This window comes from Saccostrea echinata, unplaced genomic scaffold (assembly GCF_033153115.1).
Source record: "Saccostrea echinata isolate AGI-Se365-2 ecotype Australia unplaced genomic scaffold, CSIRO_AGI_Sech_v1 ptg000005l, whole genome shotgun sequence".
NCBI classification, from domain to species: Eukaryota; Metazoa; Mollusca; class Bivalvia; order Ostreida; family Ostreidae; genus Saccostrea; species Saccostrea echinata.
The window spans coordinates 592,114-664,202 of NW_026889754.1; the positions used below are offsets into that span (position 1 = coordinate 592,114).

At 33.7% G+C, this 72,089-nt stretch overlaps 3 protein-coding genes and 2 long non-coding RNA genes across 5 annotated transcripts; 2 read left to right on the top strand and 3 right to left on the bottom strand.

The window, feature by feature from the left end:
* Nucleotides 1-3,919: 3,919 nt before the first annotated feature.
* On the bottom strand, nt 3,920-20,771 carry LOC133179955 (neurotrypsin-like). Its single transcript, XM_061314617.1, has 12 exons — nt 20,740-20,771; nt 16,694-16,921; nt 16,132-16,228; nt 15,560-15,616; nt 14,600-14,713; nt 12,212-12,362; nt 11,706-11,911; nt 10,914-11,112; nt 10,339-10,454; nt 6,449-6,628; nt 4,586-4,762; nt 3,920-4,060 (listed from the first exon to the last, which is right to left on the bottom strand). The coding sequence occupies exons 2-12, from the start codon at nt 16,763-16,765 to the stop codon at nt 3,936-3,938; spliced, it is 1,494 nt and encodes a 497-aa protein (XP_061170601.1). The 5' UTR covers nt 16,766-16,921; nt 20,740-20,771; the 3' UTR covers nt 3,920-3,935.
* A 12,030-nt stretch (nt 20,772-32,801) lies between these two features.
* On the bottom strand, nt 32,802-33,251 carry LOC133179909 (ctenidin-1-like). The gene has a single exon (XM_061314586.1). It carries the CDS (start codon nt 33,249-33,251, stop codon nt 32,802-32,804), a length of 450 nt encoding a protein of 149 aa, XP_061170570.1.
* A 7,932-nt stretch (nt 33,252-41,183) lies between these two features.
* On the bottom strand, nt 41,184-44,001 carry LOC133179956 (uncharacterized). The gene is made up of 4 exons (XR_009720212.1): nt 43,858-44,001; nt 42,847-42,940; nt 42,454-42,583; nt 41,184-41,253 (listed from the first exon to the last, which is right to left on the bottom strand). It is a non-coding gene; the product is annotated as an uncharacterized LOC133179956 (long non-coding RNA).
* A 914-nt stretch (nt 44,002-44,915) lies between these two features.
* LOC133179910 (uncharacterized) lies at nt 44,916-48,807 on the top strand. The gene is made up of 3 exons (XM_061314587.1): nt 44,916-45,195; nt 45,807-45,897; nt 47,592-48,807. The coding sequence occupies exons 1-3, from the start codon at nt 44,922-44,924 to the stop codon at nt 48,805-48,807; spliced, it is 1,581 nt and encodes a 526-aa protein (XP_061170571.1). The 5' UTR covers nt 44,916-44,921.
* Nucleotides 48,808-48,969: 162 nt separating this feature from the next.
* On the top strand, nt 48,970-49,981 carry LOC133179958 (uncharacterized). Its single transcript, XR_009720213.1, has 3 exons — nt 48,970-49,026; nt 49,619-49,782; nt 49,887-49,981. It is a non-coding gene; the product is annotated as an uncharacterized LOC133179958 (long non-coding RNA).
* The last annotated feature ends 22,108 nt before the right edge of the window (nt 49,982-72,089 follow it).

The window sequence follows — 72,089 nt, forward strand, 5'->3', positions numbered from 1 at the left end:
GCCCATAAGGAACGAATTGGTTTCCTTGAAAATTATTTCCTTGACAACTGCTCTGAAAGTTTACAGAAGGCGAGGGTGCCATTGCCGTTGGTGTTGAATGCTGTGCATTGAGGCTGATACTGCTATTACTATTACTCATTTGACTCTCCATATCATGAATACTTGGAACAAACAATGACTGAGTATTACTCACGTGGACTTTCTGTTTCCTTTCACCGCTTGTGTTCACTGTTTTATTTTTTCTTTTCCTCGGCATTTCTCAGTACTCTGTCTTAGATAAATTTCCACATACATAACTACACATTTAAACAACTAATCCAGGTAATCTCATGTATAAACCACGATGTATATTGTATTAAATTCCTGAAAACTTTCTCTGATTTTTTAAAGCTGCCTCCCTTCCTCACGCATGCGCATCAAAAAAAAGGGATTAACGATGTCCCTAGAATTATTTACCTGGCCAAGTGTTGTTTAATTAGTTGCGTCACAAAGACCTATAGATTAAGTGGACACGCAATGACCAAGTGCTCTTTTGTAATCTAATTTTTTTTTTCTCGGCAACCATTGTCTCCAGAATCATTTTTGATTGGTTAAAAAAGAATATCTTAGAAATTTGATTTAAGCAGGTTGCGCGTCCCGGCTGGTCACTTTTCATCATTGAATAAAACCAGCCGGACGTTTGCTTTATTCCTGCCTTCTTTTAATTTATATAGGTAACTATAGTTTTATTTTTATTTTTCCTAGGTAATTAATTATTGTGGTTAAACTTTTAAAATTATTCTAATTAATAAATTTTAGAGCTTAAGATGCATTTAGTTAAAGGATTTACTTAAACGTTTTATTCTTAGTTTTTTAATTTCGGTCATTGTTCACTTTGGTCTTTGTCTAAGTTAGAAATAATTATAGTGTAGTTAGTTACTTTTGTATACATACTTTATGCAAACTTGTTTACAGAGTGAAGGTATGTAGTGAAATAGTTTTTATGTTGCACAGTAAAATTTGTAATTTTTATGTTCAATGGGATCGGGATCGAGGTGCAAATTATTGCTAAAAATGGACAGACTTACTTTCATTATTGTTAGGAAATATGCGAGATGATCGCCGATGTGTTATTAATGATCTATTACATAATAATGGCATTTATAGTCTCAAAAGCATTTAAGCATTATGCATGTTTTCGCATTTTGAAGTAATGTCAGGTAAAGTATAATTTGCAAAGTTTTTCAGTTTCTTTGTATTACGTAATCGATCGCCGAGTCTCTGATCCCAACGTTATTGTTTACATTGTTTACATTAAAAAGAAAAAAAAAAGAGGTTATGTCAGGTTGTTTTATAGCAATGTTTTATTTTTGGTTTGGTTTAATCAAGGTATTGAATTATGATTTGTTGTTTAATTTCTTTTTATAAATTAAAATACCTTTAACATGTTTAAATTAAGTAACTTTGATTGGAATTACATTTTTAATTACATTGGTAAATTTGTAAGGCCTTGAGTCGCTCTCTATAGCTTTGTTTTATAACACTTTTCATCATTGAATAAAACCAGCCGGACGTTTGCTTTATTCCTGCCTTCTTTTAATTTATATAGCCTCAACAAACGGATACATCCATTGGGTTGAGAAGCTGCCCAAGTCTTTGTTTATAATCAAGATAACAAGACGAAGAACAAAAGGGTGTGACTTAATTTGTCATGTAATCATTTTCAACTTTAGATTGAAAATTAATAAAAGACAGTATTTATATGCAAGCATCAGGTAGTTTAGATAGAAGTTTGTTCAATCGGGGCCCTAAAGAATAGGGTTGAAGCAATCGGGGATCAGAGATTTACAAAAGAGTATAAAGGAAGGAATCCTTTCAAATGTTGCAAGACCATACTAAATCATATTAATAAGCTTTTTAAAATAACTTTTTCATAAAGTTTTCAGTTAGGGTTGGTCTGAAATCAGAGATTCAAATTTCATATTTTGCATTTTTCATATGCAGAGATAAAAAATCTTCTCCAGAACAGCAGAGCCATGTTGACCGTATTAATATTGAAGCATCCCAATGTTGCGTGGAATCAACTTTAGTTAAATCACGGCCGCCTTAAAACTAGAATCTGGTGCACAATATGGAGTCAAAATATTTATGGAATTAAAGAGTGAGATTTTTAATCTCCATTTAGTTTTAGTTTTAGTAATAATTAGTATAAGTCCTGAATATTTTGAAAATTGAAAAAAGTAGATCTACATAAAGCACTTTTTATGTTTTTTTTTTCTGAACCATTTAGAAACACAATTGTGTCATCTTCATATTGAAGTAAACATATTTTTCCTCACCTATTTTAATTCCCTTTATATCTTTATTTTGTCTAATCATATATCCATAATCTCTACACACAGGTTAATTATATATGTATATTGAGAGATAGGATCTCCCTGTTGACAGCGCCTCCTTAATTTTAAAAAAGTGAAAATAAACCATTTTGAATTACACATAGTTGAGCTATATTATATAGTACATGTATCCGTCTGATAAAGTCAGGACCAAAATTTAAAAATTTCAAGTGTTTTGTACAAAAATTTCTATGATACTGAATCAAAAGCTTTCTCAAAATCAATTTCTTGTCTTTGTACTTTAAAGTACATCTTAAATTATAAAGTATTTTCACTAATAAATCTATTCTTAAGAAAACCTCTTTGATTATCATGTATAAGATAATCTAATACACATTTTATTCTATTTGTGATGCACGCGGAAGCAATTTTATATATGAGACGCTGAGTAACGAAATTGGTCGCCAATTTTTTTGAGAATTCTCTCGATATTTCTCCTTTAGGTTAATTTGATATAATTCCTTGTTTTTGAGTGGTAGATAGTTCCCCCTTGTTTTTGAGTGGTAGATAGTTCCCCCTTTTGAAATCCATAGTTAATTGATCTAATAAGGATCTGTCCAATATCTTTCCTGAAAAAATTCAGTAAAACTCAGCTGTAAGTCCATCACTTCCTTGACTTTTGTCGTTTTTCATATTTTTCAGTGCTGTTTGAGCTTCAGCGTTGGATATTGCGGTAAAGGACCCAAGGGTATAGATTGTATACATGTCTAAAAATGAGTGTATACACCCTTAAACTTGTTCAAATGTCCAAAAAGGAGCCTACACCCTTTCAATTCATAGGGGTCGGAACGGGGGGGGGGGCACTTTTTTTGCAAAGATATACATAAGATAGGCATTGAAAATTGGGGCTTACCTTTTTTCGTTGGTTTAGCCACCCACTTTCAATTAGCCACCCTACTTTTAATTTGCTTCCGACGCCTATGCAATTGTTCAAATGTTCAAAAAGGAGCTATCACCCTTAAACTTGTTTAAATGTCCAAAAGGGAGTCTACACCTTTAAACCTGTTCAAATGAAGTGCATCAGAGTGTATGTCTTTTGGGACCGTCTTTACTTTTGAGCATCAAGGAGCAAGAATCAATCTTCATGTGTACTGTGATAATAGAGTCCTCATCAAATTGTAGATGTCAACTAAGTCCCAAGTCGCAATATTTGTATTTCTAAGATATATGTTATTCAAAACAGATTAATGTACACGATATCTCCTAAGACACTTTCATAAAGTAAATGACGGTGAAAAAAAAATAGAATAATTATTTTTGGATTTCCAGACAGAATTTCTACAAATCACGTCCTACACACAGTGAATAGGGAAGATGAGTCTGCACAGTGAGAACATTATTTGACAAATTGATTTATTTTTTAATAATATGTATAATAATGATAAAAATATCATTTCTCTTTTTTTACACCGGTGCATATGTATATATAAATGTAAATAAGAAAGAACTAAATACTGAAAATAAAATTTCGCTCCGTATATATTCAGCCCGTGGTTCATATATTTGCACAGAAGGTCGCATGATAAAGCACGACTCTAGAAGGCTCCAAATTGATTTTTATTATGAAGCAGCAATTGTTTCTCTGATCCACGGTAGAAAATTCCCGACTTTCGTGTACACTCCCGGAAAATTTGGAGCCGCGCAGGATTTCCCCCAGGATGTAATTCCCAGAATGGCTTGTGTACCTTGGAAAAAGAAAAATTGAGAAAAATATTAATACCGTAAGCGGCAGTTTTAGAACAAGAGATATATGGTATTACTGATACAAAGAGGGTAGGCAAAAATTCTAAACCAAGGTGCAAAAAGACAGACAGTAGATATCAACGTTGCTCTTCAACGTTGAATCAACGTTGAATTTTAGTTGCATATGAAAGTTGAGGCAACGTTGGGACATCAACGTTGTTTCAACGTCAATTTTCAACGTTGAGTAGACCTTGAAAATGGGTTGAACTTTAGTTGATTTTTAGTTGAATATCTGTTAGAAATAAAGTTGAGGCAACGTTAAAACTTCAAGCAATGACAACAACAGTGAAGGTTTGAATGTAGATGTTATACTTTATATAAAACTCATATTAAACAGTTTATTACAATACTGTAAGCACAATTCTTTTGAATGTAATTAAAATTAACTCCTAATCATATGCATTTTATTTATTGTAAATAATCATATTTTCTAACAATGCATTGATCATTAAGTGAAATAATCTTACCCTCGACTTCGCATGTGAGCGGCCCCCCGCTGTCCCCCTGACAGCTATCAACGCCTCCCTCCAGGTACCCCGCACAAAACATACTCTCTGTCACGTGTCTAAAATCCTTGTACAACTCTCTACATATCGTCTGGTTAATTATAGGAACTTCTGCAAACTTCAAGTCCTCCGGGAGTCCTGAAATGTTACTGAGTTTTGTAAATATACAATAATAATAAAAAAATCTTAACACTTTATTCATAGTTTTCGTTTTAATTCATATTAACTGTTAACCACAACAATTAGTTCTACAGTTTATTGGAGAATATTGATAGATATTATTACTTTTATTTCTAACAAATGTTTTACAGACTAAAAATCTGAATAATACCTGCGTAGATGGCGGTTATCACTATGAAACTTAAAAGGTAAATCATTTATAAGTGCATTATGAAGGATTTATTTAAAAAAAAAAAAACAACTAACTTTTTAGCTAGTCAAATTGCTTAAGGTCAAAATCAATTAAATGAAGGGGGCCTGCAGTATTCTCAAAGAAGATAAATGAACTCCTTATATGTTTTATAACTATAGGTTTGTAAAATAAGGTATATAGAAGCATACTCATTTATCATTATGTTTGTTTGTTCCTTAACGTCCCTCTCGAGAATTTTTCACTCATATGAAGACGCCACCACTTGCCGGTTGAGGGCTACAAATTTTGACCTGTACTCGGCACTTACGGCCATTGAGCAGTGAGGGATCTTTTTCGTGCCAGCACCTACTGCGACACGGGACCTCGGTTTATACGGTCTCATCCGAAGGACCGGTCTCCACGTCCCACAGTGGGATTCGATTGTGATTTTGGTAATCACAAGGTGAAATTTTAAATTATTTTTAAACTGTAATTTTCAATGCAAAAAATGAAGAAAACCAGTTATAAATATGGATTTATATATATATATATATATATATATATATATATATATATATATATATATATATATATATATATATATATATATATATATATATCAGACAAATGAAATGAATCCCGATTGCATACAATCTCTCAGAAAACGTCAATTTTTTTGTGACCTCTTCCTTAAAATGATAATAAAATAAAAAGGGTATCCTGATTACCTTTAAAAAGATCTCAAATTGAATTCATTGAAAATGATTCATTTTCCACAGAATTCTACTATGGCTGTATAGGAAAAATTAATTTTATATCAATTGTGTCGTAAAATGGATCAAGGACAATTAAACCTTTAGATTTGAACTTCTTTGAAATCACTAATTTTCGAAGGGGTTTGATTTTCGTTGTTTTCGATGTATAATGAATCTCGATATCAACAGCCTCGTTTAAAGTCATCATTTTCAAAATTTTATGGTCAATACAATGACCTTGTTAACAAATACAATCTATCGTTAATTCGAATGCTGACTGAATTTTTTTCATACTAATTGTTAGGCCATTATTTAAACACTGAAATGTCTGTTTGCTCGATCCAGACAATAAGCGTACGGCGGGTGTGACCGGTCGGCAGGGGATGCTCTATCCTCCCTGACATCTGATCCCACCTCTGATGTGTTAAAGGTCCGTGTTTCCTCTGCTCCTGATTTGTATTGTTTCTGTGGTCTTTTGAGCTTGATTACTGCTCGTTATCTCCATATTTCTTGAAGAGATCCACGAATTTATGTCCACCACGAAATGAATAATACCCAATACATAACTACTCAATAATTCTCCATCCACAAAATTAAATCCCCACAAACCTACGGTTTTTCTCAAACGACGAAAATTTGACCCCACAAAAATATTATTTTATACTCAGTATACACTGAACAAATTGTGTTTCAAGATCCCTGTATGACGTTACATACCGTTATTTCCAATAGGCTCAGTAGTATTTCCCCATCCGGATACAAAGCATTTCCGGCCTGCATTGTAAGCTGTTGTTTCCGTTGGCAGACATGCTGGCTGTACATATTGGTTGAATTTTATGCCGTCCCCGTCCTTAGCGGCTATTTTAATCAAGGCTATGTCATTGTCAAAAGTCTGCACTAAAAATAACATTGTTGCAAAACTGATCTATCAAAATTTCAAAATAACGGACAAGGAGAAAATAACTTTAGTTTTTTTTTAATAATCGGATTAATTTCTTGGGACCTTTTTACTTCTTCTTTAAGTTATTTTCTAGGTAATATGTTAAACTCCCTACAACTGTTACATAGATATAAACATATTTCGGTTAATTCTCTTATTATTGTTTTCATACATGAGAGACAAGCAGAAATTTCTAAAACTGAATTTCTAGGCCCCTGAATTTTAATGGGAAATAAACTAATCAAACAGTTATTATATGGAAAGGCAACTTCGAATGATACGTTAAAAAGCAATTATCGGTTTCATGTCAACCTCATTCTTTTTTTTTTAATTTAACCTTGGTATAGTGTGAAATACTCAAAATACCTTACTGTTTTCACCAAGCTTCCATCAGTCGTAACAGGAGAAAACAGTGCACGTCATTTAAGTGAATGTTCTCTGAAAAGTCTGAAGAACTCCCGGTGTGTACACAGTTCTAGTACAAGCTAGAACCCCCAGTGTGTACACAGTTCTAGTACAAGCTAGAACCCCCAGTGTGTACACAGTTCTAATACAAGCTAGAACCCCCAGTGTGTACACAATTCTAGTACTAACTAGAACCCCCAGTGTGTACACAGTTCTAGTACAAGCTAGAACCCCCAGTGTGTACACAGTTCTAATACAAGGTAGAACCCCCAGTGTGTACACAGTTCTAGTACCAGCTAGAACCCCCAGTGTGTACACAATTCTAGTACAAGCTGGAACCCCCAGTGTGTACACAGTTCTAGTACAAGCTAGAACCCCCAGTGTGTACACAGTTCTAGTACAAGCTAGAACCCCCAGTGTGTACACAGTTCTAATACAAGCTAGAACCCCCAGTGTGTACACAATTCTAGTACTAACTAGAACCCCCAGTGTGTACACAGTTCTAGTACAAGCTAGAACCCCCAGTGTGTACACAGTTCTAATACAAGGTAGAACCCCCAGTGTGTACACAGTTCTAGTACCAGCTAGAACCCCCAGTGTGTACACAATTCTAGTACAAGCTGGAACCCCCAGTGTGTACACAGTTCTAGTACAAGCTAGAACCCCCAGTGTGTACAAAGTTCTAGTACAATCTAGAACCCCCAGTGTGTACACAGTTCTAGTACAAGCAGAACCCCCAGTGTGTACACAGTTCTAGTACTAGCTAGAACCTCCAGTGTGTACAAAATTCTAGTACAAGCTAGAACCCCCAGTTTGTACACAGTTCTAGTACAAGCTAGAACCCCCAGTGTGTACAAAGTTCTAGTACAATCTAGAACCCCCAGTGTGTACACAGTTCTAGTACAAGCAAAACCCCCAGTGTGTACACAGTTCTAGTACAAGCTAGAACCCCCAGTGTGTACACAGTTCTAGTACAAGCAGAACCCCCAGTGTGTACAAAGTTCTAGTACAATCTAGAACCCCCAGTGTGTACACAGTTCTAGTACTAGCTAGAACCCCAAGTGTGTGCACAGTTCTAGTACTAGCTAGAACCCCCAGTGTGTACACAGGTCTTGTACTAGCTAGAACCCCCAGTGTGTACACAGTTCTAGTACAAGCAGAACCCCCAGTGTGTACACAGTTCTAGTACAAGCAGAACCCCCAGTGTGTACACAGTTCTAGTACAAGCAGAACCCCCAGTGTGTACACAGTTCTAGTACAAGGTAGAACCCCCAGTGTGTACACAGTCTAGTACAAGCAGAACCCCCAGTGTGTACACAGTTCTAGTACAAGGTAGAACCCCCAGTGTGTACACAGTTCTAGTACAAGCAGAACCCCCAGTGTGTACACAGTTCTAGTACAAGCAGAACCCCCAGTGTGTACACAGTTCTAGTACAAGGTAGAACCCCCAGTGTGTACACAGTTCTAGTACTAGCTAGAACCCCCAGTGTGTACAAAGTTCTAGTACAAGCAGAACCCCCAGTGTGTACACAGTTCTAGTACAAGCTAGAACCCCCAGTGTGTACAAAGTTCTAGTACAATCTAGAACCCCCAGTGTGTACACAGTTCTAGTACAAGCAAAACCCCCAGTATGTACACAGTTCTAGTACAAGCTAGAACCCCCAGTGTGTACACAGTTCTAGTACAAGCAGAACCCCCAGTGTGTACAAAGTTCTAGTACAATCTAGAACCCCCAGTGTGTACACAGTTCTAGTACTAGCTAGAACCCCAAGTGTGTGCACAGTTCTAGTACTAGCTAGAACCCCCAGTGTGTACACAGGTCTAGTACTAGCTAGAACCCCCAGTGTGTACACAGTTCTAGTACAAGCAGAACCCCCAGTGTGTACACAGTTCTAGTACAAGCAGAACCCCCAGTGTGTACACAGTTCTAGTACAAGCAGAACCCCCAGTGTGTACACAGTTCTAGTACAAGGTAGAACCCCCAGTGTGTACACAGTCTAGTACAAGCAGAACCCCCAGTGTGTACACAGTTCTAGTACAAGGTAGAACCCCCAGTGTGTACACAGTTCTAGTACAAGCAGAACCCCCAGTGTGTACACAGTTCTAGTACAAGCAGAACCCCCAGTGTGTACACAGTTCTAGTACAAGCAGAACCCCCAGTGTGTACACAGTTCTAGTACAAGGTAGAACCCCCAGTGTGTACACAGTTCTAGTACAAGCAGAACCCCCAGTGTGTACACAGTTCTAGTACAAGCAGAACCCCCAGTGTGTACACAGTTCTAGTACTAGCAGAACCCCCAGTGTGTACACAGTTCTAGTACAAGCAGAACCCCCAGTGTGTACACAGTTCTAGTACAAGCAGAACCCCCAGTGTGTACACAGTTCTAGTACAAGCAGAACCCCCAGTGTGTACACAGTTCTAGTACAATCTAGAACCCCCAGTGTGTACACAGTTCTAGTACTAGCAGAACCCCCAGTGTGTACACAGTTCTAGTACAAGCAGAACCCCCAGTGTGTACACAGTTCTAGTACAAGCAGAACCCCCAGTGTGTACACAGTTCTAGTACAAGCAGAACCCCCAGTGTGTACACAGTTCTAGTACAATCTAGAACCCCCATTGTTTCTGTGCTGATTGTGACTCGTTAATGATCCATGCAGTGGTGGTTAATGGTTTGTGTTGCGCTATTAACCGCTTACCACCCAGCTAACACACAACAAAGGGTGATTAAGGATTAAAGGGTGCATACACTACTAAAACAAGCTAGCTAGCACACAACAGAGGGTGATTGAGAATCAAAGGGTGCATATACTACTAAAACAAGCTAGCTAGCACACAACAGAGGGTGATTAAGGATTAAAGGGTGCATATACTACCAAAACAAGCTAGCTAGCACACAACAGAGGGTGATTAAGGCTCAAAGAGTGTATACACTACCAAAACAAGCTAGCTAGCACACGACAGAGGGTGATTAAGGATTAAAGGGTGCATATACTACTAAAGCAAGCAACAGTGCAAAAAAGGAAGTGCTCGACAATATTGAACATCAGATGATCTAAGTTGTCTTTCCACATTTTTTGGTATAATATAAAATTTGATGTTATCAATATTTAAACAAAAAATATTGTTGGAAGAATATATCAATATGCCGAAATACATTATTTTTTATGAAAGCAAGTAAAAAAAAAGCTATGTCCATCTTAAGCAGAGGAAGTTTGTTTGGAAATAATGATTTCTCTCAAAATATCTGAAGAGTAAACTCACTATTGTATTTTTCGTGTTTGTAAAGTCTTTCTATTTCAAACTCCTCTTCACCGACATCCGGGTTCTCATTGTTCTGATCCCCAACTCGAATGGTAAACAAACTGACGTCATCAAAACTAAGATAAAATGAAAATCAATGAAACAGGTATACCAACTGACGTCATCAAACCTAACATAAAATTAAAATCAATAAAATAGATATACCAACTGACGTCATTAAACCTAACATAAAATGAAAATCAATAGACAGGTAAACCAACTGATGTCATCAAGCCTAACATAAAATGAAAATCATTAATCAGGTAAACAAACTCCGTCATTAAATTTAATAAAAATGAAAACACCAAGATGGAAACACTTAACACAGATAAACTAACTGACGTCATAAAACTAACATATCAAAACAATACGCATCAGGAAAATCCAAATCTAACCAATCAAAATTGACTGTAGCACTAAGACTCCATAAATTACCAGCCAAAAAGGCAGTACTAAAACTGATAACTAACCAGTCAAAACAAAGTAAAGCACTACAAATCTATAACTAACCAAGCACCTTAATTTCTCTTACTTACTAATCAAAACAATGCGCAGCAGTCAGAATCCAGTGTGGACTAAGAATTGTCCCACCACACCAATGTCCGGAAGGAGGGCTTCCAATTCTAAGGCCTGCTTGCCAGGGCACCATGCCTGGAACAGCATCAATTCCTCCAACGATTCTTGGTAAAAGTTGTTTCTTATTCTCTTCGCTTATCATTGGGCGTTTGCCACAATCTAAATAAAAAAACAGAGTTCCCATGTTTTCATCAAACTTTTTTGCGTTGAAAAAAATTCTATTTTAGACAAAGCTCTTATAATAAGGACAATTTCTAAATATTTCATCAACTTAAAAACCTTTTAAAAACCTAACAAAAGATCTTCAGCGGTGTTTGTCATTAAATATTTGGATGTTTTTCTGTTTCCTTATGTAAAAATGTCATAAATCAGTTTCGGATTCTAATAACCAGGGAGCAGTCACACCCGAATCAAACAGGGTAGTGAGCGTGTAAACCATATATTTAAGTCCAGCTGTATCAGGGCGTAATTCAAATTATTAACATATCATACCTACACAATATTCAATACGCAAGGTAGCTATTCATTTACTTGTAAATGAATAGCTACCTTGCGTATTGAATATATTTGAGTTCAGCTATATTAGGACTTAATTCAAATAATTAACATACTCATTATCATGCATGTACCTACACAATATTCAATTTGCAAGGTAGTTACGTATTCATTTACTTGTTTAGCTTTGTGTAATTTATCAACGATTACTTTTACTGTAAATTTGTTAATTGTTAATTTGTAACAATTATGATCACCTGAAGGAAGTTTCTTGGATTCAGGTAGATCATCAAATGAATGACATATTACACCGGCATCATCCTCATGTGTACAGTTATTGACGCTCCATCCAGAATGATCACAGTCTAGTAAGGAATCCTCGTCACCCGTACAGGTGACGTCGCTGAGATAAACAGGACCTGTCCCCTGTCCAAATGCCGCTTGAGATGCTGACTCCCCACTCCTACAAAGGATATACAACTTATATCTCAAGATTTAAGAATATGTATTTCTTATCTATATTTCCTCACCTATTTCACAAAATCTGTTACCGCTTATATCTCCTTTCCAGTTTAACTTTATTTATTTCATCTGTGTCACGTGATCTATCAATCCTCTCTTGACTTATTAATCCTTTCCTGTGTCACGTGATCAAACAACCTCCCCTAATTCTTAAGTCCACACCTATGTCAGGTGATCTTTCAATTTTCACCTGATTCATTTGTCCTCACCTGTGTCACGTGATCTATTTATCAATTCTCACCTGAATCCAAGCATTCTACAGACAACGCTGGCATCAAGGTCGTCCCAGTTATCATCACAAATCGTTCCACTCACGCCATTGTATTCTATCTCTACTGTACCAAGGTTGGCAAATCCATCAAAACTGTTCACCAACCGAATCTTTATCTTATCTATGAAAGTTTAATACATTCAAACATGATATTGACATCCAGTGTATTTATCTTCATAAAATCATTAGAAATCTACGACATTTAACCCCTTCCTACGGCGCCGTAGAATACACAACAATACACAAGGAACACCTCTGTGTACTTTAATTTGGCTCAATTTAATTAAAAGCAATAACCCTATTAAAGTATTGAAAAATGTAACAATTTAACGTTTAAAATTAAATTATCATTCTTTCCCTTGCAGCTTGCAATTGCTTTATTAAACCTTCAACGTCAAAACGGTCTTACGTCTATAAGACATACCAGCTCTGAAAGGCGCTAAATTTATAATATACAGGAATGAAATTAACATTTATTAAGAGAGAAAATTAGAGAATATTAATTAATTAATGAAAAAAGGCTGAAGATTACGAACAATGATCGATCTCATAAAAAAAATCAAAAAATTCAAATCTGTGAACAGGGCATAAACACAAAAACTGGTCGTACTCCGAGCATGAAGATAACAAACGGTAATAAAGCTCTAAAGTACATTGAAACAATACAAATTAGGTGCAGGGCAAACACGGACCTCTAAATCATTAGAGGTGGGATCAGATGGAATGGAGGAGTAAGCATCCATTGTCGACATGTCACACCCTCCATGTGTTCCTTGTCATGATCGGGTAAACAGAAAATTCTGTAGACAATTTATTGTAAAAATAAAGACCTAACAATTTGTATTAAAAACGTCAGTCAACATTCGACTTAATGATAGATGGTATTTGCTGAGAAGGTCATTGTATCGACCATAGAATTTGCATAATGTTGAGTTTAAACGAGACTGTTGATAATCCTGCTTCCTCGCCTTGTTTGTCAATAGCTTGCCTTGTTTTAGAAATTGTTCGTACATAGAGTATGCTCTTGCGTAATGAATCAACTAGTACTGGGAGACACTAAACTCCATATGCAGTTGATAAGGGTATATTAATGCATAAATTGGGGAAGTTGGCGATAGAAACGTTAAATTATTTTACAAAAATAGAACGAAAAAGTTTACTTATTTAAGCATTGGATTCTTAGTTTTGGATGTAAATGCTTTTTTTTCTTTTTTTTAATGTAGCTCATTAGAGAAAAGATGTTGGGAAGCAAGTTTCCAATTTAAATTTGATCCATATGTTTTGGTCAAAGTGCACATATTCCTTCAGAATTTCAAACATTTTGAAGACATTAAATCGATGAAATATTATCTTTATGGTGTGTTTGCTGTTGGGGTATCATCTCATTACATATGAAATAATATGTATCTGAAAAGGCAATTCTCGTAGTCGGAGCTCATAGCATTATTTGAAAAAAAAAAAGGCTTCTGTTTTCTATGTTCTATGTTTCTTGAAATTGAATTTTTGAGATGCATGAAGGTTACGGCTTCTGTTCTACTTAGAGCAACTTTTATGTATCAACCTTCTCTGTAAACAAAAACGTCCCCAAAAGACCTGTTCGTATCAAACTCGTCAAATCAAGATATTTGAATGATTTTGTAATAGTTCATTTACGTGTGATTGTAAACTACAATATGACTTGTAACCATGAATGATACATGGGATATGTTGTATAGTTGTGTGTTACTTCTAATGGTTAGAGGTTAAGTTTATGGTATATGTGTTGTATAGTTGAGTGTTACTTCTAGATGTGAGAGGTTACTGTTAATTACATATTTGTATGGTTGTTTTGTACTTATAGTGGTGAGAAGTTTTTGTTTATAGTATATATGGGATGTATATTAGCTTTGGAGGTACATTTTAATGTTGATAAAACATGTGATGTATAGTAAAAGTAATAGTTCTGTTGTCTTTTTTCTGTGAGTGATGTGGTGTGTAGTTCTTTCGCACTTCTAGTTGTGACTTTTTAATGTTTATGATTTAGACATTTACATGGATTACATATAATGTAATATGGAAATAACGAACATTAAACAAGCTCAAAAGTCCATTGAAGCAATACAAATTTGGTGCAGAGCAAACACAGACTTCTAAAAACATCAAAGGTGGGATCAGGTGCCATGCCTCTCTTGTCGACCTGTAACACCCGCCGTGTACTCATTGTCATGACCGGGTAAACGGTATCAACGTGTTTGTCAATGGTTTGCCTCGTTTTGGAAATTTCCGTACGTAGAGCTACTCTTGCGTAACGATTCAACTGAGAGACATAAACTCTATTTGTAGGTGATAAGGTTATACAAACAAGAAAAAAAGAATTACCCATAGGCAATTGTGTTGTTGACTGTAAAGTTGATTGTGTTGCTGACTGTAAAGTTGATTGTGTTGTTGACTGTAAATTTGGGAAGGATCTTCTGGTGGTTGTAACTGTTGATACTGCAAATTATTAATAGAAATCATTGGGATAATATATAATATTTATTTTGATCATGTGTCTTTGTAAATCAGCATGAAAATGGTCCAAAACCCAATGAAGTGTACAAAAAGATAATTGCAAAGCAAGCTGTGAGAGATAAGGTGACAGAATACAGAAATGTGATATTTTATTTGATATCACGTTACCTGTGATAAGGTAACGGATTACAGAAATGTGATATTTTATTTGATAACACGTTACCTGTGATAAGGTGACAGATTATAGAGATGTGATATTTTATTTGATAACACGTTACCTGTGATAAGGTGTAGGATTACAGAAATGTAATATTTTATTTGATAACACGTTACCTGTGATAAGGTAACGGATTACAGAAATGTGATATTTTATTTGATAACACGTTACCTGTGATAAGGTGACAGATTACAGAAATGTAATATTTTATTTGATAACACGTTACTTGTGAAAAGGTGAGAGATTACAGAAAAGTAATAGATTATTTGATGACACGGTACCTGTGATAAGGTGACAGATTACAGAAATGTGATATTTTATTTGATAACACGTTACCTGTGATAAGGTGTCGGATTACACAAGTGTGATATTTTATTTGATAACACGTTACCTGTGATAAGGTGACAGATTACAGAAATGTGATATTTTATTTGATAACACGTTACCTGTGATTAGGTGTCGGATTACAGAAAAGTAATAGATTGTTTGATAACACATTACCTGTGATAAGGTAACGGTATAAAAAAATGTAATATTTTATTTGATAACACGTTAGCTGTGATAAGGTGTCGGATTACACAAGTGTGATAGATTATTTGGTAACACGTTACCTGTGGATGCTTGTTTTCGCTGAAATTTTGGGATTATTCTTTTAGGAAATACAACACCTGTAACGAATGTTGAAGAAAAATCATAAAATATAAATTTTAAACAGCTTATTACTATTTGAGACATCAATAGAGCCCTGGATTTGGAGGGTCAATAAATGAAATGTTATACTAGGTCTAGTTCATTACAATATTACATGTAAGTGAAATGTAATACTAGGTCTTGTTCTCACAATATCACATGTAAGTGAAATGTAATACTAGGTCTTGTTCTTACAATATTGCATGGAAGTGAAATGTAATACTAGGTCTTGTTCTTACAAAATAACATGTAAGTGAAATGTAATACTAGGTCTTGTTCTTACAATATCACATGTAAGTGAAATGTAATACTAGGTCTTGTTCTTACAATATAACATGTAAGTGAAATATAATACAAGTTTTGTTCATTACAATACAATATGTAAGTGAAATGTAATACTAGGTCTTGTTCATTACAGTATAACATTTAAGTGAAATATAATACTAGGTGTTGTTCATTGCAATATTACATTTAGGTGAAATAAATATCCTACCGTCATGCCTCTGTCCTGTTTGCAGTTTGCTGATTGGGCGAAGCATGAATCTTTGTAACCAATGAGGTCTAAGGTTACTACGAGAAACTGTCCATCTCTTTTGACGAAAATAAATATTAGAAATCCAATTTGAAAGATAATTAAATTTAAGAAATAAATTTTATTTTTGAGAATTCATTAAGACATGAACTACGACGCTTCACGCCAGCAAATTTCATGAAGCGCGTTAGCAAAAATTAAACTCAGACCTTATATTTACATTATTTTACAGATGACTTGCCACATATTTTTCTCATTCAACGATCATTTTTTGAAAAAAAAGTATGCATTATTTTTTTACTTCAATTACATCACAATGGAAATATTCTTACTCATCCCACGGTAGTTCATGAGAACGTGAACTTTTTCTAATTTAAAGTGAAAATATTTGGAAATGTAAATATTTAGCAATGTACTCATTAAAGTTTGCCATATAACTAGATTTCTATGGTCGATTGTTATTCGTCGCTATTACATAACTTTATGTAGTACTAAAATAATTGATTGATTCTTAAGAGGCTACCTTAAAACCTTGACTAAATCCCTCTTCAAACAGCATGAAAAATACAAAAAGTAGGAGAAGATGGAACTTCATCTTTATTATCTGGATCGGGTCAGGTTTTACACAATCGGTCAGTAGTCTGGGTCAGAGAAATCTGGCTCGGGTCAGAGTTTTTCACTTGGCCAGGGTCTCAGTCTAGGTCAGAGGATTCTGGATACTCTTCTCATCGACGTCTTATTGCATGCGGAGCTTTGAAAAGTAATTAACTTAATAAATCCTGTGCTGTACAATATATTTTAAATAATTAATGACGACATGTTTCAAACATGTTTTGTTTGTTTGTTTATTTGTTGTTTAACGTCCCTCTCGAGAATTATTCACTCATATGGAGACGCCAACACTTGCCGTGGAGGGCTTCAAATTTAGACCTATACTCGACACTCATGGCCATTGAGCAGTGAGGGATCTTTTTCGTGCCAGCACCTACTGCAACAAGGGACATCGGTTTATACGGTGTCATACAAAGGACCGGTTTCCATACCCCGCAGTGGGATTCGAACCTGCGAGGTTAGGATCAACTCCTTACTCGGCTACTCAAGAGGAAACGCTCTAACCACTGCGCCACGTGGGCGACTGTTTTTAAATGGATTTTTTTCTTTAACATATTGAATATCGATGTCATAATATAAAAGCAGAAAAGTACAACAATATACATGTACATATTTATAAAATTGTAGTAATAAATCGTGAGCGCTTTTAAAGCATATCATTGATGCATAGGTTACATTGAAAAAAAAAATGGAAATATTTAACCTATTGTAATAGAAAGGTAGATATTTTCTGATAGAATGCATCACATAAAAAATATTTTATTTGGGGAAATTATTGAAATGTTTAATATTCAAATGCAAATAAGTTGTGCTTGCATTCTGCTCTTGAAACGAAATATACCCTCAATCCCCAACCCCACCCCCATCCCCAACCCCCAACCCAAAAAAGCCCCAAGAATTGGAACGTTGGTAGACTGAAGATTTTCAATCTTTGATAATCAGGACATATTCTTTACCCCTGCGTATTCAAACTGGGTGTTGTTTACGCTTTTGCTTAAAGATAAAAATCAGCTGGTGTTCACATTGTGAAAACAAAGATGTGGTAGATACAAACTTTATTTTTGCACTGTTTGCTTGCTTTGTAGGGAAGCTTCGCTGTTTGCTTGTTTTGTAGGACTGTTGCACTGTTTGCTTGTTTTGTAGGACAGTTGCACGGTTTGCTTGCTTTGTAGGTCAGTAACACTGTTTGCTTGCTTTGTAGGGAAGCATCGCTGTTTGCTTGTTTTGTAGGACTGTTGCACTGTTTGCTTGTTTTGTAGGACAGTTGCACTGTTTGCTTGTTTTGGAGGACAGCTGCATTGTTTGTTTGCTTTGTAGGACAGTTGCACTGTTTGCTTGTTTTGGAGGACAGCTGCATTGTTTGTTTGCTTTGTAGGACAGTTGCACTGTTTGCTTGTTTTGGAGGACAGTTGCATTGTTTGTTTGCTTTGTAGGACAGTTGCACTGTTTGCTTGTTTTGGAGGACAGTTGCATTGTTTGTTTGCTTTGTAGGACAGTTGCACTGTTTGCTTGTTTTGGAGGACAGTTGCATTGTTTGTTTGCTTTGTAGGACAGTTGCACTGTTTGCTTGTTTTGGAGGACAGTTGCATTGTTTGTTTGCTTTGTAGGTCAGTTGCGATGTTTGCTTGTTTTGGAGGACAGTTGCATTGTTTGTTTGCTTTGTAGGACAGTTGCACTGTTTGCTTGTTTTGGAGGACAGTTGCATTGTTTGTTTGTTTTGTAGGACAGTTGTACTGTTTGCTTGTTTTGTAGGACAGTTGCACGGTTTGCTTGCTTTGTAGGACGGTTTCACTGTTTGCTTGCTTTGTAGGTCAGTAACACTGTTTGCTTGCTTTGTAGGGAAGCATCGCTGTTTGCTTGTTTTGTAGGACTGTTGCACTGTTTGCTTGTTTTGTAGGACAGATGCACTGTTTGCTTGTTTTGGAGGACAGCTGCATTGTTTGTTTGCTTTGTAGGACAGTTGCACTGTTTGCTTGTTTTGGAGGACAGTTGCATTGTTTGTTTGCTTTGTAGGACAGTTGCACTGTTTGCTTGTTTTGGAGGACAGTTGCATTGTTTGTTTGCTTTGTAGGACAGTTGCACTGTTTGCTTGTTTTGGAGGACAGTTGCATTGTTTGTTTGCTTTGTAGGACAGTTGCACTGTTTGCTTGTGTTGGAGGACAGTTGCATTGTTTGTTTGCTTTGTAGGACAGTTGCACTGTTTGCTTGTTTTGGAGGACAGTTGCATTGTTTGTTTGCTTTGTAGGTCAGTTGCGATGTTTGCTTGTTTTGGAGGACAGTTGCATTGTTTGTTTGCTTTGTAGGACAGTTGCACTGTTTGCTTGTTTTGGAGGACAGTTGCATTGTTTGTTTGCTTTGTAGGTCAGTTGCATTGTTTGCTTGTTTTGGAGGACAGTTGCATTGTTTGTTTGCTTTGTAGGACAGTTGCACTATTGCTTGTTTTGTAGGACAGTTGCACTGTTTGCCTGTTTGGTAGGACAGTTGCACTGTTTGCTTGCTTTGTAGGACAGTTACATTGTTTGCTTGTTTTGTAAGACAGTTGCATTGTTTGCTTGTTTTGTAGGACAGTTACATTGTTTACTTGCTTTATTAGACAGTTGCACTGTTTGCTTGTTTTGTAGGACAGTTGTAGTGTTTGTTTGCTATGCATGATAGTTACACTGTTTGCCTGCTTTCTAGGACAGCTGCAATGTTTGTTTGCTTTGTAGGCAGTAGCACTGTTTGCTTTTTTTGTAGCGCAGTTGCATTGGTTGCTTCTTTTGTAGGGCAGTTGCACTGTTTGATTGCTCTCTAAAGCAGTTGCTCTGCTTGTTTGCTTTGTAGGGCAGTTGAATGTATTAAAACCATGCCATATACATATTTTTGATAAATCATTTAATTAATGATATAAATATAATTAAAAGAAATGCAATTATATGATTTTAATTCAACTGCTATTTCTCTTCAATCATAACGCCAGTTATGATTTTCTGTAATATGTTTGGTGAGTGGGATAGCTCTTTCATCAAACCCTTGACGGGAACTAACGGAATAACCAAGAGGCACATCCAGGGAAAAAGTTTCTGTCGCGGACTTGATAAAAGAGATACCCGATAAGAGCCCAATATCAGCCAGAGAATATCCCGGAATAATATCCTGTTCAATAGTTATTTGCATTTTGCTTATATGTTATTTATATTAGCCATGCCTGTAATACCATGCATATTCATAAGATATCCTAGATGCCATGAATATTGAAAATAATCTCTCTTAGAAAATTCAAAAATCAAATGATAAAGTTTCATTATATCATTGAAGCAGAGGAGAGGACCTCTTCCGGAATCCCCAGTTTGAAGTAAAATATTTTTATTTTGATCCAGAACTTCGTAAATTTATACAAAATATTTACTGGTAAAGCTTTACTGTTAGAGGATTTCACTTTTCAATTGGATTTTTTTTTTTCAAAGTTGAGATAAAAGTGTTTATCATGTACATGTACTAGAAACAAATCAAAATTATTCTTTTTTAAATGAGACAATATTTTGTTTACAGATTAAGTGTGTTACAACAGGCATGTTAAATAGATATTTGTCCTTTATAACAGTGGTAGCTTACGTGTGTGTCAATAAGCATAACAAATAGATACGTGTCCTCTATAACAGTGGTAGCAAATGGATATGTTTATGTAACAATGTAAACAGTCAGCTATTACTAATGTTTGTGGTAATTTCTCATTAATATTGGGTTCTAAACTTTGAATTCCTGATAAAAAAAAATAGTAAAAGTATGTGCACTATAGATATTCAATTTTGATTTTTATTGAATTTTACATTAATTTATATCCAACATGCTTGTGAAAAACTTTTGAAAAAGGAAAAAAAAATAAATGATTTTATGGTAAATTGTCAAATCTGTCAAAAATAACCTATTGAATAATCAACCCGTTTGAAAATCCTTGGTAAAATAGGAATTACTTACGCTAATAGAGGGAAAACTCCTCAGATTAGATTCACTGTCCCCATCATCATATTTCATTTTGTAAACAGGACACAAATTAACTTTCCACCAGACTTTAAATTAGAAAAAAATACAGCTTATTAAAAAATATATGTTTTTATATATAACATCATGTCATGGTGCGTCCTGTTACTTAAAAGTTTAGTTTGCGAATTAATTAATAACAACGTGGTTTTGGCCCTAATTTTTTCTCTCTCTTCTCTAAAAGCCACTGAAATGGATTTAAAGAATGAAATAAAATAAAGAAATCTTGCCTGTTTTTATTTATGAATATGCCTGTATTAATGTTTGTTGTATTATTATGTGCCTTATGTATGCGGTTTTTGAGTGTATAAAAGGTTCACATTTAATCATTTTAATTTTAGATTTTTTCTCTTATCTTAACATAAAAAGACCCAAAGAGAATTAATTAATACATAAATGCATTTAAACGTGTTAAAATTAATTTGATTTAAGCAATTATTTATTGTCAAAGTAATGATGGAAAGAAATGTCGAAATGAAATCTTAGATATTTATTCCAAATCATTATGAAAACACATAGTTCGATTTTGTGCTGAAGATTTATTCTTAAGTAGGCATTGTCCACATGTTGTTATAACGATTTATGTTTGCACGGCATCTACAGTAACACTATTAAGGATCGTATGTTATTATAGCAACACAACAAGCAAAACAAATGTTGAGCAGCATTATTTTTTATGTCATATTTTTACCGGATATTATTGTATAAATAAAAAACAGCATACAGGTTTTTAAATATCACCATCACACTGTATTGTTTTGCACATAACTTTATAACAAATATGACGTTCTGAATTGTAAAATAGCTTGCAGATGATGTCATGATGTGTCCAAGAGTAAACCATCCATCTCAAAATCAGTTAAATGTTCAAAAAACCTTCAATGCTGAATTTCAAATTTTAATAGTTACTTTGTTTATTTGTCTACTTGTATTACTTTCCTTCGAGAATATTTCACTCATATCGTACTGCTGGTGGAGGAATACAAGTTTAGACCCGTACTCAGCACTTATGGACTTTGAGCAGTGAGATATCTCTTACCTGCAAGTATCTACATCGAAAAAGGACCTCAGTTTTTACGTCTCATCTGAAGGACCGATCTCCAAATTCTGCAGTAGGATTCGATCCCGCTTTTTATTCCTTTAACACGTAACATCCAATTGTTAAAACATGTTTTTTTGATAAATAATTCACCTACTCTGAATTTTTATAAGAGGACATGGGTTATCATAAATTTCTCAGGCTTTGACAATTTCTACTCTTCGAGGAATTCGCCTGGACTAACTTTTAAAACATTTCAGTTTGGTGAGGACTATATATCATCTATATATCTCCTAGAAGTTCGGAAGTAAGAAAGAAAAGGCTACACTGTATAATAAACTTTAATATATGATGAAAAGGTGAAGATAACAAACAGAGATGATCTCAAAAAAAAATCTACAAAACAATAGAAATCTATAAACAGGACATAAAACACGGTTCCCCGGAAATTCCATAGAGGGAATCAGGTGCCTAGGAGGAGTAAGCATTCCCTGTCGACCTTTTTACCCACTGTGAGCCCTATGTATTGATCAGATAGAAGGAACATTCCGTAGTCAAATTTAGTGAAAACAAAGGCCATACAATTTGTAACACGTCAGCCAAAATACATCACAATGATAGGTTATTTTTGTTAACAAGGTCATTATAAAGGCCATTGAATTTACAAAATGCCGACTTTAAACACGGTTTTTGAAATCCCTATAACATCAACTAATCTGTCAATGGTCTGCCTCGTACACCGAACATTATCTTGAGTATGGGGGAGTAAACACCATATGCAGGCGATAACGGAATATTACTACAAACTGATGAAATAAGGAAAGTTAACGATGGAAAAGTTAAAGTCATCTCGTTTTGTCATACAATTTAGTTGTTAGTCGGTCTATAGTCAGTAAAACATCCTAATATGAAACAGATGTGGTACATGTAGACTCTGTGGTGTCTTTCATTTCTAGTTCACTGGAATATGTCGAGTTGACATATGAATGACCAACATAGCGGCAGAACAATAAAATTCACTATTCTTGTCCCTTTTCCCATTGATGGTGTATACAAAAACTCGTTAAACTTGGTTTAGCAGTTCCAGAGAAGAAAAAAAATATACACAGGAAGGTTGAAGACGACATTCAAAAATAATAAGCATGCGTCCTATTTGATCAGCGATGACTTGCTTGACGTGTAAGTATTAAATCAACATCTGAGACAAAATTCCAATCTTAACTCTTGGTCATTTTTTGTGATCCACTTAGGACCAATCTTAAGTGCAAATTTATGAAGTTAAGTCTGACTTAAGACAGTTTCATGATCCTGCAGCCTGATTTATCGTTTATTGTTAAACAAGTAACTTGTATATTTGAACAAAATCATTCAGTTTGAAACATTTACTTATTGACACTTTAAACTTTTTCAAGGTAGTCTTAGAGATCAAATAATTATCTTTAATTTCGATACTTTCTTTTCCAATTATTGAAAGATTTAAAAATGTTTTCCATGAATAAAAATAAAAAAAAATTGTTTTCCTTTACACATCCATTTTTTTAAACGTAAGCATTTTAATTATTCTTCATCTCGTCATCAGCTCGGCTCGTACATCTCTATTTGTTTTATTCTAGATTAATTTGGAAAAAAAGATCCGGTTCAGGAAAAAAAATTACACTTACCAAAACGAGCTAAGACGGACAATAACAACATTCAATTTAAGTACAAATGAAAAAAAAATAAGCAAAAATGGTTTTTCCTCAACAAAAACCCTTCTTTACTTGTTATAAAAAGCATTTATATCACTAAATTTATCACTGAAGTACATACATGGCACTACAAGAAGTGTCAATGAAATTAAAGGTATTTTTATTGAACTAAATCTTTCTTTAAAAAGATAATCCTTCAATAAATAAATAAATAAATAAATAAATAAATAAAAAAGAAAGATCTTCAATATAAGCAAAAATTTTAATTTTCTAATCTCCCATGAGTAAGTTCAAATATCTAAATTACAAATAAAGATTTTGTTTTTTAATCATATGATGCAATATACTATGTTGGTATTCATTTTTTTCATGATCATGTTAAATGAAATGACTGGTGCTGATTATAGTCGCAATCAGGAATTGTACTTGTAATGAAATATGCATGGAGATAACGAACAGTATTCAAGCTCAAAGTCCATTAAAACAATACAAATAGGGAGCAGAGCAAACACAGAGCTCCAAAAACAGAAATGGGATGAGGTGCCAAGAAGAAGTGAGCATTCCTGCTGACCGGTCACACTTTGCACCTGTAAATGAGTTATTAATACTAGAGGAATTGACAAAGTCATTTAATGTCAGGTTAACAAGTTTGCAAGTTCTACGGCTTAAATACGCTTTGTTCAAAAATGTTATTTAAGGGAAATTATTTCCAAATCTAAGTACATGTATATATTGGCATGTATATAGTACTACAGTATCACTATTTATGGCATATTAGTCTTCCGTTCTATTGATTCTTTCAACTTAGTGAACCCTTTCCTTGCAAAACAATGATTGTCAAACAAAGAAGATACATGTATGTTAACTTAAAATAATATTGCAAAAATTACATGTGATGTAAATAAGATAATTTCCACAGATTTTGAGTATAAAGTATGCCAGAGCTCTAGTACATGTGTATTTTACAATATATACGTCAAAAAAGAGATGATGGATACTGACATGTTGACAGGAGTATGAAGGAACAAGGAAATAAGGAATCTAGATCGACCCTGCAGAGGGAAATAACTTTTATTAACTTGAAAGTCATCAATTTACGATCAAGAGATATGGATTGATATGTTGAACGCTTCTATGAACAACTTATCTTTGGATTCCTAAATACGGGTACTGTACGTATACGTACATTTGGAGGTGTTTTCTATTAAGAGCCTTTTGCAGAAAGAAGCTAAGTTCATCGCGCTAAATGTCTTGTATGTATTTATTTTTATCAGCACATTCAGAGAGCTAAATCAGGTTTTCGCTAATTTGCTCTAAAATCAATTTCCGCAAAAAATTACATATAATTCACAGTAATCATTGGGACAGTGTGTGTTTTAGTGAGCCCTAATTTTTGTTTCTGTTTTGACTGTTTGTTCTGGATGCATCATTAATAACATATATTTGATTTACATAACCTTTACATTTAGCATTACCCACAGGCTGTCTCTATACACCTATACCATAACATATATGGGAACTACTTGTCGCCTGCCGCACTGAAAATAGGGCTATATAGTTTTAAAAATGGAAATTATTCGGGGGCACCATCGTGCCATTATGTGTCGGGCTCGCCAAAGTGTAACAATCTTATTTTGGGCGTCAGCTGCAGGCGCTCTCTCCAGAACCCTAGAGAATAAAATAAAAGGGTTTTACTTCGCAACTTGCAGTCCAGATACGGTGCCTATGTTACCCCTTTTGACACCAAAAATCATAAGGGCCAAAGTGAGTCGAGATCTCTTACCAGGATCAGGTGTTAGTTTGAGCATGAGGCCTTCTTTTTAGAGTCTTATTATGGTATTTACTTCGGGTTCAATAAATACAGAACCTAGTCGTTAAACAGAAAATTTTGTCATCGGCCGTTACGTTTGTCTGTGTCTTGGTTAATAAATATGTACACCTATTGATAAGTAGAAACAGTGAAGGTATGCAGGCTCGGTAATAATGTTTTATGCTCTAATCACAGATTTGTATTGTTTATATATTTTTTCTGAGATCGATCACTATTCGTTATCTTCACCTTTTTCATTGATATTGTCTGTGCATACAGCTTCAACAGTCCAGTGCGGTAAATGGAAGGACTGGTTTAACTAGCAATGAGTTGATACGACTGTTGAGCAGGCCACAAATGTAACAGGTTACCAGTGAATATTTCAGCTGAGGGCAACCTTATGTACTGCATATGTATTTTGTAACTTGGAAATTTTTGAGCCTAGTTATTTCAATAATTGATGATACATGTATCGTAAGGCATTTAAGAAGTCATAGATTACGGAAATGTTACAATTTGAATTTGTATTATTTTTAGGGATGGCAACGAATATTCGAACATTCGAATATTCATTCGATGAGTTGATATTCGAATATGAATTTAAGATTCGAATATTCGGTGTATTTCAGATTTCATAAAAAGAAGTACTGTGATTAATAAATTTTGATTAGAACAGTGCTGGAATTATCCCTGTTTAATTTACTAGCGATCAATTTCGATCTCCTGATTTCTTTCACTACTTTCTTATCTTATAAATATTCTAAATTACATGTATTTTGTTTTGAGTAAGGTGTTGTAAAGAATTGTACAATAATGCTTTATGTATAATACAAAACGTACTTTCATAGCTTTTATTAGTTAAAGATACGATCGGATCTAGAATCGAGGACAACAAATGAAATCTAAGAATATCTAAAAGGCGCGAAGAGTAAACTTATCAAAATAAAATTAATTGATCATTGAATGAATGTCCGATAGAATTAATCTGTATTAATATTGTAAAGGGCTTAATTTCAGAATAAATGTGTAAATTACTTGATTATCTCGGGTTGTGCATAATTTATATTCATTAACGGGAAAACAGTTAACTACCTAGGAAAATTGTCTATGGAAATATTTGTTTACATTGTATCAAAGATTATAATCATATCTCTTATCAGGCAGATAATTGTAATTTATTACACATATTGAAATCTGAACAGTATACCGTTACGGCTATCTTGCCTTTTGTGAGACGACTGGTTCCTCAGGTGGGGCTACTATAAATACACGTTTCATTTGTTAAAATTATACTTTTCTACATTTAAATCAATTATTTATTTCAAACATTGACAAATATCAAATGGAATTTCTTATTTTACACCTAAAAAAGTCTTCATACAATTTTACTTCCTATATAAGTATACCTACGAGAGTAGGATGATGCATATTTAAAATAAAACAGATTTTATTTATTTTATCGAATATTCGAATATATTCGAATACTTTCATTGAATATTCGAATATGAATTATTGACAAAATTGACATCCCTAATTGTTTTTGGACTAATTTTGCATTTTTAAAACTGAACACGATTCGTAAAGAGTTATCTTTGTCTACCATATTTGTGTTCTCTGTACTGTGTTTCTCCAGTCCCTATATCAGTCTTAGCTTTGTCTGGTTCAGTTTATTTCGCTTCGCAGATTTAAACTGTGCGCATTCCTTCTTTTTCATTGTCATATATTTGGGCTCGACTAAAATAACTTCTGAGTGAATGGAAGTGAGTGACTAAAGGCTCAAAGAAGCTTTTCTGATACATGAGCACACGGTGGGTGTGACCGGTCGGCAGGGGATGCTCACTCCTCCATGGCACCCGATCCCACCTCTGATGTTTTGGAGGTCCGTGTTTGCTCTGCTTCTATTTTATGTTGTTTAATCGACTTTTGAGCTTGAATACTGTTCGTTATCTCCATATATTTCATGTATAAAATTGTCCGCCTTCTGTACGTTGTTGTCCTTTTTAAAACCAAAGGTTTTGAAAATATTTTTTGCTACGTGGGTAAGCTCAATTTCGTCTTTTATATGCTATGGATAATTTTCCTCATAACTTCCAGAAGCGTTTTATTAAATCGATCCTATTTCTAAGTCCCCTGATTCTTTTCGGTGACCTGTTGCTATCTGTTTTTGTTTGTCGATTTCTTTGTGCATCGGACGTAAACTTTTGAACACTTTAAACTTCTTTTAGCTGCTGAGACCATTTCAACCAGTTTTGATAACTAGCATGCAGGGATAAGGTGTAACCGGAAGTAGAACTCTAAAATATATAAAATCGCCGAAGTTACTAGCTAACTTGGCTTAAAGGGAGACAGGACACATGCCACATGACTGAATTGACTACGTCATAGTCATTGTTAATGTAGGTGCTAAACGTTGTTAAAAATCATCAGTATTTGTGTAATTTTTGTTAAACTTGTTATGCTTAAACATTTAGTATAAAATAATTAAGAGTTTTAAACGATCGTGTAAATATTTAAAAACTGTGAAATCGATTGATCCACTCATCTGTTTCTTTACGCTGTATGTACAGTCTACCAAGTCAGTGACATCATATATGATCTCTCAGTGCAGTGAGATCAAGTACACGTTGATTACCTGGAAAGACCTGGAAAGTTTAATAACATCGAAATAGATCACAATCAATGCATCGTGAAGTATTTTTTGAAGCAGGAATTACAATAATTATTATTACGTGTTTGGTAGCAGAGATTCTCTGAATTAATATTTCATTTCGCTTGTGTAAATTTTCGTGTGACGTCACAGTTGTTTTTCCCGTTCTCAGAAAATGTAAACATGAAGCGTTTTTACCACGCTAATGTCTTGTTCAACTATGTCCTCTGTGATAATGAGGTAAGCTTCACCTTACGATATTCCTATAGTTGATTACTACGAAGAAGGACTTCAGTTCAGTCGTAAATTCTTAAATTTCTATTGACAGAATTATTTCCCAAATGAATTTTTTGTCGCTGAAGTTGTCTTGAAAAGTGCTTAATTTATCTAATCCATATACATTGTGTAACAGGAAAAAAATGCTTTAAGAATTTTAAAATCTTTATATTTTGAATACATGAAGAGATAATGTCCTTATACATATTTTTTTTTGTTTGTGGCTTAAAAGTTTCCATTATAGACTCAGTAATGGACCCGTAAACACGAAGAACCAAAACTTTATAGTGACACTGTACGGAGCGATATTTGTATGGCGATATCTCTTAAATAAGTCAAGAAATCTGATGACAGAATTGTTTTAAAATATGTAGGACATAATAAATTAAAAATATACAAATAATGAAAAAATTGACTGACTAGATTTTTTATAGCTCAAGGCCCTGTTCCTCCTTAAAGCAGTAAACTATCTCCAGTTATGATTGTCAACCCAGGTAAGGGGATTTCTGAACTATGTAAAAGTAAACATGTGGAATGTCAACACATGACCTAACTTATAAAAGACAAATAATAAACTGGTTTTACGTAAGTAACAACTGAAAACATAAGGCACAGTGTAAATAGAATTATCAGAGTGAAATACCAACAAATACTTGTAAAATATCATTTACGAAACCAGGGCTATAGAAATGAAAAACAATACCACTACGAAGGGAACACAAATTGTGAATATTATATTTCCTGATTTGTATTGTTTAAATTGACTTTTTAGCTTGAATACGGTTCGTTATCTACATATATTATACATTCATGTAAATTATTTGAATCTGATTCGTCGAGAAACATTTGTTAAAAATCACTTTTACCCGCTGAATAATGAAGCCACGCCCTCCAGCATAGAAACAGTTAACATTGCTTGATGACGGGTGTTATTAAAATTCTAAGTTATAGTTACACTATAGATACATGTATTAATTGGAGGAGCCCCGAGTGAATAAAAACTGTGAGTGTATTTACCGCTAACCAATTAATATCTAATGTGTAAGTTATTTGTACCAGAGGACCAATGAGAGAAAAGCAAGTTGATAATTAGCACCGCCTACTACGAGGTGTCAAGCCCCGGTCCGTAATCATCATTTGCCAATTGAAACAGGTAGATGGAATAATATTGATAGAAATTTAAGAATATGTACCATTTGTGATTGTAAAACTATTGGTGATGAATTTCATTATGTTATGGAATGCAAGTTTTTTTCGAATGACAGAAAAATATTTCTCCAAAATAGATATTGTAAAAATCCTAATACAGGTTCTGGTGCTACATTTAGGACTCAATTGATCATTTAGGAAATATTGACTATTCTTTAAAAGAAGTTATTCCTCTTTGATTATTCACCTATGATAATTACTCATTGAAATAATGTAATTGATAGTTTCCTTCCATGCAAGGATCTTATGAATTTGTTCATACAATTGACCTAGATGTTTTGAATCAAAAATCAAATAAAAGATTCAGTAATTGCAGAGTTCTATTCACTAAAATACATACATATATACAAAGTCAAAAATATTACAACAAATAAATTATTAAGAAATGTTTAAATAACACAGTTACATTAGCTATAAATGAGAAACTGACAAAATATCTCTTTAGAAATAATTGTAGTAAAATATTTCGTGAACAGTAAATATATTGTCGGACTTGTCGTAAATAGAAGAATCATGGTTTAATTTTCATTTTCAGTGTGTTCTTATTTTTCATTATTATGCTTCCTGTCAGTTTGTCTCTATATAATCAATACCCAACTATTTTCGCATAGTGTTCTAAGGATTTATATAGCGTAAGCATACTATGCCGAAATAGTGCACGGCTGTCTTTTCTAGAGAAAATGTATTTAGCACCCACGCTGGGGATCGAACTCACGATCTCGAGAACGTCAGTCCAACGCGTTAACGATTACGCCACAAACACCGCTACTTTAGGGAGTGTATTTTCAAGTATATAAACGTAGTTTTTATACATTTGTCACAAAACAAGAAATAAATGAATATAATTTCTATAAGACTGATATTATTGATAAGGATCTTAAAGAAAAATTCTCTAACAAATAATCGAATTTTTCAGTAACCAAAATTGCAACGTAACATGAACTGGTTCTTCGGAGTCAATAAAACGCTTTTTGATATAACGCTTGATCAAAGAATGTTCAAGAAAATTTTCATTTAGATTTAACGTCTGCAAACAGGTTTGAGGTTGAGAATTTAATTAAATTGTCGTATACAAACAACAGTCAGCATAATAATTATAATAGTGTTATTATTTGGATGTACTATGCCGAAATAGTAGTCAGGGTTTGACACATAGTGCACTCGCCTCCGGCTCGTGCACCATGTGTCAAACCCTGACTACTATTTCGGCATAGTACATCCAAATAATAACACTATTATATAACTATTATGTGGTTGATTTCATAAATTCAATAAAAAAGCAGTTAAATTCCTTCACTTAAGCAAATTTTTTTTCAGTACAAAAAAGACAATATGTAGCAAAATATGTCGAAGTTTCGAAGACATATACACAAACCTGGAAAAAGAACCATCAGCTGTTCTTCTCCAAATCAGTAAGGACCCTTCTTCATATCGTCCTTATATGTTGTCAACACTTTTTCTAGATCACGCGGAGATAATTTAATGTCGAAGTAATTTTGCAACACATCTCGAGAAATTTATGCCACTTTTTCAAACATCTCCCAGTTCCGTTTTTTCCTTACTCTTCAGTAGACACTTCAATATTTAAGATGGAAAAGCTCGTACAATAACTGGACAAAGATTATTATCCTAGATAATATATTTTTTCTGAAGTAATGTTCAATTCAACTCGACACAATATTTCAATGCCGTTAAAACACAAAAGGTCCAACTCCATAATGCTGAACTTGCAGCCATTTTCTGATGGTATCAAGTCAGGTCTCCATCCCTTGCGGGTTTTTTTATTCGAACATTAACACGAATTTTCGCCAACACGAATCTGTGATTCGTCGCTCAATATTACTTTCGACCACATTTGTACATTCCACCACCTCATCTTCCTATTTTCAAATACATGGTCATCTCATGCTAAAAGAATATAATTAAGAATAGAAATGTGGGTTTTATAATCAACGAATCAGACGTCAAAACATAAATGAAAGGAAAATTTATTGGACATGTACTAAACTGTTGTCATTGAAAGATGATTTTTGTTCCAGTATATAAAATCCGTTCAACTAATATACACTGCATTTATTTTAATACAGATGCATCTAGATCTCTTTTTTTTAAGTACAAGGAAAATTTATACGTTATAACAAGGACACAATATTTTCATGGCGTGCAAATTAAAAATATGTATTCGTATCAAATCACAGATATCATTGTTATTTTTCCTTTTAGACTGACTTAATCATGTATGATTCACTGACCCTTGTACATTGTAGACGCTAATATTTTCTTAATCCCTGTAAACGTGACACTGAAGTTTACTATTAAGATTAAAAATGAAAGGTTTGATAGATACATGTATTCATTAGTATCTTAAAAATTCTTTTACAAAGATTTTGAATAATTTATAAAATCGCATCTCAACATTAGGGGTTATATTGTATCGTATTTTACTAGCATGTGATCATGATGCATAAAACTTTTTATGCATTCATAATTCAATTAAGTATAAGACTCATTTCTCCAAAAAAACAAAAAATAATAATAATTGATATTTCTATAAAACAGAGAATAAATATCCTTTTGAGAATGCTTTATTAATTTAAATATACAAATAGACAAATAAATATGTGACAAACATGTAAAAGACGATGATCAAGGGGGGTAATCCAGTCTATGGGGAGGTAATCCTGTCCGGTCGATATCTGAAAAGGATATATTTGTTATTATTCATTAGATTTCAGTAATGCATAGAATCCGTTGAATATATGACAAAGGACTGCTAAAGATTCCCTATAAAAAGTGACACCAATCGCGCAGCTTTCTTGTACAAATGATTTTTTAAGACTTAATTTCAAACATCGTTTTGCATTCATATACCTTTTTTAACAGTATGAATTTGGTGTGATGAAAACCATCCATTGACTTAAAGGCAGTCAATTATGCGCAAAATTCTATTAGCAGTTAGCCAGTGGAAAGTATGAACCTTCATAGATTGTAAAGTAACAGTTTTAAGTGGAGAAAAAAAAAAGGGGGGGGGGGGGCTTTACAAGGCAGTGACACGATTAGCTGCCTTTTAGATGACGTACCTTCATTGTAAATACGTAAGAAAGGCTGATAACTCGCCATAGATAGAAAAAAAAAAAACCCCGATAAATATAGGGAAAGGGACATCATAAAATATATTACAGAATTTTATTTTCAACGGTATTAGTACACATGTTCAAAAGAAATTCTAATAAGATTTTTTTTAAAATTCAGCTCGTTTCCTATTTTCGGACTCTATATCTACACAGCGGTGCCTGAATCTTCCAAAGTTTTTAGACACCCTTACCTTTTTCAGTAGTAGTTTTTCTTGTACCCCATGCCACGCCCATACATTCCACCCCCGTAAGACGGGTATCCACCTATTCCGCCACCATACATTCCGCCCCCGTACATTCCTCCGCCATATGGATATCCGCCCCCGTACATTCCGCCCCCGTACATCCCGCCTCCGTATAGTCCGCCCCCGTACATTCCGCCGCCATATCCAGGATATCCGCCTCCAATTCCTCCTCCGTAAGGATATCCACCTATCCTCCCGCCATACATTCCACCACCGTAAGGAGTTGGGTAACCGTAGCCCCCGCCCATTCCATAGCGGTAACCTCCAATGGCACCCCGGGGTCCAGAAATATAGCCTCCCTGGATACCGCCATAACGCATTCCGCCTCCATAACCCGGATACGTGCAGGTTACACAGGAAAGCGTCAGGGCTACGCAGACGATCGAAATCAGGATCTTCATTATGCTTCTTGAAATTGAAAGGAGAATGAAGAAAATATTACACTATGATTTTACAGCGATTTGTGCTTTAATTTATTTAGACAAGCCAAATCTTAAAAGCAAACTTTTAGTAAAATTGATACATATGTGAATCATGCTTTTTAATGGACAACATTGATATACAAGTTGTTGTAGCCAAAACGTTATTTTTAATGTTCAAAATTAAGAAAGAAACATGCAGACGTTTTAAATAAGTCCCGAAGTACTTTAAAATTGTGGATAAAGATATAATTTTTTTTAATTTGTGAAATTTATTTATTTATTTTATTATCATTATCATTATTTATTTATTTTTTGTGTCTCATATGTCTTTGAGTGAGGATGCCAATATTTCACTTGCAATCGTAAATAAGTTATTTTATTTGTAATATTTGGCTTGTGCAGTTAAAAAAATATTCATTTACTTACTTATTCACTATAAAAGATTTTTTGACTGACATTTGAGAGAGAAATAGCAAGAATATCCTGAAGCTGTCTGGGACGTTTGGTCAATTTGTGATTAAGAAAAATTAAAGAAAGTTCAGTTAACTGCTACAAGGACCACCACTGGTTTTCCAATTTTTGCTTCTAGAGACAACCTCTGTTCATAATCAGGAATGAAAAGAAAGATATAGTTAATGTCGTAAAATTTCTTGATTATTTTCTTGCAGATAACTTTATAATTAAGTAAGGCATATAGAATATGCCTTTCAGGGTTCTGACCTAAAACATAAAAAAAAAAATAATATTTCTGATAATATCTTAATTAAATTCAAAGTTATATAATATTAGTAGTTTTACGCTAAAAAGTCGATATTCAAATTGTCAGAACAGTGTGTATTTCAGATGGATTATCTAATTATTTGAGTCTTACAGCTTTGATTTATAAATGTAAAAATAATTGTTAAAATGCAAGAAATCACAAATAGCTAAATTTTTAGTTTAGTTAAAGTTATAACAGTATTGTTACTTTTCCAATTTTAGTGTAGAAATAATTTTTAGATTGTTATGAACAGTATGGATTATACCTGAGATACAGCTTTTTGTTCAAAAGAAAAATAAATACATCATACAAAATAGTGAAAAAGGGACGTCAGCTTATTATTTTTCTCAATATTTACAGACATTCTTGATGTCAAGAACTATTCTTAAGGACAAATTATGTAAACCTTTATGAGAAATCTTAAACATGGCAACTTATACATGCCTAAATAAGTAAAATGAATAAGTCTAACTGCATTAATTTGTTTTATCATTCAAAATCCACAACAGTGGAATTTAAAGTAAAAAATTTTTGCAGAGAAAAATAAGGATGATTACAGAAAGGTAAAATTTTGAGCATAATAGAAAAGTTTACAATTTCATTTCTTAGTAGTCTAGAAATTCATTCAAAACTAAAATAAGTTCAAAAATATATAGGAATCCACGCATCCACTTTGTATTGGTCACTTCTGTCTTGACTTAAGTTAAAGATCAGTCTATCCCCCTTTCTTATTGTTCATCACCTTACCTGTGTAAATTGTATACTCCTTTTCCGTACCTGCTAAAGGAAACCCTCCCTCCTTATATATCTGGTAAGAAAGGTTTCTCTTGTAGACCAGGGAAAGTTTTCTCTAATTATCTCCATGTTATAATTAATCACCATCGGTAATTAACAAAGGCCTTACATACAAACTGACCACTACTACATGCGGTCATCGGAGATCGAGTGAGTCACGTGACCCTTGACCTGGACGACAGAGGACAAGGCAAGGTTTTGTTTCGTTTATTCATGGGATTAGATCCGTTCTTTTATCTTTGAATACAAAAAAAAAATGTTTTGGATTGAATGAATACTGAATTTAAAAAAAAAGATAAAATGATAGAATTCAGAATTATTAAATAAATGAAGGATTTATATGTGCATTATATTGGTAACAAAAATATGGTAAATAAACAAATTCTGGCAATTCAGAATTTTTCAGTTGTTATAATTTCAAAGGAATAAAGACCTGTATCACCTACAAGTAAGACACGTTAAGAATGTGTGCAACTTGGAGGGGGGGGGGGTCCAAGTCTAAATATAAAATTAAAGACACTAAATATGTACAGTGTATGTATATTTATGTCAACTTTGCAACAATTACATGCTAACATGTCGTTTAATAAAATCATCTTTATCATAAACAAAATCATTAAACAAATTCACCTTCCAAACACTTAATCTAAGTAGACAGACATCTCCTGTCAGATAAACAGAGGTTTTTTCTGGTGCGGCCTAAATTTTTCCTCTTTAAAGTGTTTGAACAACACGGAAGGCCGTAAATCTTTTTGAATTAATTATCTGGTCAACAGGTAAAAATAAAAACCAAGATTTAATCAATCTCCGGTAATCTATCTGGTCTCTTCACATAACGCGGTCTACAACTTTTAAAGATAAGATTCCTCATGTTCTCTGTTTATTAAGTTTGACAAGCATTTCCTGTTTTTAGGTTTTTTTTTAATTATATATATTGATATGGCGAAGCCCCCGGAAGCCTTTGAATCTAGAGATTTTGCATGATAAAAATGAGGTCTACCGAGTAGACATTCTTTACATTTTCTTGACGAAACTATGATTGATGCTAACTTCGACGATTTGCCACTGCTGTTGATAATATTTTCATCTAAGAAAACATCCTCACAATGTCAAGGTTTTGTGATTTCGGATCATTTCGGAGGGGGAAAGGCTTAAATGATCTTTATGACAATTTATGTTACATATAACGGTTCCCTATAACTTAGTGGCAAACATATAACCTTGACATTGTGAGTATTCTAAGAAAAGAAAAGGGCTTAAATGATAATCATGCTGTGCCTGACTAATGTGCATCAACAAGCAAACTCTAAATTTTGTTTTCATCTAAAGACATTCCTCGTTTATTTTCTATCTAAATTCGAAGCCCTTTAACGGTATATGGTGACATCTCTGTATGAATGAAATCTTCTCGAATGGGGCATAAAACAAGATACAATCAATCAATCAATCAATCAATCTATCAATCTGTGATCATAAATTGATCGTCTGTCCCATTTTTGTTGCTGAAAAAATTATATATCTATTCTGCAGCTGAAACTTTATCATGCTGTCAGCCCTCCTTTATTAGTCCCCTACCGGTGAAACCGGAGGGGACTATAGGTTTCCTCTGAGTCTGTCCGTTCGTCTGTCTGTCTGTCTTTCCGTCTGTTTAGCTGTCTGTATGTCCCTCTATCTGTCTGTCAGTCTGTCCAACTTGGTTTTCCGCACTTTTTTTCTAAACGTTGTAGATATAATAAGCTGATTTTTGGTATGTGAGTGTATCTTGATGAGTTACAGATCAAGTTTGCATTTCGTTTCGCTTCAATGATTTTTATCGGAAATACGACCTTTTCGATTTTTCAGGGTTTTACGCAATTTTTTTTTTCTAAAGGCTTGCAGATATTGAGCTGAGTTTTGGTATGTGACTTTACCTTGATGAGTTATAAATCAAGTTTTCATTTCATTTCGCTTCATTGATTTTTGACGGAATTATGGCATTTTCAATTTTTAGCGGGTACCAGATTACACTTGCCGGTAGGGTACTATATGTAGTATTGCTAATGCAATACTCTCAGAATGCTTGTTCATTACGTTTTCAACAGTGAAATACTGTGATTTATTTATTGAATAAAAGTGATATTCTCTCACAGTGTGAAAGGATACCAAAGTGATATTCTCTCACAGTGTGAAAGGATATCAAAGTAAGTAAAAAATAATTTCTGGCCTGTCATAAAATAGAGATAGTGACTAAGAATCTTGATAGAGCTAAAACTGCAAATTTCTCCCCAAATATGTTGCTAAAATCCATGCTATGTACTGTTTTCAATCACACAACTGCTAAGCTATGACGTCTCAACCGCTCAACTATGACGTCAAGCCTATGACACTGTGTTAAGAAAAGACAAGAGGCAAAGGGGAAATCAAAGAAAATGTAATAAACAGAAAATTCAATGTTTTGTAGATGAATATGGAATTTATTTCACTCGTAAAAAAAATCCTGTACCACTCATGAAATAAATTCCATATTCATCTACAAAACATTGAATATCCTCTATTTATTTCTATCAATATTCTGTAATGCTGTCACCGCGGGTTCACAAATGCGTGAAAGTCAGTCTTTATATCAGGTCTCAGTGGTTAAATCGCTGGTACGGTACGCCCGAGAACCTGGGTTCGAGTCTTTGTTGAGACTTGATTTTTCACCACCTGTGACTTTTGACACCAAACGTACAAATACCCACTATTCCCTAGGAACGTACATTATAGCCTTCCCTCCTTTAACTCCTAGAATCCAAGGACGAATTTCTACAAAGAGGGGGGGGGGGATATGAAAACGGATTTACAGGTCTCAATAGCTCAGTGGTTAGTGTGCTGGCAAAATCTAATGAATTGTCTTACCAGAGTTTAATAATGAGAACCATTATATAGTCAGCTCAATCAAATTTACAAATATTGTCTTTTGCCGAATTTTTAATACTTCATGAAATAATTTTCCTAAAACATTTAAACTCAGTTCCTTTAGATTGTTAAAATTGAGATAATTCTATATATTACTTGTTAAAGGAATTATTCATATAAGATGCAGAATTTTCACAATCAATTATTGAAAAAAATTCTTTTAAGAATATTTTAAGACAGATTTAACTCCTGTAGATGGAAAAATGCAAGTCTTGTAGATGGATGCATTTTTTACAAGCACAGAAAACATTAGGTCTTATTTTTAAAAAGCAAAGCTTCATCATGTTATCTAATATAAATTAAATAGGCACACGTATGACAGTAAGTATTATTTTTATGCTGAGATAAAAAAAAAAAAAGAATATTGACCTTTCTGTTCACTGTCTCAAATTTTCTTCATATCATGATTAAACATAATGTTCATCTCTGAAAAAGTAAGCAATGCGTCATACTTCCAACTACTTTCCATTTAAACCTTATGCTATTGTTAATGGTGAAAATTGAATTTGGGAATTTTATAAAACAAAAAAAAATCGTGAAAAATATTAAAATTTAGAGCTGAGGGATATTTCACCTCAACTTGAAAGTCTTCAAATGTTTAAGTATTTAAGTTTAAGTTGAATGAATTGCTAATCAGCAGTCTTAACCGCAGACATCTGGGCTAACATTTTGTGCGTCCTTATTTATTTATTAACTCGATTTCTTTTCCTTCTATCCACAACCAAATTTCCCTTTTTGTCATCGACTGAGGTTGAAATACTACGCAACTTGTCAGCTTACTGCGAAAATATTTTTGTTTTTGGAAGAACGAGGGGTGTTCGAATTTACCTCAAGTTAGACTTATTTCCAAACAACCCGGACGAAACCATTAAACCCCGTTTTAAAACAGATGAAAAAATGTATTGATATAGCACATCTCCCTTTAGGCGCCCCTATACCTGAACTACTTGTATGTACGATGGCCATCCCAAGCTGTCTAAAAAATATAATATGGCTTTTAGCTTTAATTACATCTTAACTCTTTACAACTTACTGAACTGTGACGCAACATGCACTTAAGGATATGTGAACCTGAAATAAAAGTAATTGAAAAGTTAAAAAATAGGTACCGCTGCATAGAGGACAAGTTCCTCGTTCAAATAACAACAATTCTGATATATGTACATGAGTTGGTTTCCATGGCAACAGCCTCTGAACTTGCCCTTGTTTAAAAAGATTAAAGCTATGAAGAAAAGTCTACTGTAATTAATTAAAGATAAAAAAAATCTCATAAATTATGATTAGAATTTAATTTTTTGCAGTTATCTTAAAGACTTATGAATGAGCATAATGTAGTAAAGCTTTTTTTATAGGTGTCGTATTCAGAGAGCAGACAATCACAGTCTGAATTTCCTCTGTCCTCTTAAAAATTGACTATTTTTCCTTGACCTTGACTTCAAAAAAGGATATAAAATCACACTGGCTATAATTAAAAATTTAATTTCTAAATTCCATTTTAAAGTAGTGGTATAGAGCTATGTAACAGAGGAAAAAAATTGGTATGTACATGAGTCAGAAAAAAAGATATGGTAATCTGAATTTTCTCTGACCTCTTTTAAAAAATTACTTCTGATGCATGATTATCTGTAATAAAGGCAATAAAATGGAAACAAAATATAAGAGGAGGTAGTTATTTGCAAATATGTAAAAGGTCTGTGGACACCTTTTATTGATCTAAGCTTTTTTTCATAGCTATCATATTTAAATAGCTCACAATCACAGTCTGAATTTCCTCTGCACTCTTAAAATTTGACTATTTTTCCTTGACCTTGATTATAAAAAAGGATATAAAATCACATTGGCTATAATTAAAAATTTAATTTCTAAATTCCATTTTAAAGTAGTGTTATAGAACTAAGTAATAAAGGGGAAAAAATGGTATGTGCATGAGTCAGAAAAAAAGATATGGTAATCTGAATTTTCTCTGACCTCTTTTAAAAAATTACTTCTGATGCATGATTATCTGTAACAAAGGCAATAAAATGGAAACAAAATATAAGAAGAAGTAGTAATTTGCAAATATATAAAAGGTCTGTGGACACCTTTTATTGATCTAAGCTTTTTTTCATAGCTATCATATTCAAATAGCTCACAATCACAGTCTGAATTTCCTCTGCACTCTTAAAATTTGACTATTTTCCCTTGACCTTGACTTCAAAAAAGGATATAAAATCACATTGGCTATAATTAAAAACTTAATTTCTAAATTCCATTTTAAAGTAGTGTTATAGAACTATGTAATAAAGGGAAAAAAATGGTATGTACATGAGTCAGAAAAAAAGATATGGTAATCCAAATTTTCTCTGATCACTTTAAAAAATTACTTCTGATACACGATTATCTGTAAAAAAAGGCTATAAAATGGAAACAAAATATAAGCAGAAGTAGATTTTTGCAAATATTTAAAAGGTCTGTGGACAACTTTAGCGATCTAAGCTTTTTTTTCATAGGCATCATATTTATATAGCTCACTATCACAGTCTGAATTTCCTCTGCCCTCTTTAAATTTGACTATATTTCCTTGCCCTTGACTACAAAAAAGGTTATAAAATCACACTTAGTATAATTGAATATTTTATTTTTCAACTTCATTTTAAAGAAGTGATATATAGCTATGTAACAGAGGAAAAAAATTGGCATGTACATGAATTGGAAAAAAAGATATGGTTACCTGAATTTTCTCTAACTTTTTTTTAAAAACTGATTCCTAAAGCACATTTATCTATGTTGATGTATAAAAAATCAAACAAAAAAATTATTTTATTTGATTTTAAATATATTACTATCTTGAAATAAAACTAAAAAGCATGCATATAAAGAAAATTATGAATCGGTCTTTAATAATTAAGATAATTATCACCCCAATTTCCTATTTTCCTTTAAACATTACTTTTTTATTCTGAATGATTGCAGAAAAAATGAACAATCAATTCCCATTAAATATCTATACAAGGAACTTTTAACCATTGAATGTACAATGTATTAGAATATAGGACAAAAGGATCTAAATCCTATATAAAAGTAGTGTATTTTCAGAATCTAATTCCCCAAAAATTGCAGTCCGAATTTCCTCTGTTTAAACTCACATTAACACTTATAAGCATTATCTGATACAAATGACATATTTTTGCATAATCTAATTGGAAATAGTATCAAAATGTAAAACATATAAAGATAAAATCACCAGTTTAAATTATCCCTGTTAAAAAGTTCGAGCAATAACTGTTAGTTCTGTTTATACACAATGATTTCTTTAACCTTGACAAAAGTTTCTACACAGTTCTAGTAAAGCTAGCTTCTATGACATAGTTTTTATCTTTCCTTTCCTTTTCAACTGTAAGCTTTTTTGGGCCAAGAACTTTTGTTGAAATATTAATAACTGCAGGTGAAGGTCTTTTGAAGTAAACATTTCAGTCTTTGGTGACAGAGGCAAAACAGTGTGATTCTTAGCTTGGAAAATAAAATCCATTTTAGTGTTAACCTTCAAATGATAAGTGGACATGGATATATAGAGGATATCTACATTGTGTGATTTGATATTTGCTTTATCCAATGAGTTGAATGGTGTATATTCGCGAGGCTTGCCAATATATTCCAACTACAACTTAACTGCTAGATCTAACAAATTCCTATGAGAGCAATTGTGGGGGTGTGTGGGTGTGTGGGTGTGGGGGGGGGGGGGTAACATCCTTTATCACTGTAGCCAGTACATTGATAAATTTTGACATTTCATTGAAGTGTAATTAGTTTTTTTCTCATTTTTAATGAACATTTTTGCTCATCAGCATTCATTTGATAACACAGAACTTTCACAATTAGAAGTTTCGATAAGTTTACATCTTGAAGCGTGGCCTAGGGATTGTGTCGAAACTGGAAGACGTGCTATTGATAAAGCACATACCCATGGATACAGCATAGGTTTATCTTATGGGTGTATATATACATATATATATATATATATATATATATATATATATATATATATATATATATATATATATATAGTATACAAGTAAAATTGTAAATACAGTCAAACCTCATTATCTCGAACTAGATGGGACTGAGAAAAAACTTCGAGATATCCGAGCATTCAAGATATAAGGGGTAAAATACTTTAAGGATAAGTAGTTGGGACTTCCAAATCACTTCGACATATCCATGGTATTCAAGATATCAATGTTTGAGATATCAAAGTTCTACTGTATATAATACCTATTTAAAATTTACTACATTACTATGTAACAATTTAATAATTTGACACCTTTCCAGTTATTTATGAAGTATGACTACTAGTCTAATGAGGCTTCAAAAAGTTATATTTTTAAAAATTCTATTATCATGCTAGCAAGTTAAAGGAGGACCTTTTGATTTTGAGGGCAGATTTTGAAAATAATCTGACCTAGAAGATGTTAATAAAATAAAAAAATTCTTCTCCACTGTGAATATTTTTTTTTCTTTTGTCTAATTTATTCCAGTGAAAATAAAATAATAATCTTGCTGTCATAATTTGTCTTTGGTGAGCTTGGAAATAAATATTTTGTCCTTATTGAAGGCCAGAAAATATATTAACCCCCCCCCCCCCCCCCCCCACCAGAATTGAATGCATAGTGAACCCATTTTTTTATTTTAATAAAATTAATTCATTCCTACCTATTCCATTGGTTGCAACACAATAGAAATCTTTTAATGCATCTGGATCCATAGGAACATGCTGCTAAGAGTTGAATAAGGTGAGAGATTTTGACTGCTGACCTACATTGTTCATATTCCTCCTTGATACCTGTACAAATAACAAATCAGTCACAAATATATTCAATTTACAAGTAAATTTTATAGATATTCTTTGAATATGTACAATCAATGTCAATTAGTTATTACTGGTAGTAAGTAAATAATTTCATAGAACAGCTACATCATTTAAAGCAGTATAATTATTCATTTGCTAAAATTTATTTTAGTAGAGATCCAAAGCCATATAGGTCTTGAAGTTAAATTGTTTGCAAATGATTGAATGGCAAAAGGATATTTAATGTTTAATCAGACCTTTGTTTGTCATAATGCCCAGCAATCTTCCATAATCTGTAATCTCACATTGTTTTGGGAATTATCTCTCTCTAAAACATCTTCCTTCCTTTATCTGAAATTGATATAATAATAAAAAGTGCTAATTATTATTTATTAAAATTTTCATACAATTCCAAAATTCTAAAAGAATTATGCAGCATATAAGCATCCATAACCAACAACAAAGACTAATGAATGAATGTGTAAAGTCACCACAGTGTTCAAGCTCACTCAAGAAAAGGAGTCCTGTTCTTTTGAAATAAGAATAAAATTGGTCAATTTGTTGTCTTAAAAAAATTCATGAACACTTTTTGATCAAGTCTTTTTTCCCCACATTACTTCATTTCTTAGGCTAAGTACATAACCCATCATTTTTTATTAAGTCATATCTTGTATTGCACAGACATACATCATACTGAATTGTTTATCATTAAGTTTGTCACTTGGCTAGTGAAGTGTAATTTGATAGTTTGACTCTAGTAAACAAAAAGTAATTACAATGTTTATCTTAGAAATGTCACTTCAGACTATATTATAATTCCATATTCATAAATGAAGGAAAATTTTGACCCCACTAAGAATTAAAAGACTTTAAAGCAACCCCGAGAGGTAAATATTTTATGCAACTTGTATATTTTCAAGTCTGAAAAACACAGGTACAAAATATTTGGCACCAAATATCAAACTCAGAGGTCACTGATGTCATGCTAGATGTTTATTTTCCCCATCTTTTTGAATTTATGAGCGAGATATCTATATATATGTAACTGTATAGGAAAATTTGGCAGATTTTCTGCAATTTTAAATTAAAGCTTAAATTAAAAAGTTTAAACTGACGTGAATGATGTAAATCCCGGTTAGTAAGAAAATGAATGTCGATGGTGCTATAATGATATTAATTACAACCAAAGAATAAGTATATAAGGTGTGAAGTTATCATTCTGTTTCAGTGTTTGGTGCATGTTTATTCTGCTGTTTATTTTTACTAACCTGAAACCATGTAGTGCATCATGATACTGTATTCAGAGGTGACATCGCTTGGGAAGTTGTTGCACGAAACCTAACAGCATCAATCTCTATATTTCTTGCCTAAATATAACCCTTTACTGGAATATATACTGTGTTTTCCGTGCAAATGTATCGTGGCGTCCCTCTCTACCGACATGGTGTCGCAAAACGGCAAGGGTATGTCGTAAATGCTCCGAGGTCGGAAGAACAAGCAAAAAGCAAAGATTTATGAAAAACATGCAATATTAATTTGATTTGACTTTATTTCACAAGGAATTCGGTGTTTAAGATCCTTTAGAATAGTTTAATAGCAAAACCAAACGCTCTACGTATGATCACGACATTGACCTGATCTTCAGCAGTTCGAGTTGCGCGGTAGGTTCAAAATCGTCAGGTTCACATATCCTTAATGTTCACGTCATAAAAATATGACGTTACCTTTTCCCCGCAAGCACTTTATAGCGAGGTAAAAGTTTCTCTAAAGTTTAGCGTAAATAATTATGAGGTAATATTTTAATAACATTATAACTTTTCTTATTTTATGAGATTTTAGCAAGTATAAATTAGAGGTGAATTGGCATTAAATTAAAGATAAAATTTACTTTTCAAAGTGCGTGAAAAATGCGTGATTGCGGGGAAACGGTATATGCGTGATTTGCGTTAGAAATAGGAAATGGTATATGCGTTAAAATGCGTGACTGCGGGGAAGAGGGTTAAACCTTATTTCTTCACTTTATATTCAATAACTTTTGTGGTAATTTATTGCAAAGCACCAACAGTAAGAGGCAAAAAATAGCAAAATAATGTATAAATTGCCATACCTAGTGAAAGTGATTTACAATATAAAGTTTACAAATTTCTTCTTTAATTGTTTGTACATGACGTTTTATTGCTGTTTTCTTGTACATCAAGAAAGACAAGTAGAACAAGAAATACAGTCAAAGCACAAGCAAGAAATACCGTCAGTTGAAAGTAGACAAACAAAGCATGAAAGAAAGCCTGCGAAAGATAAGCAGACAAAGTACGACACACAGTCATTAATACCTATGGTTAAGGCGAAGTTGGAGGAAAGACAGAAATTAATGTCACGATTTGGAAATAAGGATGATGTTGTCTTGGACGTTTTGGATTTTGCTGGTCAAGGGGAGTATTATGCCTCTCACCAGACATATATTCGCAAGGATGCTATATTCATTCTCGTGGTTGACACATCAAAGGACGTCAATCAGAGATTGGTATTACCTGAACAAAAGGAGAACAAGACGAGTCAGTTTCTTTGTGATAGGCCTGGAGTTGTATTTAACTGTTGGAGTCCAAAAGGTTAAATTGATTTATAGTACCCTGCCTTTTTTTTTAGCTCTACTTGTCCGAGTCCAGACGAGATGTTGCATTAGTAAGGTATCTGTCGTCTTTTTGGTTCGTCTGTCTTTCTGTCTGTCTGTAAACAAAATTTCAAACCTCTACTCCTACAGTTTTGGTCCAATTAAAAACACTTGGCACATAATTTGACTATTCCATGATACAAAATCCTTTATTTGATTATTGTTTATTTCAAAAAAGGGTTGTTCCATGGCTTGTAAAAAAAATGAAACTTCTTTTTTAGCGCAAATTTCCTTACAGTTCTTACAACAAATCAATTTACAGTTGATTAGACATGTCTCTCACCTACATGATACTATGATGTATCTTTCTGTGTTATAAGTATACTCCAGAAGAGCTAAAGTCTCCGCAAAGACTTCTGGTTTATCATTAAAAAAAAACGTTTTGTCGTATACGAAGTTCTGCTGAAATGCTGATAATTTTTAAGATTTTTTTTCATTTAAGCTTAGATGTACAATTTCAAAGAAATACCGAAATTTTATAAAGGATAATAATCATTTATCAGGGTCTGGGGTATTAATTACTAATTTTTAATGTGAATTTATTTTTAGATTATCTTTACTATTGGCTGAATACCATTCGAATGCATGGAGGGAATAGTGAACGGATCATTTTTGTTGGAACTCATAAAGACAAAAAAAGGTAAAAAAAAAAAAACAAACAAACAAACAAACACAAAAACAAAATTTGTGGGTTTTGCGAGAAATGGAATGAAAATTTGTACACAGCAACCTTTCCTGTTTGCTTTCCTGTTTGAGAATCCTGTCACAGTATCTTGTGTATATAGTTTCTCGTTCGTTGACCAGGGACTCGGGGTACCTAATTATATTTGCACTTTTTAAAGGAAGTTCGGGTATATTGTTGTTACCCTGGTTCGTAATTCGTCTGTCCGTCACACTTTCTCTTTCCTCAAACTCCTTTTTATGTTAAGCAGTAGCCAATTTATCTTTATAATATGATGGATGGTGACCTGTAGATGTGCAATAAGGTTTTGGAACTATCAATGTTACCCTGGGGGAAAAGGAGGGTAAAAAAATGATGTTTTCTTAATAAGAACTCGGTTCCCTCAAATCCTGTTTCATTTTACCAAAGAGCCAAATAATCTAACCAGCCCTACTGTACACTGTTTATTTTATCTTGCTACACTTTGTGTATAAATGTAATTTCATGTCACCTTTAATCTGATCGTCTGTTCTTCTATAAAAATATTTAAAAAATGAATTTAATTTTTGAAGATTCATGAGGACATGAACTACGATGCTTCACGCCGGCATATTTCATGAACTGCGTTAGCGCTTCATGATAAATATGCCGGCGTGAAGCGTTGTAGTTCATGTACCTCATGAATTTTCAAAAATTAAATTCATTTCTTATATTTACATTATTTTTCCGATGAGTTGCCACAATTAAACTGCCATTATTAAAGCAAAACAGTTCGCACTATAGTTTTGACGTCAAGTACGATATTATGACGTAACAATAGAGATATTCATGCTCATCCATGGTAGTTCATGAGAAAATGAACAGTATTCTAATTTGCAGAGAATCTTAAGGAAAATATTTGGAAATGTAAATATTTAGAAATAACGTGGCTTTGTGTCAAAGTTTTAGTCACTGTAAAAGAGTGAAAACCGAATATTTTGAGTAAACTATTAAACCATAAAAAATCTAACCCCATCTTCTTCATTTAAAGACTGGTTAAAGTGAGGTAAAAATGGCTTAAAGATAACTTAATGAAGTTTGGACATTAACAATCTATCAGCTGCAGCTTCAGGGTGGCCTAATAATGGCTTAAAGAAATTATCTTCTTCAAACCTCCGCTCGCTCTGTGATCGGGAGGTCGTGAGTTCGAATCTCGGCTGCGACTGACCTAAGTCGATAAAAGATGGGTAACAATTGTTCCTTCGCCATGCCCTCGGCACTTTGAAGTGAAAGTTGCGGGTCTCTCGGATGAGACCTTAAAAACCGAGGCCCCGTGTCACGGCAGGCGTTGGCACGATAAAGATCCCTCGCTGCTCAATGGCCCTGAGTGCCGAGTAAAGATCAAATTTTGAAGTCCTTCATCAGTAAATAGTGAGGACTCTATATGAGTGAAAAATTCTCGAATGGGACGTAAAACAACATGCAATCAATCAATCGTCAAACCTCTTTAAGCCGCCTTGAAATCATCTTTAATCGCTTTCTTAAAGACAACAGTTTTTCGTTCTATGTATCATGAAATATCATGAAATGCAAAAATGAACAATTTTCATTTAATGTGTTTTTCCTGTTTTTATAAAATCCCTGTATATTTTTGTCAATTCATCTGAAAATTATATCTTTAATATATTTTAAAGGAAAGATTTTGACTTGAATCGTCTACTTGATGACACATCAAAGGAAAAGCTCATGCCAAAAAGATACTTTAAACCTGTCATTACAGATCTTTTGAAATTTGATGAAGAAACTAAAAAGGAAATAACAGAAATTAAAAATGAGATTTGTGAGCTCATTAATGAAGAAAATGTTAAAGAGTGTCGACCAGCTAAATGGATGAAATATTTAAATATGTTTGATATCATTAAAAGAAATTTCCCAATTGTCAGAATTGAAGAAGTTTTGGAAATGATTGATCATTTTGACTTTGGGATGAATGACACGGAAATAGCGGATATGCTTCAATTTTTCCACAGTTCTGGAAAAATTATTTTCTTCAATATGGATAAATTACAGGACAATCTTATTCTTGATATTCAGTGGTTTATTGACTGTTTTAAACACATTATTTCTGATCGAAATCATGTGGAGGAAGATTGTAGGATTGTTGATGACAAGGAGAAAGAAATGTTAAATTACTTTCGAGACAAAGGTGTATTAGAAGTTAGTATATACGAGAAGCTATTGAATCAAAAATTCATACCAAAGGAGTTTTGGAGTATTTTAGGTGATTATCAGAGTAAGCTTGGTATGATGTTTTACATCAAGAATTACAAAGTGGACGATGATGTCACAATAAAGGAGGGTTGGTATGTTCCTAGCATAAACACCCAGGAATTTAAACCCCAAATAGCGGAGTATGAAAGCAGCGAATCGTCCCAGATCCTTTGTTTTAGATTTAGAGATTATCTGCCCCATGATTTATTTGGGAGAGTAATAGTAGCCTGCCTGAAATCGGGACATTGGTATCCGTACGATTTCCGATTGTGCAAAACTGGAGCAGATATGTGTTATAGACATTCTAACATAGCTGAAGAGGAACAAATTTACCTTTTCACCGACAAAAGAATCATAACCGTTCAATTTATTGGAAAGCATTCAGAAAAGAATGGACAAACAGTCAGGCAAGAAATAGATTCCATTCTTAAATATTTTTGTCAGTTTTACGCAAGTTCCACGGAATATGAAGTAGGTTTTCTTTGTCGTAAAGAAGAAGGTTATAAGGAAAACTTAATCAACCATTTTGTGTCGGCAGAAAAAAAGTACTGTCAGGGATGCTCTAAACGTTTTCTTGATGAGTGGAAGAAGGCAGAACTATTTTGGAAAAAGGTAAGAATTCAAACGATTTTAAGATGAAGAAAGTGTATCTTTTAATTACAGTCACACAATTCTATTATAAAAAGATTATGATATAAAATCTGTAACTAAAATAAATTTAATATCAACAATCATTTTTTTCAACATTATAGGAAAGAGATGTAGAACACCCGAATTCCACAAAGAAGGAAATGAGTACTCTACAGATTGCTTGTGAAATTTACTTACATGTTCTCAAACGATCTACTGATAAAACAGGTATTTTCTCCTAGATGTAATGTGCATAATTTCAAAATAGTACCCTATTCAAAGTATTGTATGCATATAGAAATGTTCCAATTTTCACCTGCATATTTACCAATTTCATCTATTTATAATAAGACTTAAAACGCGATCAGTATTCTGTCGGTTTGCTACTTGATAAAATTCTTTTTTTATCAAAAGAGATATCTTTGCTCAACATATCGTATAGATCTAGTTGTTTCATTGGGCGAATTTCTTACAACATTACATATGAACAGCTATCACGGCTTAATTTGCCCAAATCAAGTTTTAACTTCCTAGAAGGTAGAAGTATTGTTACCAATCGAGATACAGACTTCCAAGATAAATGTTCTTAAAGCCGTAAAGTTAAAAAATATCACTTTGCAATTGAGCTTGCAAATACAAGGCATTAAGGTGTTTTTGCATAATAATTTTTGTTTAGAATCGTTCAACATTAGCATTGGAAAGATGTGTATTAAAAGACACTGTTAATTAAAGAAAGCTGTCAAATGACCATTCTCTTAACCTTTTACGTCTATACAGGCCATACGATCATTATTCTTAGCTATTTGTTGTGCAATGACAGATAATACCAGAACATTAGAAAGCGTGGATTGGGAAAGAAACACCCAATGGCTTGACAGCCTAGTAGATATTGAAGAAAAACTGAAGGATCTACAAAGAAATACGAAAGAGGCAGCAGAAGAGAGAGAAACTGAAATCAGAAACATCAACAGAGATCTTAAAAATGTAAAGAATAAGATGCTTTTCTGATAATTCTTACTTTCTTCAAATTCCCTGCATTGTAATACTTATTGTTTATATCATATATCACAAACATCTATATCATTCAGGTTGTTTTTGGCCTTAAAGATGTCTGTAGAGATTTAAGGAAAGAAATATTCTTTCTCTTGACACAAAAGAAAGATATTCCAAAGAAGTACCAAGGTAATTTCAGCTTGATAAAATACATAATTATAAATACCAAAAATTCTTGAAAAATATTTACAGAAAAAAGGATTACTTTTTCCATTGCTGTTCCATGTCTAACAATATTTTTAGCTCACCTTAGCCGAATGGTCACGAGAGGTATCTTTGAGCTTTTCAAATCGATATTTTTCTGTCTTTAGCGTCGTCGGTCAATTTCAACCACATATACGCATGTTTCCTTAGGATAAAGGGTTCAAGTTTGTTCAAATAAGAGATCACATTCTCTTCAAATTAAGAAATAGTAAAAATTGAGTGGGCTAATTTAAAGCTTTTCTTCACACACACACACACACACACACACACACACACACACACACCCTCACACACACACACACACACACACACACACACACACATATATATATATATATATATATATATATATATATATATCCAAAAAACGAAAGAAATATCACAATGTCCGGTAATCAAAATGAAAATAAAATAAAAAGGCAACACTTAATTTCATATATATATATATATATATATATATATATATATATATATATATATATATATATATATATATATATATATATAGACATATTTTTTCGGTACTTTTGTCAAAATAATACAATAACAAAGAAATAAATGTGAGTCGGTAAAATACTCTACATGTATAAAATACAATTCTTTTACATTAAACTATTTAATTTTAGTTTGAAAGTCCTTATAAAATGTTTCTCTTTATCTCGTCTTTCGATTGCATTAGCATTGTACAATTTATAAAATGAAAAGAAAGTGAAAGTTTTATTTCCGCATAAGTCTAGGTGTTCACTGACTTTATGTTTACGGTATTTCGGTACGTTAAATTGTTGTTTATGGACTCGGATCCTTTTCCGCAAGGTATTTCCCGTGTTCCCGTCTCTCCGATATATAATTCACCGCAAACAGAACATGTTATAACGTATATGACGTTTCTAGTTTTGCATGACATGTTATTTTTAACTGTAAACTGTTTTCCAATAAAATTAATATGTTGTCCTTGTTGAATGTATGGTACCACAACGCAGATCCTGGCATTTGGTCACATGAAATTCTGTCGTTAAAAAAAGAGGACTTATTGAGAATTCGTCTAAGATTCTCCGGCTGCGTCCTACTGTTTATGAATTTTCGATTTTTAAATACTTTAGACATAGTTTCAGCGGTTTTCAAAACGTCGTTTATGTGATAAACAATTGGAGCAACGTTTTTATTTTGGGGATTATGTGTCGTTATTAATGGTAGGATCTTGGAATTTGTCCTGTCAACACACGGTTGAGGAGGTCCTTTTTGTCTAATTCCGTGGCTTTTTTAATAGCATCATCAATAATTTTGTCTGGATAGCTTTGTTTCCGTAGACATTCTTTAAGTTCTTGAAGACTTTGTATTCTGATCGATTCATTATTAACGATGGGGAATATTCTTCTCGCTAAATTATAAGGTATAACTCTTTTCGTATGTCGTGGATGGCACGAAATAAAATGAAGATACTGATGCGTATCTGTAGATTTATAATAAATATCTGTCAAAATGACGTCGCTTTCCCCAATTAACAAAATATCCAGAAATGGAATTATATCTGTACTTTCTACCGCTGTAAATCTTATATCAGGATTAAGTTCGTTCAGTAATGTTTTAAAGGTAGACAATTCGTTCTCGATGAATTTCCATACAATTAAACAATAGTCCAGATATCTTTTCCAGTAATTAGTAATATAATTTTTTACCTCTTCGTTAAATTGTTCTCCCACTTTCTGATATATTTTCTCGTCTTAGTATTCTAATGTTAAGGTGGCATATGTCGGAGTCATTTTCGTGCCCATAGCCGTTCCTTTTATTTGTTTAAAATGTTTTCCATTAAACGTGAAAGTATTATTTGTCAGCACTATTTCTGTTGCTTCCAAAATAAAATCTCTTAAAAATCTGCCGTTAATTTTTTCAAGATTCTTACTGCTCCAGTATTCCACGGCTTCAAGTCCTAGGGAACTTGATATATTACTGTACATGTTTGTGACATCCAATGTAACAAGCTTGCTGCTTATATCAACTTTCTCTGGTAAATGACGGAGAAAATCAAAGTCATCTTGTGCATAACTTTTAACTCCAGAACATAATGGTTTTAGAAGAATGTCTAGTAGATTACTAAGTCTTTGCGTTGGTTCTGATGGTCCTCCTACTATTGGTCGGAAAGTGAGATCGTCTGTATAAGGACAACTTATGTATTCCAAGCATCGGGATTTGATGGCATCTTTTATTTTTATAGATTTATGAATCTTGGCAGTCCATAAAAATTGCTTTCACTATATTCATCATCAATTTAGAAGTCTTCTTCTTTTTCTGTTAAACTCGATGATGTTTTATGACGTTTCAAAAGATTCTTAATTTTCTGCATTGTTTTTCTATCGCTGTTGTTTGGTATTTCTTTGTAGTACTCGGTGTTCGATAGCATATTCTTATATGACTTTTATAAAATTTAGAATCCATGATTACAACTGCGCCAGCTTTGTCCGCTTCTTTTATTACAATGGATTCTTCATTCGACAATGATTCAAGTGCATTCTTCTCTTCTATTGTAAGATTGCATTATATTTTTCGGTTTTCGTTATTATTAAGAGGCAAAGTATTTAATGTCTCACAAACAAGATCTAAAATTTCGTTTTGTCCTTTTTTAGGATTAAAGTTAGAATTGTTGCGTACAAGATCCTCTTCTGAATCAGAGTCACTCTCTTTTTCTTTATAAAAATGTTCTGCTAACCTCATTTATCTCGTATACTTTTTAATATCTGCCCTTAGTTCTTGATTGTTACTGTGAAGTGTAGGGGTAAATTTTAAACCTTTGCATAACGGATGCACCTCCGAGTCACTTAAAGGTCTGTTGGAAAGGTTGATTACTTTAGGGTCAATTTTTGTTGTTGTGAGTATAGATTTCAAATCTTGTTCTACACATACACGTGCGTGTTCGCTGTGTGGCGTCCTTTGTCCCCGTACTTGATGCACCAGCCCGGAACTAAGTTGTTTGCCCCTTGCTTTGTTTTGCCCCTCCCCCCCCCTAAAAATAGTTTCTGGCATTCTTCCTATGTATGTCACACGGTTAGTTTTGTACATGCTGTGTGAATGACCTCTAGACTGAAGGTTAAATTTTCTATCACTTGATGATGATTTTCCATATGATCTAGGATTCTGAATGGGTTTGAATGGAATACGTTGGTTCTGGATCTTTCGTTTACTACATATTTGATTTTTCCGTATGTAGTTGTATTTCCTCAGATTTGTCGCCGGTTTAGCTTTCCATAGAAAAATATATACAAGCTAGAGTACTTATTTTTGAAACAGCAAGATAAACTTTAACAGAGTAACAGAATACTTAAAACTGTGTGAAAATAAAATGTAGTTCATTGCAGACGTGTCATTATATGTGTTAATCAAATTAAAAAAAATGATGTCCAAAATGCACACCATACTCCAAGCAAATGGAATTTAAAGATTTACAAAGTTTACGAATATGCAACAGTTACCATCAATAGTAATTATCATAGAAGTAAATGAGATAATATTCGAATTATTTAACATAAAATAAAATATATTGCTTTCACTGTAGATAGTATGGGTTCTAAATGGACAAGAAATTCAACGTTAAGTTATTGTGGCAATCTCAGACACAAATAACTCGTACAATAAATGATTAGTTCGTACCTCAAACTATTAAAAAAATAGCCAACTATCAAGATAATAAAAAAGCCATAATACCAAGGTTGGTAAAAAGCACCACGGGGAAGAGTGGGTTCTAAAATGTAAAAAAGATAGACCAAACCCTCTTTCAAGGAAAGAAACATATAGGAGAAATCTTTCAAGAACCGCTGGACCAGTAAAACTGAAATTTACATGAACGCTTAGGTAGTGTAGATTGTAAATTAATCATATCATGATCCCCGGTGGAGGGATGGATTACAATAGAAAAATTAAAGTTTTACATAAGAACAATATTAAACTATCTTCTCCTCAAAGACCGCTGGACCAAAAAAGTTGAACTTATGTGGAAGCTTCCTGGGGTAGTAGAGAGGTTGAGACTTCATACGTGTACGGGTACGTGTAATAGGGGAATTTCCTAAATCCTCGCGTATTACGTCATCAGTTTTAGTGATGGCAAGTTTTCTATATGTTTCTACAACTTGTAGAGTGACATCTGCACGTAAGTGTAAACTTGTAGCTTTTTTAATAAAATTTAGTCAATTTCTGTTTGAAAATAAGATCGATGTACATTATTTAGATGTTTAGTTTCACGTATTTTAAAGCTATATATGGCATATCTGAGCTTAAAACTAAAAATACGAAATTGAGTGTAGATTAACATGATATATGTTATTTACGTACAAATTTAAATTTTTCACCCATTTTGAACTTGAATAGTCTCATGTTTTTATAGTTAAATTGAATTTAAACTGTATGTTATTTAAATGCGGAGTCGGTAAATAAATTGGTTGTTGTTTTAAATTTCTAATATCTTAGAAACGTGATTGATTTAAATTGTGTAATTTACAGGAAAGTCCTATCTTTACATAAAGTAATAAAACAAATAGAAAGATCTTTTTAATTTAAGTTAGTCTGAACTTATAAAAAAAATACGCCATATATGACTTAACGATGTTTTATTTCCTAACTAAAGTCAGACTGAAGTCAGAAATCGGCTAAATAGATGAAACAATGACGCCGATCGCAATTTATACGCTCATGTTATAGGTCATTGAAATCTCAACAACCAAATTAGAAAAACGTGTACGTGTACGTCAAAGTATATCTACACGTGCACGTACGCGTACAAGTTTAAGATCTCAACTTCTCTAGTGTTTATTGTACATTGATTACTGGGGGATTAACGGTTTATAGGGAAGGATTTTCAAAACTACTCTTTTCAGGAACAACAAAACCACGATTAATCGTGTTTATATGGAAGCATCGTCTTTTACTGTAGATTAACGGTTTATAGGGAAGGATTTTCAAAACTACTCTTTTCAGGAACAACAAAACCACGATTAATCGTGTTTATATGGAAGCATCGTCTTTTACTGTAGATTAACGGTTTATAGGGAAGGATTTTCAAAACTACTCTTTTCAGGAACAACAAAACCAGGATTAATCGTGTTTATATGGAAGCATCGTCTTTTACTGTAGATTAACGGTTTATAGGGAAGGATTTTCAAAACTACTCTTTTCAGGAACAACAAAACCAGGATTAATCGTGTTTATATGGAAGCATCGTCTTTTACTGTAGATTAACGGTTTATAGGGAAGGATTTTCAAAACTACTCTTTTCAGGAACAACAAAACCACGATTAATCGTGTTTATATGGAAGCATCGTCTTTTACTGTAGATTAAGGGTTTATAGGGAAGGATTTTCAAAACTACTCTTTTCAGGAACAACAAAACCACGATTAATCGTGTTTATATGGAAGCATCGTCTTTTACTGTAGATTAACGGTTTATAGGGAAGGATTTTCAAAACTACTCTTTTCAGGAACAACAAAACCACGATTAATCGTGTTTATATGGAAGCATCGTCTTTTACTGTAGATTAAGGGTTTATAGGGAAGGATTTTCAAAACTACTCTTTTCAGGAACAACAAAACCACGATTAATCGTGTTTATATGGAAGCATCGTCTTTTACTGTAGATTAACGGTTTATAGGGAAGGATTTTCAAAACTACTCTTTTCAGGAACAACAAAACCAGGATTAATCGTGTTTATATGGAAGCATCGTCTTTTACTGTAGATTAACGGTTTATAGGGAAGGATTTTCAAAACTACTCTTTTCAGGAACAACAAAACCACGATTAATCGTGTTTATATGGAAGCATCGTCTTTTACTGTAGATTAAGGGTTTATAGGGAAGGATTTTCAAAACTACTCTTTTCAGGAACAACAAAACCACGATTAATCGTGTTTATATGGAAGCATCGTCTTTTACTGTAGATTAAGGGTTTATAGGGAAGGATTTTCAAAACTACTCTTTTCAGGAACAACAAAACCACGATTAATCGTGTTTATATGGAAGCATCGTCTTTTACTGTAGAGTAAGGGTTTATAGGGAAGGATTTTCAAAACTACTCTTTTCAGGAACAACAAAACCACGATTAATCGTGTTTATATGGAAGCATCGTCTTTTACTGTAGATTAAGGGTTTATAGGGAAGGATTTTCAAAACTACTCTTTTCAGGAACAACAAAACCACGATTAATCGTGTTTATATGGAAGCATCGTCTTTTACTGTAGATTAAGGGTTTATAGGGAAGGATTTTCAAAACTACTCTTTTCAGGAACAACAAAACCACGATTAATCGTGTTTATATGGAAGCATCGTCTTTTACTGTAGATTAAGGGTTTATAGGGAAGGATTTTCAAAACTACTCTTTTCAGGAACAACAAAACCACGATTAATCGTGTTTATATGGAAGCATCGTCTTTTACTGTAGATTAAGGGTTTATAGGGAAGGATTTTCAAAACTACTCTTTTCAGGAACAACAAAACCACGATTAATCGTGTTTATATGGAAGCATCGTCTTTTACTGTAGATTAAGGGTTTATAGGGAAGGATTTTCAAAACTACTCTTTTCAGGAACAACAAAACCACGATTAATCGTGTTTATATGGAAGCATCGTCTTTTACTGTAGATTAAGGGTTTATAGGGAAGGATTTTCAAAACTACTCTTTTCAGGAACAACAAAACCACGATTAATCGTGTTTATATGGAAGCATCGTCTTTTACTGTAGATTAAGGGTTTATAGGGAAGGATTTTCAAAACTACTCTTTTCAGGAACAACAAAACCACGATTAATCGTGTTTATATGGAAGCATCGTCTTTTACTGTAGATTAAGGGTTTATAGGGAAGGATTTTCAAAACTACTCTTTTCAGGAACAACAAAACCACGATTAATCGTGTTTATATGGAAGCATCGTCTTTTACTGTAGATTAAGGGTTTATAGGGAAGGATTTTCAAAACTACTCTTTTCAGGAACAACAAAACCACGATTAATCGTGTTTATATGGAAGCATCGTCTTTTACTGTAGATTAAGGGTTTATAGGGAAGGATTTTCAAAACTACTCTTTTCAGGAACAACAAAACCACGATTAATCGTGTTTATATGGAAGCATCGTCTTTTACTGTAGATTAAGGGTTTATAGGGAAGGATTTTCAAAACTACTCTTTTCAGGAACAACAAAACCACGATTAATCGTGTTTATATGGAAGCATCGTCTTTTACTGTAGAGTAAGGGTTTATAGGGAAGGATTTTCAAAACTACTCTTTTCAGGAACAACAAAACCACGATTAATCGTGTTTATATGGAAGCATCGTCTTTTACTGTAGATTAAGGGTTTATAGGGAAGGATTTTCAAAACTACTCTTTTCAGGAACAACAAAACCACGATTAATCGTGTTTATATGGAAGCATCGTCTTTTACTGTAGATTAAGGGTTTATAGGGAAGGATTTTCAAAACTACTCTTTTCAGGAACAACAAAACCACGATTAATCGTGTTTAAATGGAAGCATCGTCTTTTACTGTAGATTAAGGGTTTATAGGGAAGGATTTTCAAAACTACTCTTTTCAGGAACAACAAAACCACGATTAATCGTGTTTATATGGAAGCATCGTCTTTTACTGTAGATTAATTTTTTTTTTCAAATCATGACCCTTGTATATAGGTTTGAACAATAAAAGTGATAAAAATTTTACATAGGGTTACATATATTTTATTTAAAAAAATGATTAAGAACTGCAGGACCAAAGTGACTCAGGTTATCATTGTGGTTCATGGACCTCTTCTTTTCATTTTTTAAATAGGTATCCCTGTGATCTCCCTTGAATGTAAAGATGAAATGGTTCAACTCGGGACAAACATAGAATTAGAGGCTAAAACTCATGTTGGAATCCGTGATCATCTGTGGTTGAGAAAGACATTTACAGAAAATAAGTACAGCATCCTGCATCCTAGTGAACATGAAAAGTTTATATTTCGTGAAAAGGAGGGGAAACTTGCACTAATGTTAAAAAACTTCAATAAGCAGGATGAGGGACACTACTATGTGATAGTAGCAACTGAAAATGGATTAAGTGTTTGTCGAAAAACGCTGTTTTCAGGTACACATAGGTTTTAACTTCCACATCCACTTTATTGTCATGTTGGCCCAAAATTGAAAAAAAAAGTTTTAGCAATTTTTCATACGTAGAGCATGCTATTGCGTATCGAATCAACTGAAAGATATAAACCCCGTATGCAGGTGATAAGGGTATATTGCCGTATGAGTAAGGGGAGTTGAAAAGTCAAAGTCATCACGTTTACCATAACGTTTGTTGTTAGGAAACCAATAGCGTCTTTTTCTAGTAAAATATCCAACTTTAAAACAGATGTGTCAGACTCTGTGGTATCTTTCATCGCAAGCTCACTGTGATATATCCTGTCACGATATGAATGGAAATGACTTTTATTTTACTTTTGAAGTTGTCAAAATGTATGAAAATAGCACTAAAAATGAAGAAAAAACATGGGCTTGAAATGTTAAAGGGAATCCGTATACGTGGAATTTTAGCGAGGCTAAAATTTAGCGATTTATCTGTAAATAATAGTAATTAATTTTTTGCGAGAATAAATTTTAGCGATTTTAAAGTGCCTACTAAATAAGCTATTACAAATTAAACGCAATTTATTTTGAGCGATATACAATTTAGCGATCGCAACACCCTCGGTAATAATGCCAAAATTAAATCCTCGCTAAAAATTCTGCTTATACGGTATTTTATCCGCTATACATTATATTAAAATCAATTCTCACATAAACATAATAATAAGATTCGACATACGAGACAAAATAAATATTTCTTCATAAATACAGGCTATTACAGTCATTCAACTTATATAGACATTCGTTTTTCAACTATTATGTAATAAGCAATTTTATTGTGATGTGAAAACGTCATGAATATCGTCATGGATATCAAACTTTTTGTAATTTAGAAATCGAAAATTGTTCGTATTATTGTTCAATTTGAAATTCATCAACAGTCGAAATTTTATTCTCCCTTACTCGTTCTAAAAGCAGAGTCATAGGACCAGTCTTTAAAATAAAACCTTAAAACATTAATATTTTGTTAAAAATTATTGTAAAAGAGTTGCTACATTGTAACAACGTTCAACAAATATTAAGACGACTTTGTTTTGCCTCTTTTAAAAGTGTTTTAGAGTCTCTAAATTTTACTCCAATAACCACAGCATCAGGCGGGCGACGCGATGCATAAATGTATATAGTACACAATTAAGGATTTTTAAGAGTAGAATCTATGAGGGACTTGCTTAATATCACCAAACAATGTTCATCAAGCTTTTTTGTTTCTTTAGCACTTCCTTATATTCCAGAAGTCGCCCTAGTGGCGCAATGATTAGAGCATTTGCTCTAGAGTTGCGGAGTTTGATTCCCACTGCGGGACATGGAGACCCATCCTTTGGATGAGACTGTATAAACCAAGGTCCGCTGTCACAGTAGGTGCTGGCACGAAAAAGATCTCTCCCTGGTCAGTGACCCTGAGTGCCGAGTATAGGTCTAAAATTTGCAGCCCTCTACCGACAAGTGATAATGTCTGAATATTGGGTGAAAAATTCTCGAAAGGGACGTCAAACAAAACAAACAAGAATCATATATACCAAATAAGCAGATCAACAGTATTTTAAATAATGCCTTGGTTCATTATAGGTGACATAATTGAGATTTTCATGGACAAACTGAGAAAAGGGAATTTGGAGACAGTAAGAAACAATACCTGTGGGATGATATTAGGATGCGCTGGTAGTGGGAAAACAACATTGCTAGAGAGGTTGAAGGGCAGTGATCTGGCAGAAATAAAGAAAAACAATAGATCAACTAGGGGACTCGATATTTCAATCAATGTTTTAAATATGAATGACAAAATGGAAGGTAATATTGTCTGTATATCATCTTTTATAGTGTTCCCAGAAATTATTGAGAATTCTTTCTTTTGGAAAAAAAAATTAAAGTTTAGATTCAGTTTTGTATCAAATGACAATACTTACTACTATCTTATTTTATATGCAGTTTTCATGAATAACTCGCCGTTTTCTTTGTATACTTCTGGTCGATCTAAGGTTCAAAATTGGTGCTTTTGAAAAAAAGATAGCCTATTGTAGATGCTTATTATCAAAAAAAAAATTGCAAAACTAGCGATACCTCTGAAACACTGAGTATTTCACTGTCTACTATTGATTCACAAGGGACAAAATTTTGAAAAATGGAAAGGAATTCCACAGAGGGAAAGCGCTAGTAGGACTAGGAATGAAACCCCATTTTTCTATACTTAGTGTTGTTTTACTGAGGAAGTCTTCTTTGATATATGAATGTTAGTTTACTAGGCCTACAAACTCTTTTTCGTAACTGAATTCCTCTTCTTTTTTAATTTTTTTGTACCACACAATACAAAGAAGACGGTGAATTACTGGATGTTTCACCAGATTTAACAATCCCTTCCTTATACATAGCTTCAATAGGCTTTCTAGTTTTCAATAGCAGTAATTCTGAACACAGCAGACAACAGGATATACATTAAATAAGTGGGAGGCTATCCATAAAAACTGCATGTATCATTAAAATGTACAGGGTATTGTCATTAAAAAAAATAGTAACATTTAATTATATTGTATGTTATTAATCCAACATTTTAGATAAAAGCATCATAAAAAAAATTCTCAATAATTTTTGGGAACACTATATATTCATTTGTGGTATCTCCCTATTTTATAAACATGCAGATAGCAAATATTGTTTTAATTGCAATTTTACTTGAAGACGTAAATGGTAATCTAACAACCAAGCATTATGATAAACGTGATGATTTTAACTTTTCAATCGTCAACTTCCCTTACTAATGCAGCAATATACCTTCATCACCTGCATACGGGGTATATATCTCTCAGTTGATTCGATACGCAAGAGCATGCTCTACGTATGTGCAATTTCTAAAACGAGGTAAATTATTGACAAACAAGTTGATGAAACAAGAATATCAGCTGTCTCGTTTAAAGTCATCATTTCGTAAGGTTTATGGTCGATACAATGATACATGACAAGGAGCCCACGGTGGGTGTGACCGGTCGGCAGGGGATGCTCACTTCTCCATGGCACCTGATACCACCTCTGATGTTTGGAGGTCCGTGTTTGCTCTGCTCCTATTTTGTATTGTTTAATGGATTTTGAGCTTGAACTGTTCGTTATCTCCATATATTTCATTGTATGAAGTTTTTTCACAGGTATTAGGTCATCGCATGACCTTATCACACGGCGCAATAATATCTACATAAAATTACTAACTATTTTTGGAATATTAGTATGCTTTTCAAGTACAAAAATATACAAAATACGCATACAAAATAAAAAATCGTTCTATTTAACATGAAATATATGAAGATAACGAACAGTATTCAGGCTTAAAAGTCCATCAAACAATACAAAATAGGAGCAGAGCAAACACGGACCTCCAAACATCAGAAGTGGGATCAGGTGCCATGGAGGAGTGAGCATCCCCTGCCGACCGGTCACACCCGCCGTGTGCTCCTTGTCATGATCGGGAAATAACGGAAAAATCCGTCGACAATTCAGTGTGTAAATAATGGCCTAATAATTTGTATGAAAAACGTCAGTCACCATTAGACTCAATGATCAATTGTATTTGCTGACAAGGTCATTGTGTCGACCATAGAACTTACGAAATGATGACTTTAAACGAGACAGCTGATATTCTTGTTTCATCAACTTATTTGTCTATAATTTACCTCGTTTTAGAAATTGTACATACGTAGAGCATGCTCTTGCGTATCGAATCAACTGAGAGATATATACCCCGTATGCAGGTGATGAAGGTATATTGCTGCATTAGTAAGGGAAGTTGACGATTGAAAAGTTAAAGTCATCACGTTTATCATAAAGCTTGGTTGTTAGACTACATTTAACGTCCTCTTCAAGTAAAATATCCAAATATGAAACAGATGTGTCAGACTCTGTGGTATCTTTTATCTCAAGCTCACCAGGATATATCGTATCGACATAAAAATGGAAATATCCATTGTTAATTGACAATACGTCGTCGATATATCTAAGTGTCGAGTTGAAGGCCACAGCAAGTGTTTTCTTCTTTTCTTGTAAAAGATTTTGAACAAATTCTGCTTCATATGAATACAAAAATAGTCTCCTAATAACAGGGCGCAATTGGTACCCATGGGAATTCCAATTGATTGTTGGAAGACCTGGTCTCCGAAAACCACAAAGATATTGTCAATCAGAAACTCAAGCATCCTTTTAATGTCAACTTCAGAGTACTTGTGTGTACAATCAGATTGTTTGTAACAAAGTAATTTTGCAAATGATAATGACATGGTAAGTAAATTTACGAGTTGAATTTTTATTAAAAAAGCAGCTGTCAACAAATTCAGAAAGACAGGACTTTAATTTATCGTGGGGAATAGTGGTATATAAAGTTGAAAGACGTAAGTTTTTGTGTTGTTGATTTTGGTAAATTTTTTGGATTTCAGATGTCCCAAAAGTTCCTTGGAATTATTTAGTATCCACATCTGATTTACACTACTTCTCGAATATATTGTTGCAGAGTACTCTTGAAGTTTCTCCTTCACTACTATTACTATCTTAGTGAGGAGTAAAGAAAAGGCTTGATAGAACATTTACCGGAACCCGCTATGTATCTTTGTTTGTATGGATTTTCATAAAGTTTCGGAATCCAATATAGATATGGTAATTCAAATCATTTTGGTTGTTGGGAATATTAAAAATTTTCAAAACTGACATATGATTTTGAAGAATTTCCTCCTTAGAAAGGGACCGTTCACGGTAGCTCAGTCGGTGGAGCGCTCGCTCCGTGATCGGGAGGTCGTGAGTCCGAATCTCGGCCGCGACTGACTCGATGAAAAATGGGCAGCAACTGTTCCTTCGCCATGCGCTCGGCACTTTTAAGTGAAAGTTGCGGGTCCTTCGGATGAGACCTTAAAAACCGAGGCTCCGTGTCACGGCAGGCGTTGGAACGATAAAGATCCCTCACTGCTCAATGGGCCTGAGTGCCGAGTAAAGGTCAAAATTTGAAGCCCTTCATCGGTATATGGTGACGTCTCTACATGAGTGAAAAAATTCTCGAATGGAACGTAAAACAACATTCAAACAAACAATCTTTTTGGAATGGTACATTTATACGATATGAGTGAAAAAATTGGGTCAGTCGCAGCCGAGATTCGACCTCACGACCTCCCGATCAAGGAGCGAGCGCTCTACCGACTGAGTTACCGTGAACGGTCAAAATCAACAGACGATTGTTCATTAAAATCTAAAAGAATTGATTAATGGGTATAAGAAAGGCACAACCACTGAAAAAAAATGAATAAAAAAAATGACTGAAATGCATGCAAACATGAACTTTAGATTACATATAGAGCTTTTGTAATGAGTAAAAGAAGAAAAGCAGAGGAAACGGTTAAAAGAGTCTGTTGAAAATTTAAGCCTTAAATCTTTTTCTCCCAAAAGATCACCCCAAGAAAAAAATCACTATGGTTGACTTTGCGGGATCCTGTGCGTATTATTCAACACATCAGATTTTTCTGAGTCCACAAGCATTCTTTGTTCTGGTGCTCAATATGGAAAAAAAGTTTGATGGCCAGGTCGGGAAAGAAGTGTGTGGCCAGGAAGATTGTGTTTATAAAGGATGGACTTACCAAGGTTTGTATTGTATTTCAAATGCACAGGGTAATAAGGTAATAATTGTTGAGAATTTTTTTAGGAAGTCACGAATTCCTGTTTCATGACAATTCTATTTAGTAATATATTTGAATTCACATGACATCAGAAATATGCTGTTTAAAAATACATATGTATAAAAACATGATGTTATTCATAGCTTTCTCCTTTTACCTGACGATTTTTATGCCCCCGGATCGAAAGATCCCGGGGGTATATTGTTTTTGTCCTGTCTGTCTGTTTGTCCGTTTGTCTGTTTGTCTGTCTGTCTGTTGTCAACTTTAACCTTGCCCATATCATTTGATTGGTTGGAGCTATGACTTTCATATTTCACATGTGTATTCCTTGTGACAAGACCTTTCTTTGGATACCATCATATTTTGACCTTTTGACCTTGACCTTGGAGTTTGACCCACTTTTGCAAAATTCTATGAGACTTTAACCTTGGCCATAACTTCTGAACAGTTGGTGCTTGGGGTTTGAAACTTCACATGTGTATTCTTTGTGGCAAGGCCCTCCTTAGGATACCAACAACTTTGACCTTTTGACCGTTTGACTTTGACCTTGGAGTTTGACCTACTTTTGAAAAACTTTATCCTTGGCCATAACTTTTGAAGAGTTGGTGCTTGGGGTTTCAAATTTCACATGTGTATTCCTTGTGACAAGACCTTCCTTTGGATATCAACCTCTGACCCTTTGACCTTGACCTAAAAGTTTGACATACTTTTGAAAAACGTTAACCTTGGCCATAACTTTTGAATGGTTGGAGCTAGGGCTTTCATACTTCACATATGTAATCCTTTTGATAAGACCTTCCTTTGGATACCAACCACTTTGATTCTTTGACCTTGACATAGGCGTTTGACCTACTTTCGAAAAACTTTAACCTTGGTCATAACTTTTGAATGGTTTGTGCTAGGGCTTTCATACTTCACATATGTAATCCTTGTGACAAGACCTTCCCTTGGATATCAACCACTTTGACCTTAACCTTGACGTTTTACTTACTTTTAAAAAACTTGAACCTTCGCCATAACTTTTGAACAGTTGCAGCTAGGTCTTTCAAATTTCACAGGTATATTCCTCGAGACAAGACCTTTCTTTGGGTGCCAACATTTTTGACCTTTTGGCCTGGATTTTGACTTGCATTTGAGAATCTTTAACCTTCGCCATAAGCTGCCATACGGGGGCATCAGTGTTTCACATCTTGTTTCGAATATCTTCTTCTTTGACATTTCATAAAAAGAATTGTCTATAAACATAAAAAAGCAACTTGTCATGATGGACAAAATACAAATATATTATACTTATGATAAAGGAACGCACATTTTTTTTCTTTTTCTAAGAAACACTTTCTGTTGATATGTTGATACACATTCAGAGCAAGAATTCTTGTCATCAAAACCTTGAAGTATAATTTTTAAACTGCCTTTCTTGGGGTTGTTAATTCTTGAAAAAGAATTTAAGAGTTCACAACCACTATATGTAGAGCGGAAGAGAGGGGTAAAAAAATGGCAATAGTGAAGCATTTCCTATATGTCTAATAAAATACTTGTTAGAAAATGTTATGATCATTAATCAAGTTTAAAATGACTTATGAAAAAATACTCGAAATCAGCATGAAAAGTGATATGCACGTTACTATATTTGTCTAGTATATATATATATATATATATATATATATATATATATATATATATATATATATATCTGTGTGTGTTTGTGTGTGTGTGTGTGTATACATATATACGAACAATTCCTTAGTTTAAATTATATTAACAGTCGATATTATCCCTTTTTTCAGATTAGATGAACTTGATTAATAGGGATATCGCAATATTTATCCTCAATTTTTTTTTTCGTTGCTAAATATTTGTTCTTTTTAATTTCATCTAAGTTGATTTACTTTTTTCTCAGATTTTCTAAGGTTCTGGATAACTTCTATCCATCATTACAGCAGTGAAAATGCTCCTGTTATACTGGTGGGCACTCATTCGGAAGACAAGACAGATCAGGTATCTACAAAACAATTACTCTACAGTGATTTCGGTCTTATAAAATATAAAGCTAACGCAGAGGAATCATTCTCTTAAGTCCATTGAAACAATACAAATTTTGAGCAGATCAAACGCGGACCTCTAAAAATTATCAGAGGTGTCATTTAGGAGTGAGCAACCCCTGTTGACCGGTCACACCTGCATTGTGCTCCCTGTCATGATCGGGCAAGGGGGGGAATCCGTAGATAATTCAATTAAATAATGCCCTAACAGTTTGTATGAAAAAGCCAGTCAATATTCGCCATAAAGGGACCTGGTCAAAATCGCATTGTTGTTTTGTTAACATTGTCAATTTTCATTGAAAAGAACTTCAGTTTAATGAATTAATCTTGCATGAAATTCTTAAAATTCAATGGCAACGTATTCTTCATATTATCACGTCAAACATCAGTTTAGACATGGATACGAGCTCTGTTATTTTTTATGTTTACGTTTTACCAGGTATCTCAATTTGTTTACTCAGGAGACCTATTGCTATCATCGTCGTACGTTATTTTCAGCTTCTTCTCTGGAACTACGGAACCAATTTCAGCTTGTTTTGGCATATAGCATGCATGGGTGAAGGGGAGTAACAATTGTGAAATTCATGGCCCACTGGGCATCATAATTAACGCAACCTTTATTCTTTACTTCTGGGCATCAAGCTGTCAAACTGTTGGAATGATTATAATAAGAATTGATCCCTCTACCAAAATTGTGAAATTCATGGCCAAAGGATGAGGGGTTCTGGTGTAAGGGCGGACTCTGTTTAATGTATAGGTTGTTTGTTTGTTTGTTTGTTATTGTTTTTAACGTCCCTCTCGAGAATTTTTCACTCATATGGAGACGCCACCACTTGCGCCTGGAGAGCTGCAAATTCTGACCTATACTCGGCAGTCAGGTCAATTGAGTTGTGAGAGAACTTTTTCGTGCTAGCACCTACGGCGACACGGGCCCTCGGTTTATACGGCCTCATCCGTAGGACCGGTCTCAACGTCCCACAGTGGGATTCGAACCCGCGACGTAGGGATCAACATCTCACTTCGCGATTCTAGAGCAGACGCTCTAACCACTGCACCACCCGGGCGACATTCAAAATATAGTAAAATTGCATTATTGTTTTTTTTTTAAATTCTCCTTTGCTCCTGGGTATTAAGGAAACAAACTTAAAGAATAGTTCCAAAATTATGAATTTCATGGCCCCAGGGTCATGGGGTTCCGGTGTTAGGGCGGGGCTCTATAGATTATATAGTGAAAATGCATTAATTCTTTGAAATCTTTTTCTCTGCTCCTGGATATTAAAAAAACTACGTTAGTACACAGTTATAATGAGCAAGAGCGTCTCTTCCAAAATTGTTAATTTCATGGCCCCAGGGGTTCTGGTGTAAGGGCGGGGCTCTGTTTATCGTATAGTGAAAGTACATTAATTCATTGAAAATCTTCTCTGCTCTTGGGTATTAAATAAACTATTTAAGAACATATTTATGGTGAACATCGCTACCTTTTCAGAAATTATGAATTTCATGGCCCCTGGGTCAGGGGTTCAGGTGTTAGGGCGGGGCTTTATTGATTATATAGTAAAATTGCATTAATTCTTTGAAAATCTTCTTCTCTGGTCTTCTTCTCTGGTTTTCAATAAACTAACTTAGTGCATAGTTATGATGAGCATGGTTGCCTCTTCCAAAATTGTGAATTTCATGACCCCTGGGTCAGTTGTGCTGTTGTAAGGGCGGGGCTTTAATGATTTTATAGGGAAAATGCATAAATTTTCAAAATTTTCTTCTCTGCTCCTGGGTATTTTTCAAACAAAGGAAGTGCATAGTTATGATAAGGAAAAATTGCCTCTTCCAAAATTGTGAAATTCATTACCCCAGGGTCAGGGGTTCTGGTGAAGGGGGGGGGGCTCTATTGATTATATAGTGAAAATGCATAATTTCTTTCAAAATATTTTTTCTACTACTGGTTATAAAGCAAAAAAAAAAAAAACAAAACAAAAAAAAAACAAAACAAAACCAAAAAAAAACAAGTGTATAGATATGATGAGCAAGGGAGCTTATTCCAGAATTGTGAGCTTATTGCAAATGGGTCAGATGTTCTGGTGTAAGGATGGGGATTTATTTATTCACCGGGGTAATAATATAGTGATAATGCATTTCGTTGAAAAGTTTCTATGCATCTTGGTATATTCAAGGCAAACAGAGAAATGTTTTAATATGCAAGGGTATTTTTACCTGAATTTTGAACACCTGGACCATTTAATCAAGTGTTCTGGTCCTTGAAATGCAGCACTATTAACTTGTATTCTGCTGAGTAAAGTTATTCCCCTTTTGCCATTCACCTTTGATAATAAATCACTGTAAATAATGTATTTGAATGCTTAATAGAATAAGAGAATTATGCAAGAATATTTATTGTATAATACAAAAAGTACTTTTATAGTTTTAATGATCAGGTAGACTTTGAAATAATAGATGAATAAAATTGAGACAAAAATAACTCATCTTTATACCCGCACTTTCTAAAGAAAGTTCGGGTATATTGTTGTTACTCATGTCTGTCCATCCGTCTGTCCGTCCGTCCGTCCGTCTGTCACACTCTTCTTTCTCAAACTCCTCTTACATTTTACACACTAGCCTAATCATCTTTTGGGAGATGTTTGGTGATCTCATGTAGATTTGCAGTAAAGTTTCGGAATTTTCATTTTCACCCGGGGGTCAAATGGGGGTCGAAAAATGACGTTTTTTTATGCAAAAAGCCCCTGGTTCCCTGAACTCCTCTTACATTTTACCCAGTAGCCTAATCGTCTTTTGGAAGGATGGTGTTGTCCTGTAGATGTGCAGTAAGGTTTCGGAATTTTTATATTCACCCTGGGGGTCGAAAAATGACGTTTTTTTTATACAACTAGAAATATGTCCATAGGACATGAATGCCCCGCCGAGGGTTTATAAGAAATGCAACATGAAAATTGGTATTAATATATGAAATTTAATGAGAATATCTTGAATAATTTCTTTACAATTGAAATTGAAATCTAAAAAGTTGGGTGTAGATGATAAACTCTCCCAAAATCATGTGTAAGTGCATGCTTACATAAATATATCTTAAATGGTTTCTTTAAAACTAAGCAAAATGCAAATTTAAGAAAATTGAGGTCAAGGTCACAGGAAAGTTTAAAGTCAAACATTTTTTATTCAGTTGAATAGTTCTCACAAATATGTATCAGTATATTAAGTTTGATAGAAATATTTTGAATGGTTTATTTAAAACTGAGCTAAACACTAATTTAAAATAAATGAAGTAAAGGTCAAAGGAAAGTTCAAGAGCAAAAAATACTGATGCAGTTGAATAGCTTACATCAGTATGTATCAGCCTATGAATTTTAAGACAAGTGGGGTCAAGGTCAGAGAAAGGTCAAGGTCAAAAAATATAGATGCAGTTGAATAGCTCTCATTAGTATGTATCAGCATATGAAGTTAGATTAAAATATCTTGAATAATTTCATAAAAATTGAGCTAAACACTAATTCAAGAAAAGTGAGGTCAAGGTCAAAGGAAAGGTCAAAAAATGTCGATTCAGTTGAATAGCTTACATGAGTATGCATCAACATATGAATTTTGATAACACTTTCTGGAATGGTATCTTTAAAACTGAGCTAAACACTAATTTAAGAAAAGTGAGGTCAAGGTCAAAGAAAAGGTCAATGTCAAAAAATATTGATGCAGTTGAATAGCTCTCATCAGTATGTATCAACATATGAAGTTCGATAAAAATATCATGAATGAATTCATTAAAACTGAGCTAAACACTAATTTAAGAAAAGTGAGGTCAAGGTCAAAGGAAAGGTCAAGGTCAAAAAATGTGATGCAGTTGAATAGCTTACATCAGTATGTATCAAAGTAAGAAGTTTAATTACACTATCTTGAATGGTATCTTTAAAACTGAGCTAAACACTTATTGAAGAAAAGTGAGGTCAAGGTCAAAGGAAAGGTCAAGGTCAAAAAATGTTGATGCAGTTACATAGCTCTCATCAATAACTATCAGCATATGAAGTTTGATAAAACTATCTTCGATAGTTTCTTTGAAACTGAGCTTTGAACAGAGCTTAACGCAAAGCATGACAGAAAACAGACAGAAGGACGGAAGGATGAAAGGACGGAAGACAGACATGACAAACACTATATGCACTGGCCATATTCATATATAAAACAAAGTAAAAAATTTTGTTTGCATGCACCCTTTCTCCATACCACCTCTCCATGTTCCAAGAATGAAGTTTTAATGTCAACAGTTTCTAAAGTTATGGTTTGGAAGTGTTTTTCTCAATTTGACCTTGAATGAAGAAAGGAGTCAAGGTCAACATTTTAGTGCAGTGCATCTTTTGTAAATGTCTTTTTTCTATGTTACAAAATTGAAATCCTAAGTCAAAGGGTTCTCAGGTTATAGCCTGGACTATATTTTTATGTAAAGATTGACCTTGACCTTATCGAAAGGTCAAGGTAAAAAGAGTTTGGTGGCCTCAACCCCAATTCCATACTGCCTCTCTATGTTCCAAGTTTTAAGTCTTAATGTCAAAGGGTTGTCAAGTTAAGGCTCGGACAAAATTTGATTGAAGAAGAAAACTGACAAAAACAATATGTAAACTAGTATAGTCTACTTTTTGCATCAAACCTGTAGGAGGAGTAGTTTTGAAAGAACAAATTTGTTTCTACATTATGTAATGAAACTTTCACATAAGATTCAACTTTTCTTGCGTAGTGGTTCTTGAGAAGGAATTTTTTTCTTATACAGTAGCATACTTAAAGCAGTATGATTTAGTGTAAAATCCTAAAAAGTCATCAATTAAAAAAAATTGTCTTATAATTCCACTTTAATTTTGACTCAAGTAGATGTTAAAGAGAGAGAGAGAGAGAGAGAGAAAGAGAATTACCCAGGTATATAGTCCCATCAATATATATATATATATATCTGTGATAGCAAATTCTCAGGAGACAATTTTTGAAAAGCAATTTTCCTCTATGCATTGTTTTCAGAAAACTCAAAGCTGAAAATTTGAAATTTATACCCATGTCAACATAGTGCAACTTTTATCTATACTGATAAAAATGTACATTAAAAAAGTCTAATTAAATAGCTAAATCAAAGTGTTTTGAAAAGCAAAACCAAGCTATAACAGTATAGCTAATTCAATTACAGAGCTTAATCAATTTTAAGAGACTGTGCAAGACCTGTTTTAATTCTTAATCATTCTTAAAATATTTATATCCCCATTCCTGATTCAAAGGAGAGCTAGGCATATGACCAAAAACGTCCATGATCTATTGATTTAATAAAGACACATGTATGTTGTGAGAAGATCAGTAAATAATGATGACAAGTGGGAAACGGTCGGGTTAATAGACACACATTTTTGGATTTTTCAACATTTAAGACCATGTAGACATAACTCCTTCCCCTTTTCCCCCTTCCCAGCCCCAGGCTCATTTATTTATACAAATTATTTATAACTTGTTTTGGTATAAAATAAATTGTGAATAATACAAAAATGTACATGTACACAAAGTATAATGATGGGTCTCTGAATGATTTTCATTTTCTAATACTAGGAGGGTGGACTGACCCTAGGGGGTCCTGAATAAAATGTCAAGCAGATTATCACTAACACACTTTTGACGCAGGTCATATTGTGATCATTTCCAGTTTCTGGGGATGAGGAATTGACTTCAAGGGGTCATAACCTTTCTGCCATTTAATGCATAATGACTCGAGGGACAATATTATATATGGTTAAGGGGAGAGTTTTCAACCATTTTCAAGATACAATGTACATGATCATTTGAAGTTTTAGGGGTTGGGAATGACCTCTGAGGGGACATGACCCTATATATCCTATTTAGTGTGTTATAATACAAAGACGACTTAGGGGCTTTTGCTCTAATGAAAGCTTTTTTATTGTTTCCGGTTCCAAAGATGGAGTGGAATGACCCCAGGGACTTGCCTCATTGTATAATTTGTATAATTGTGGCATTCCAATGATCTTTGACCCTTTTGCAACTATAGGCCCTTAACCATTTTCATTTCCGATTATTTTACCCCGTTCTAGTCGTCCGTGTGGCGCAGTGGTTAGAACGTCTGCTCTGGAGTCGTGGAGTAAGGAGTTGATCCTTAAGTCGCGGGTTTGAATCCACTGCGTAATGTGGAGACCAGTTCTTCGCATGAGACTGTATAAACCGAGGTCCCGTGTTGCAG

What these genes read in the sequence shown, in the direction of transcription:
- LOC133179955 (XM_061314617.1), bottom strand. Translation starts at nt 16,765, where the DNA reads ATGAAGTTCCATCTTCTCCTACTTTTTGTATTTTTCATGCTGTTTGAA. An exon ending in GCGAAAACAAGCATCCACAG is followed by an intron (nt 14,714 to 15,559) that starts GTAACGTGTTAC and finishes AATAATTTGCAG; the next exon opens with TATCAACAGTTACAACCACC. An exon ending in GCTCACATGCGAAGTCGAGG is followed by an intron (nt 4,061 to 4,585) that starts GTAAGATTATTT and finishes TCTTTTTCCAAG; the next exon opens with GTACACAAGCCATTCTGGGA.
- LOC133179909 (XM_061314586.1), bottom strand. Translation starts at nt 33,251, where the DNA reads ATGAAGATCCTGATTTCGATCGTCTGCGTAGCCCTGACGCTTTCCTGT.
- LOC133179910 (XM_061314587.1), top strand. Translation starts at nt 44,922, where the DNA reads ATGGTTAAGGCGAAGTTGGAGGAAAGACAGAAATTAATGTCACGATTT. An exon ending in TAACTGTTGGAGTCCAAAAG is followed by an intron (nt 45,196 to 45,806) that starts GTTAAATTGATT and finishes ATTTATTTTTAG; the next exon opens with ATTATCTTTACTATTGGCTG. An exon ending in ACTCATAAAGACAAAAAAAG is followed by an intron (nt 45,898 to 47,591) that starts GTAAAAAAAAAA and finishes TATATTTTAAAG; the next exon opens with GAAAGATTTTGACTTGAATC.